This window comes from Triticum urartu, chromosome 3 (genome assembly GCF_003073215.2).
Source record: "Triticum urartu cultivar G1812 chromosome 3, Tu2.1, whole genome shotgun sequence".
In the NCBI taxonomy this organism is placed as follows: Eukaryota; Viridiplantae; Streptophyta; class Magnoliopsida; order Poales; family Poaceae; genus Triticum; species Triticum urartu.
Window position 1 is genome coordinate 661,479,079 of NC_053024.1, and position 72,089 is coordinate 661,551,167.

Here is a 72,089-nt window from a genome sequence, read left to right on the forward strand (position 1 = left end):
TCACACAACTTGGTGTTCTCTTGAGTCATTGTGACTATGCAAAAAGATTGCACTCAAAAACAAATATGGCAAGAAAACGGCGAACAAAAAAGAGGGTGAATAAAACGGCAAATTTTTGCGAAGTGGGGGAGAGGAAAACGAGAGGCAAATGGCAAATAATATAAATTGCGAGGAGATGAGATTTATGATTAGGAACCTGGTAGATGTTGATGATGTCTCCCCAGCAACGGCGCCAGAAATTCCTTTTGATGTCTGCTAGAACTACGTCGGTATTTCCCCAAAGAGGAAGGGATGATGCAGCACAACAATGGTAGGTATTTCCCTCAGTGATGAGACCAAGGTTATCGAACCAGTAGGAGAACCACGCAACACTACGTGAATGGCACCTGCACACAAATAATAAATACTCACAACCCAACGTATTAAAGGGGTTGTCAATCCCTTTCGGGCAACGGCGCCAGAAATTGGCAAACGGATGTGATAAATATATGATAGGTGGGATAAATAGATCCCAAATAAAATATAGTGCAGCAAGGTATTTTTGGGTTTTTGGATAATATAGATCTGAAAATAAAAGCAAAGGAAAATAGATCGCAAAGGAAAATATGATAAAGAAGAGACCCTAGGGGCCGTAGGTTTCACTAGTGGCTTCTCTCGAGAAAAATAGCAAACGGTGGGTAAACGAATTACTGTTGGTCAATTGATAGAACTTCAAATAATCATGACGATATCCAGGAAATGATCATTATATAGGCATCATGTCCAAGATTAGTAGACCGACTCCTGCCTGCATGTACTACTATTACTCCACACATCGACCGCTATCCAGCATGCATCTAGTGTATTAAGTTCATGGAGAAATGGAGTAGTGCAATAAGAATGATGACATGATGTAGACAAGAGCTATTTATGTAGAAATAGACCCCAACTTGTTATCCTTAATGGCAACGATACATACGTGTCAGTTCCCCTTCTGTCACTAGGATCAAGCACCATAAGATCGAAGCCATCACAAAGCACCTCTTCCAATTGCAAGATAAATAGATCAAGTTGGCCAAACAAAACCCAAATATTGGAGAAGAAATATGAGGCTATAAGCAATCATGCATATAAGAGATCAAAGAAGACTCAGATAACTTTCATGGATAAAAAGAGATAGATCTGATCATAAATTCAAAGTTCATCGTATCCCAACAAACACACCGCAAAAAGATTACATCATATGGATCTCCAAGAGACCATTGTATTGAGAATCAAACAAGAGAGAGGAAGCCATCTAGCTACTAACTACGGACCCGAAGGTCTACAAAGAACTACTCACGCATCATCGGAGAGGCACCAATGGACATGATGAACCCCTCCATGATGGTGTCTAGATTGGGTCTGGTGGTTCTGGAACTTGCGGTGGCTGGAATTGATTTTTGTCAACTCCCCTAGGGTTTCTGGAATATTGGGGTATTTATAGAGCAAAGAGGCAGTTCGGGAGGCCACCGAGGGGGGCACAACCCACCTGGACGTTCTTGGGGGCCCAGGCGCGCCCTGGTGGGTTGTGCCCCCTTGGGGAACCCCCTAGGTGTTTCTCCGGCCCATTGGGTGTCTTCTGGTCCATAAAAAATCCACAAAAAGTTTCACTGCGTTTGGACTCCGTTTGGTATTGATTTCCTGCGATGTAAAAAACATGCAAAAAACAGCAACTGACACTTGGAACTATGTCAATAGGTTAGTACCAAAAAATGATATAAAATTACTATAAAATGATTATAAAACATCCAAGAATGATAATATAACAGCATGGAACAATCAAAAATTATAGATACGTTGGAGACGTATCACTAACCATGTCGACAATAACTCTTAAAAATTATATTAACTCGACATAATCAGCTAGCGAGCAATGATAAGATGTCTAAAACAACAACTCGTTGTCAAAACAACCATGATATAATATGAAGATAATGGTATCTCGCTAGCCCTTTCTTAGACTACAAAACATAAATGCAGAGCACCTCCAAAGTTCAAGCAGCGACTAAACATTGTAATTCATGGTAGAAAAGATCCAGTCATGATGCACCCAACATTAACTACACACAATGCATGAGGATGACAATAGTGCTCTTAGGTTCTGGCGCTTATTTGAGAAGGTGATGACGCAACATAAAAGTAAATAGATAGTCCCTTCGCATAGGGAAGCAGTGATTTGTAGTGGTGCCAGAGCTCAGGTTTTTAAAATAGAGGTAAATGAAATTTTGAGAAATGCACCCTTCTTGTTTACTTCGCGACCATTAATTATCGGTATTTTCCATGCTAAACACATTAGTGGCGGTTCCCAAGCGATAAAAGTAAAGGTTTACTCCCCCTCCACCAACAATCACACTCCACGGCTTGTCCGAAACAACGGGTGTCGTCCATACCATCAACAATCCTGGGGGAGTATTGTTTAATTATTTGCAATTTGAATTCGGGACTCGGAATCCCTATTACCGCCCCTCTTGTGCAAGGACGAGTGAATAAACACTCATCATGAGAATAACCCACTTAGCATGAAAGATACCGACTACCTCCTATCGCTCTATGAACAATCCAGGAACACAAAAAGGATATTTATTTGAAGTTTTTAGAGGTGGCACATGCAAATTTACTTAGGATGGCAGGGTAATACCGCATATAGGTAGGTATGGTGGACTCATCTAGAATAACTTGGGTTTCAGGTTTTTGATGCACAAGCAGAATTCCCGCTTAGTACAGGTGAAGGCTAGCAAATAGGTTGAGAAGCGGCCAGCTAGAGAGTGAAAACGGTCATGAACATGTATTATCCATAAGTAACATTGGATACTAGCATGAGTAGGATATGAACACCATGAACATAAATATCATAGAGGCTATGTTGGTTTTGATTCAACTACATGCATGAACATGTGCCAAGTCAAGCGACTCGAACATCCAGAGGAGGATACCATATCATCATACTACATCACAATCATTTTAACGCAATGTTGACATCCAAGACAAATCATTATCCACTCCTAGATACTTAAGCATGGCATGAGAAACTATAATATCTAATTGTCATTGCAAGCATGTTTGATGATAACAGGCTGAATTATGGATACTAGGTTAAACATATTTACAAAAACAGAACAAGTCGAGTTCATACTCGTTTCTCTCTGCCACAGCCAGTTCATCAAATATCGTCATTATTGCCTTTAACTTGCATGACCAAACGATATGAAAATAATAATAGCATAAGAGTGACATGGACTAAGCTGGAATCTGCAAACATTTTATTCAAAAGGAGAAGGCAAAGTAATATGGGCTCTTTGTTAGATCAACAATAATGCATATGAGGGCCACTCAACATTTTCAGCGTGGTCTTCTCCTCGGTATGACTCAATAAAAAGGAAAAGAAATTCAGAGAAACACACTGAAATATTTTTGGAGTTTTTGGTTTTTCTTGAACAAGCAAGTAAAAGGGAAAAACAAAAATGAGAAAAAATATTTACACGGGAAAGCTCCCAACAAGTAAAAAAAGAATAAGGAAATCTTTTTGGGTTTTCTTTTTAGTACTGCAACAATTTAAACTAGGAAGAAAAACCGAAAAGAAGCAGGAAATATATTTTTGGATTTTCTCAAAGTCTTTCAAACACACAAGAAGAAAGCAAGAAAATAAATTTAACATGGATGATACAATGAAAAAGTGTGGACACCGACAAGTGGAATGAAATGTGTGAACATGAATGTAATGTCGGTGGAAATACGTACTCCCCTAAGCTTTGGCTTTTGATCTAACTTAGTAATCACCACTCGAAGAAGCCATCAGGTCCCACGTTGAAGTGCTGGGGAGCGGGCACCTAAGGATTCCACTAATGTGGTTCTGCCTGTGCTGCAGCTAGGTTGTTCCGGTAGGCGACGATGTCCTCAGGCATAGTCATGTATCCGCCCCTGGCAATAGGATCAAACAAAGCAGGTGCAGGCAAGGGAATAACATCACGGGTAATCTCATTAAAGACCAAGTTATAAGGGTCATCCATAGTGGTGTTCTTGATATTAATAAAGTGGTGGTATGCCATAGCCACGCGATCTAGGTAAACCTTCGGTAAGGGATAATCATGCTGGCATATCTGGACGTTAAAGTGATTCGCTAGGCGAGTGGCATAAATGCCACCATGTATTTTACCCTTGGATCTGTTAATGTGGAGGCGACGTGCCACAATAACTCCCAAGCTATAAGTGTTGTCGCCGTAAAGTGCACGGCGTAAAACAGCAAAGTCTGGGGCACTGAGTGCACCTACCTTCTCTCTCGCAAGCAAACATTCGTAATGAATAGATAAAAATAATGCACAGCAGAAAAGTGTAAGCTAGTGGCGGTGAAACCTGACACCCCTCTGTCATCCCCCACTATCAGAGTATGATAAAAACCATCAAACTCCGTGGGCCTAGGCTCTACTAACCCACCATCAGAAGGGAGCAAGCATGGTGGAGATTTCAGCTTCCGGTATTTTTCTTTTGTTGGTGATGGTGTCTTTCATGTACTTTGCATAAGGAGGCATTTTTAAGATATCAGTCAAGCGAGTACGCAAAAAGACTGGCCTAATCATTTCAACAAAGCATTCAAATTCTTCATCATATTTATTTTTAGTTGTCTTGGGTGGAAAGGGCATAGGTTTTTGAACCCATGGTCTCTTTCCTTACCATGTTTTCTAGCAACAAAGTCCCTTTTATCATATCTTTTATTTTTGGGTTATGGGTTATCAAGATCAACTACTGGCTCTATCTCAACATCATTGTCTGGTTCTTTATTATTTGTTTGAGTGTTTTCATGAACCTCATCATTATCTTTTTCATTATCAGAAGGTGAGGGTTCACTACCAGATTGAGTTTCAACATCAGAGATAGAAACTTCATTATCATTATCAGGAGGTTTTTCTACTACATGTTCACTAGAGGCATGCAAAGTACTATCATTTTTCTTCTTCTTTTTCTTTTTAGAAGGACTAGGCACATTAGTGTTAACTCTTTGAGAGACTTGTTCAATTACTTTTGGGTGTCCCTTAGGGTAAAGTGGTTCTTGAGTCATTCTACCTCCTCTACTCATTACTCTAGCAGCATGATCATTGATATTATTCTTCATTTAATCAAGCAATTCTCTTTGAGCTTTAGCAACTTGTTCTAATTGAGTTTGAACCATAGAATCATGTTTTCCCACACCTCTAAAATCATTTGAGATTCTAAATAACAAGTCACTGAAGAGAGCAATCATATCAGAATTGTATTTCAATTGTTTCATAACATTGCATTGAAGGATCTTGCTTTCTAATGTAATTTTCAAACTCATAAAGGCATTGGCTAGGATGCATATTATAAGGATTGTCATTGTCATTGAACTTCATTAAATAATTTACCTCTACCACCTTAGGTGGTGGTGGTGTATAAAGCCCATGTATTTCTTTAATAGGAGGTAAATTTTTGACATCTTCAGCTTTATACCTTTTTCCTTCATAGATTTCTTTGCCTCTTGCATATCTTCAGGACTGAGATATAAGATACCCCTCTTCTTTGGAGTAGATTTAAGCGGTGGTTCGGGAAGAGCCCAATCATCATAATTTTTCAATATGTTATTCAATAATTCTTCAGCCCGTCCAATAGTTCCTTCCCTGAAAACACAACCAGCACAACTATCTAGGAAATCCCTAGAAGCATCGGTTAGTCGATTATAGAAGATATCAAGTATTTCATTTTTCTTAAGAGGATGATCAGGCAAAGCATTAAGCAATTAGAGAAGCCTCCCCCAAGCTTGTGGGAGACTCTCTTCTTCAATTTGCACAAAGTTAAATATTTCATGTAAGGCAGCTTGTTTCTTATGAGCAGGAAAATATTTTTCAGAGAAGTAATAAATCATATCCTGCGGACTACGCACACAACCAGGAGAAAGAGTATTATAGCAAGTCTTAGCCTCACCCTTTAACGATAATGGAAATAATTTGAGAATATAATAGTAGCGAATTTTCTCATCATGAGCAAAAAGGGTGGCTAGATCAGTCAACTTAGTAAGATGCGGCACAACAGTTTCAGTTTCATAACCATGGAAAGGATCAGATTCAACCAAGGTAATTAACTCTGGGTCGACAGAGAATTCATAATCCTTATCATCAACAAACATAGGTGAAGTAGCAAACTAAGGATCACATTTCATTTTGGCATTCAAAGTCTTTTCTTTAAACTTGCATAATAATTTTTCCAAATCATCTCTATCCTTACAAGCAAGAATGTCTCTAGTTGTCTCCTCATCCATAACATAACCTTCTGGTATCTTAGGCAATTCATATCTAGGAGAACTAGATTTAGTAGGTGTTTCAAGATTTTTAGTTTCAGGCTCTTTATCAGTTTCAACTATTTCATCAGTTTCAGCATTCACAAAAGATTTAGTTCTAGCAATTTGTTCATCAAGAAATTCACCTAGTGGCACATTATCATCAAGCAAGGTACTAGCATCATCATGAGTAGCATTCATAGCAGAAGTGGCATCATCAATAACTTGTGACATATCAGAATTGATAGCATGTGGTGGTGTTGCAAGTCTACTTATAACAGAAGGTGAATCTAAAGCGAAGCTGGATGGCAGTTCCTTACCTCCCCTCGTCTTAGAGGAAAAAAATCTTAGTCTTAGCATCCTTCAAATTCTTCATAGTGATAATTTGATAATAATCCCAAGTGAATCAACAAATATAGCTATGCTCCCCGGCAACGGCGCCAGAAAAAGGTCTTGATAACGCACAAGTATGGGGGGTCGTAATAGTTTTCAAGGGTAGAGTATTCAACCCAAATTTATTGATTCAACACAAGGGGAGCCAAAGAATATTTGCAAGTATTAGAAGTTGAGTTGTCAATTCAGCCACACCTGGAGATGAATTATCTGCAGCGAAGTGATCAGTAGCAAAGTAGTATGATGGCTTTGATAGTAGTAGCAACAGCAATAGTAACGGCAGTAGTGATAGCAATGATTTTGTAGCAAGTGCAATAGTAACAGTAGTAGTAGTAACTTAGCAAGAACAATATAAGAGAAATTCATAGGCATTGGATCGGTGAATTCGTTGGATGATATTTATTATATAACAGTCGGCGATACGGCACTAGCTCCAGTTCATAAATATAATGTAGGCATGTATTCCGTAAATAGTCATACATGCAAATGGAAAGAACATGCATGACATCTTTTGTCCTACCCTCCCGAGGTAGCGGGTCCTATTGGAAACTAGCGGATATTAAGGCCTCCTTTTAATAGAGAACCGGAACAAAGCATTAACACATGGTAAATGCATGAACTCCTCAAACTACGGTCATCACCGGGAAGTGTCTCGACTATTGTCACTCCGGGGTTGCCGGATCATAACACGTAGTAGGTGGCTATAACTTGCAAGATCGGATCTAGAACATAGATATAATGGTGATAACATAAACGGTTCAGATCTGAAATCATGGCACTCGGGCCCAAAGTGAAAAGCATTAAGCATGGCAAAGTCATAGCAACATCAATCTCAAAACATAATGGATACTAGGGATCAGGCCCTAACAAAACTAACTCAATTATATGATGAATCTCATCCAACTCCTCACTGACCCGCGAGCCTACAAAGGAATTACCCACTCCCGGTGGGGAGCATCATGGAATTGGCGATGGAAAAGGGTTGATGATGACGAAGATCGAAAATCCCCCTCTCCGGAGCCCCAAACGGACTCCAGATCTGGCCTCCTGATGAAGAACAAGAGGTGGCGGCGGCTCCATCTCATGAAACACAATAATTCTTTCTCGCTGAATTTTTTTTTCTCCAAATATGTGATTTTATAGTATCCGGGTTGGAGTCTGCGGGGCCACCAGGTGGGGACAACCCATCTGGGCGCGCCTGGAGGGGGGCGCGCCCTGGTGGGTTGTGGCCACCCAGGTGCCCCCCTCATGTGGTTCTTGGCTCCAGAAATCCTTATTTATTGAATAAAAAATCCTCGTAAAGTTTCGTTCCAATCCGAGAACTTTTATTTCTGCACAAAAACAACACCGTGATAGTTCTGCTGAAAACAGCGTCAATCCGGATTAATTTCATTCAAATCATGCAAATTAGTGTCCAAAGCAAAAGGAAAAGCATTAGGAAAAGTAGATACGACGGAGACGTATCAGTACCTTCGCAAGCTCAATCATAGGTCGGTACCTTCGTGATTGGTGCAACATTTTATAGAAGCTACTGATTTTGTCCTTCACCTCCATTGGTTCCACACAAATCTGGCCATCCGTCTTTTCCACTAAGGTGATGTGATTGATTCTTTTTGGATGAGCAACTTCAGCTTGGAAATAGCGTGTGTTTTGGTTGCCCTCATGAAACCATTGCACTCAAGAGCGATGTTTTAACCAAACTTCCTCTTGCTGAAGCATCTCACACAGATGTGGGACAACTTTTTCCTCTGACGCTCCACAATCAAGGCAATTTTGAAGCTTACAAACTTTTTTCCAATAGGTTGCCAGACCTCAACTTCTTATGTACCTCGCCAAGGGCACTGAATGATGTTGTAGCAAATGTTTCGGACAGTTAAAAACTCCCCAAAAACCAAATTACCCTCGCAACGAATCGAACAACAACCCTCTTGATAGTGAAGAGGGTTGCTAACCACTAGAGCTAATTAGCGCTTGTGTCTAATAGACAACACAAAGACATTAAGAACTAAACAAATGTGCATGATCAAAAACATTTTCTAAAATTTCAAAACACAAAAGCTTTTTTGAAAAAGGAGTGTTTGTTTAAATGCGAACATTTTTCAAATTTGTGGGCGGTATATCAAGCATTTTATGAAGACGCGAATATTTTTTGAAAATCTCAAATATTTTTAAAATCCATGGAATTTTTTTTTGAAAACAGGATATTTGTTGAAAACTCTAAACAAAATTTTAAAACAAGAATACTTTTTGGAAACATGAAAAAATTAGAAAGTGGAAGTAATTTTTTGAACTCCGAACAAAATTTACAATGACGGACATTTTTTGAATATGTAAAAAAATTAAAATCACAGACATTTTTTGAATTTCTGTTTTAGAAAACATAAATTTTAAAAAAATTCAATACATTTTGAAGGCACTAACATATTTGATTTGAATATTTTTTGAAAGTGGGAACATTTTCGAAATTCCAGACAATATTTCAAATTTTCAAACATTTTGGAAAAAATGAAATTTAAAGAAAAATAAAAACTAAAATTTTGAAAATAAACAGAAAAATGTAAAAAGTAATGAAAATAATAAAAGAAAACACACAGGAAAAACCTAGTTTAGGAACCTCCTAGAAGGTTCCCAAAACCAGTAAAAACTAGGGTTGGAACTTTTAAGAATGTTCTCAGAACCGAATCGAGTTTAAATGGGCAGGCCCCAACTGATTGGTAGTTTCCTTTTTTTTCCGTGCGAAGGTCGGACATTTTAAAGCCTAATGCGTCACATGGGAACTGCCCGCCGAAAGCCTAAAGGTCGCTTATAAAGACCCCAAAGGATGGCGTCGCCTGCACAACCCTGGTAAATGGGCCAGGCTCAGTGTGTGACGAGAGCGAGCCGTCTGCCTGGGCTAGCCCATTTACCATCGTCCGTTTTTCTCCTTTTCTTCTTTTTTCTGAAAAGTTCTAACAAATATAATTGGAATACTTCTGAGATGTGAGAACATTTACTTCAATTTTTTAAAACATTCATCGTGCACTCGGAAAATATTCATGCTATGTTAAAAAATTGTTTGCGCAATTTTTAATAAATTTTTGTACCTTCCAAAAAAAATTCTTAACATATCAAATTGGTCACACGTTTAAAAATAGTTTTTAAAAAAATCCGTTCAGGTAATTCGTAAAAAATGTTCGTGAAATGTAAAAATTTATTTGTGCAATTTTTTTAAAAGTCCCATATAATGGTTGTGACATTTATAAAAAATGTTTGAACACATTTTTTACTTTTTTAAAATGATAAAAATGTGTTTGAAAATGTTCAATGCGTATTTTACTAATGTTTAACATGTATTTTTAAAATGTTGTATCTAGAAATTGTTTTATCTACATATGAAAAATGTTCAATTGTATTAAGAGAAGCTAGCATGTATCTTGAAAATGCAAAAGAAAAGAAACAGATAGAACCTTCTCAAAACTAGCCAAAATTGGACGGAAAGTTCAATGAATCCATCCTTGCTTTTCAGAACCGGTGGCTACCACTTATTGAGCCGGCCTACTTTCATTGTCCCTGGAGGTGAGGGCTACTTTTCGCATCGCAATAAGTGATGTATACCATCGGCGGCGAGCGGAGTAGGACCGATCCATGCATCCAGGCGTGACTTGCAGTCAGTGTTGATGTGTGGTACAGTAAATCTGATAACCTAGAGAAGAGATGAGGCATCCCTTTGCACGCGAACGCAAAGGCACACAAATGCATATGGTTTCCCACACCTTTTGTTGGTGTCGGCGCCCGCAGCCTGCCTCATCTCCTTTGACTTAGGGTCATGGATGTGCGATGGATCTCAACCTTTGCCGGCGACAGGGCTATGTTTTTAGGTGTTTTCTTTAGTTTTGTTAGGGTTTATGTCTTGCTCAGGATGCGAGGTGGCTGATACGTCTCCAACGTGTCTATAATTTTTGATTGCTCCATGCTATATTCTCTACTGTTTTGGACAATATTGGGCTTTATTATCCACTTTTATATTATTTTTGGGACTAACCTATTAACCGGAGGCCCAGCCAAGATTTGTTGTTTTATGCCTATTTCAGTGTTTTGAAGAAAAAGAATATCAGAGGGAGTCGAAACGGAATGAAATCAACTGAAGAAGTTATTTTGGAAGGAAACACACCTGATGGACATGGACCCCACGTCAGAAGATACGGGAGCTGCCCACGAGGGTGGGGGGCGCCCACCCCCCTAGGGCGCGCCCCCCTGTCTCGTGGGGCCCTCGTGGCTCCCCTGACGTACCTCCTGCACCCATATATACCTACCTGACCTAAAACTTTCAGAACACACAATAGATCGGGAGTTCCGCCGCCAGAAGGCTCCGTAGCCACCAAAAACCAATCTAGACCCGTTTCGGCACCTTGCCAGAGGGGGCAATCCCTCTCCGGTGGCCATCTTCATCATCCAGGTGCTCTCCATGACGAGGAGGGAGTAGTTCTCCCCCGGGGCTGAGGGTATGTACCAGTAGCTATGTGTTTGATCTCTCTCTCTCTCGTGTTCTTGAGATGATACAATCTTGATGTATCGCGAGCTTTGCTATTATATTTGGATCCTATGATGTTTCTTCCCCCCTCTTCTCTCTTGTAATGAATTGAGTTTTCCCTTTAAAGTAATCTTATTGGATTGAGTCTTTAAAGATTTAAGAACACTTGATGTATGTCTTGTCGTGGATATCTGTGGTGACAATGGGATACCGCGTGCCACTTGATGTATGTTTTGGTGACCAACTTGCGGGTTCCGCCCATGAACCTATGCATTGGGGTTGGCACACGTTTCGTCGTGATTCTCCGGTAGAACTTTGGGGCACTCTCGAGGTCCTTTGTGTTGGTTGAATAGATGAATCTGAGATTGTGTGATGCATATCGTATAATCATACCCACGGATACTTGAGGTGACATTGGAGTATCTAGGTGACATTAGGGTTTTGGTTGATTTGTGTCTTAAGGTATTACTCTAGTACGAACTCTAGGGCTGTTTGTGACATCTATAGGAATAGCCCAATGGATTGATTGGAAAGAATAACTTTGAGGTGGTTTCGTACCCTACCATAATCTCTTCGTTTGTTCTCCGCTATTAGTGACTTTAGAGTAACTCTTTGTTGCATGTTGAGGGATAGTTATGTGATCCAATTATGTTAGTATTGTTGAGGGAACTTACACTAGCGAAAGTATGAACCCTAGACCTTGTTTACCATCATTGCAATACCGTTTACGCTCACTTTTACCATTTGCTACCTTGCTGTTTTTATTATTTCAGATTACAAATACCTTTATCTACTATTCATATACCACTTGTATCACCATCTCTTCGCCGAACTAGTGCACATATACAATTTATCATTGTATTGGGTGTGTTGGGGACACAAGAGACTCTTTGTCATTTGGTTGCAGGGTTGCTTGAGAGAGACCATCTTCATCCTACGCCTCCTACGGATTGATAAACCTTAGGTCATCCACTTGAGGGAAATTTGCTACTGTCCTACAAACCTGTGCACTTGCAGGCCCAACAACGTCTACAAGAAGAAGGTTGTGTAGTAGACATCAGTGGCGACGTCTCTTGAAAGATGGAATAAGGTTTTCTATCTAGTCCTTATCCCGGTGGTGCGTCCAGTATCGTTGGAGGGCGTATGCAGGTGTGTCTCCAGTCGTTCTTGTGAGATTCATTATGTGTTTGTCTTCGATGGATTCGATTGGATCCGGTCTTCATTCCGTTCGTCTGTCTACAAGTTGGATCCTTTCGATGTATGCTTCTCTTTGTTGGCGGCGGTTGTTGTTCCGGTGCACTGGTCCTATGAGGCTTTAACACGATGACTTTCTGGTTTTCTACTACAACAAGATTTGTTTGACTTTCGTGAGGGAGGGAAAGACGACGACACATCTTCGGCTTACTCCACTGCTTATAGTCGCTAGATAGTCTACATGTAAGATGTAACTTTTTTACTTCTAGTGTTTTTGGTACTGCTTTGATAATGGATTGAATTGATCAAAATCCAATAACTTAGCATGCATCCATTCGCAAAATGTGCCTCATCCCTGTCATTTTTATACCGAAAAAGGCTTTTGCCCCGCTTCATATTATAAAGAAAATCGCCCGAGCCAAACATCCAACAAGGTTCACACACACACACACGTCTCACAAACATACATGGTAGCAAATAGGGTTAATGCTGAGGGCACAGCTCAACAAACCCTGAAAACAAAGCAACACACTCACACACAGCAACCCGCGCAGCAGGTCTAATCGGGCTCCGACGGAGGGGGCGGTAGCGGTGGCGCCATGCGGAAGGCCATCGAGCAAAGGTCGGCGAGGAGGGTGTTGATGGCGTCCCAGTCCTGGGGGCGGCTAAGCAGCCGCCAGAGCTGCAAGTAACCACACATTTTGAAGATCGCATCAGTCGCACGTCGAAGAGGCACTTTCTGAAAAAACAAGCTTGTTGCGGATGGTCCAAAGCGTCCAGGCGAGGACCCCAACGCACAACCATCTAATATGGTGGTAGCGAGGGGGAGGCGTGGATCTCCGCAAGAAAGTCGGGGAAGTTGGTGTTGCACCAGTGCCCACCGACCGTCTCGCGAAAGCATGACCACAGGAATTGGGCTGTGGAGCAGGAGAAGATGTGGTTAGTATCCTCCACCGTGCCGCACAAGGGACACATCCCATCTCCTGGTCCATTATGCTTGAGGACCTCTACCTTAGAGGGAAGGCGTCCCCGGATCCACTGCCACAGGAAGATCCTGATCTTCAGGGGGAGGCGAATGTCCCAGATCATGCTAAAGGGCTCAGGGGCCGACGAGGGTGCGATGGTCGCGTATAAGGACTTAGTGGAGAAACGGTCGGATGGCTCCAGACGCCAAGAGATGGAGTCAGGGGCACCCTCGACGTCCATCGAAATAAGAGCGATCTCCTAGAGGAGGGAGTCCCAAGAGGCAACCTCAAGGGGGCCGAAGGGGCGCCGGAAAGCGAGACGCCCTAAGTCAATAAGGGCAGTCTCGACAGAGACCCGAGGGTCGACCGCTATGGCGAATAGGTCTGGGAATCGAGTGGCCAGGGGGGAGTCCCCTAACTAGCGGTCGAACCAGAATAGGGTCGAGGACTCAGAGCCAACCGAGATGGACGTGCTGATGCGGAGCACAGGTAATAGCTGAATCACAACCTGCCAGAACTGGGAGCCACCAGAACGCTGACAGAAAGTTAGGGGTTGGCCCCGAAGGTACTTGTTTTGAATGATAGTAAGCCAGAGGCCTCCCTCCCCATTGGCGATATGCCAGAGCCAACGAGTCAGGGGAGCAATGTTCATGCGCCGAGAGGACAAGATCCCCAGACCACCCTGGTCCTTGAGTTTGCAAATGTCGGGCCAACTTACCATATGGTATTTCTGCTTGTCACCCTCGCCTGCCCAGAAAAACCTAGACTGGTACTTGGCGATCTCCTGATGGAGCATCTCATGCAGGCTGTAGAAGTTCATGAGGACCATAGGAGGCTGGCAAGCGAGGAGTTGATGAGGATTACCCGGGCCGCCTTCGAGAGCCACCTCCCCTTCCAGGGCTCGACCCGGTGCTGCATCCGGGTCACTGTCGGGCGGAGGTCAGCCACGGTGAGTCGCGAGTCACTAATGGGTATCCCCAAATAAGTCGTGGGAAAAGTACGCAGGCGGCAGTTTAGCCGATCAGCTATGGCCTGGGCCTCCTCCGGAGGATAGCCAAGGATCATCACTTCGCTCTTATCGAAGTTGATAGTGAGCCCGGACATTTGTTGGAAGCATAGGAGGAGAAAATTTAGGTTGGCTATGTCGGTCGCGGAGCCCTCAACCATTATTATGGTGTCGTCTGCATATTGTAGGAGGGAGACCCCTCCCCCTCCTACCAGGTGAGGGACAATGCCGTGGATATGGCCAGCAGATTTGGCCTTATCCAGCATGACCGCAAGGGCATCGACCACCATGTTAAACAGAAACGGGGAGAATGGGTCGCCCTGGCGAACCCCACAGAGAGTGGGGAAGAAAGGCCCGACCTCACCATTAATGTTAACCGCGGTCCGACCGCAGGAGACGAGTTGCATAACTCTGGTCACCCACCAGTCATCGAAACCCTTGCGAAGCAATACTTCCCGAAGGAAGGGCCAGTGAACCGTATCATAGGATTTATGTAAGTCGAGCTTCAGGAAGACCGCTCGATGGTGTTTGGACCGGACTTCATGAAGGACCTCATGGAACACCAAAACTCCATCCAGAATAAACCGCCCTTGAATGAAGGTAGATTGGTTGGGGTGAGTGATAGTGTCAGCAGTGGCGGAGCTTGAGGCAAATTGTTGGGCGGGCTGATCAGACAAATAGAATTAAGTAGCCTGTGGGCTGATGTTTCAAGGCCTAGGAGTAAATGAATTAGTGTACAAATGTCAAAATGTTGGGCGGGCCACGGCCCATTCGGCCTTGCCGAAGCTCCGCCAGTGAGTGTCAGCTAAGAGGGTCACCCTATTGGCGTACCCTTTGGTCAAGATCCGGAATATCACATTGATCACAGTGATAGGCCGGAACTGGCGGATGTCAGAAGCACCCGGAACTTTGGGGATGAGAGTGATGACCCCATAGTTTAGGTGCCCAAGGTCCATGGTCCCCGAGAAGAATTCGTCGAAGAGGGCCATGACTTCCAGTTTGATAGTCTGCCAGAACGTTTTGAAAAAAGTCACAGGCAGTCCATCCGGTCCCGGGGCCGAGGAGGGGTTCATACCCTTTATGGCCGTGAGGACCTCGTCCTCCGAAAAAGGCGCCACCAAGGCGGCATTTGCCTCATCGTACACTAACTGGTTACTCGACCAAGTGTCGAGGGCCAGTGCGGCCCCACCCCGAAGGGTGGGGGAGAATAGGGCTTTGTAGAAACCGTCTATGTGGGCACGGATGTCCGATGGACAGACAATCTAGGAATCCCCATCCCATAAGCAATGGATGGAGTTCCGTCGTCGCCGCCCATTCGCAATCGCCTGGAAGTAAGCCGTATTGGCCTCTCCACGGAGCACCCATTTCTGAGTACCGCGAAGCCTCCAGTATGCTTCTTCATCCGTGTATATGATCAAGAGCTGATCCTCGAGATCATATCTCAGCATCCACTCATCCGGGGAAATCCCGAAAGTGTCAGCGCAGGTGTCCAGGGCTTGGATGGCGGTCAGAAGGGCGTTCTTGCGTTCGCGGAGGTCCCTGTCATTTTTTCAACACAAGACAATGGTAAAAGTCTACATACACGCACCTACGCTTACTCATGTATCTATCTCTGAACATCTCCAAGATACTGAGCCAACATCACATCTCAAGATTGTCACATGCGCCTCGTAGTCGACCGACGAAAAAAAACTAACCATCTCGCATCTCAAGTAATCGCAACAAACATATCAAGAAAAAGATACTCGTAACAAAATTGTGGCAGGCTGCCAGGCTGGGCACCGGCTAATAATTGTGCGTGTCATTTCTACGACGCGGCATGCACCGGCTAATAAACGCAACGTATAGAGAAAGAAAACAAACGGCACCACATGGCGCCGTTTTCTTGGATACTTTGACCATTGGGACATGATCAGGAGTTCAGGGCACATGATCATGATCAGGAGTAGTGCTGCTGCGTGGAAAATACATTTGAGCTATACTGACCTTGCTAGCCACCACTGGCTCTCCATACACATGCTGCCCTTCCGTATTTGGCATTTGGCACCAACCCCAGGTTCATTCCGGCCTTATAAAATGTACCCAAACTTTGCACGTACATTCCACTGCATGCACCCCATAGCGTACGTTTCTACAACTTGCATTTTATTTTTCTTCACGTCTTGGATTTGGTATCGATCGTTCATGGCGTTGTCACTGCCGGCATTCGCGGTGCGTCGAGGCGAGCCGGTGCTGGTGGTGCCATCGGCGCCGACGCCGCGGGAGGTGAAGCCGCTGTCGGACATCGACGACGCGGAGGGCATGCGGTTCTACAGCTCGGGCATCCACCTGTACCGCGGCAACCTGTCCAGGCAGGGGCAGGATCCCGCCAGGGTCGTGCGGGAGGCGCTGGCCAGGGCCGTCGTCCACTAGTACCCGGCTACCCGCTCGATGGCCGTCTGCGCGTGGAGGCCGGGAGGAAGCTCGTCGTGGACTGCGGCGAACAGGGCGCCTTGTTCGCGGAGGCAGACGCCGACCTCACGGCGGACGACTTCAGCGACCTCCAAAGCCCCCCATTCCCTTGCTTCCAGCAGTTCGTCTTGGAGGGCATCTCCAAGGCAGGCGTAGAGCCGGTCATTGACCGCCCCTTGCTCTATTTTCAGGTGCGCACCGTGAATCTGTGATCGTTTTTCTCTAGAAAAAATATGTGATCGTCTAAAGTCTGAACTACTAGCGTCAACGGGCAGTGGCACGTGTCAGAAGCTATATAAAGTCGTAGCTAGCTACAATTTATTTTCGGTTGTGGCTAGATCCCACTCGACTGAGATTTAACCAAATCTCAATCAAATGACGTAATAGTATATAAAAGAAATGACATAGTATATAAAAGAACAAAAACTGAAAAAAAATTAATTTGTACGAATCTCGATGCGAGATCAAAAGAATATAGCATCGACTGAGACACAACGAAGTCTCGGTCTGTTAATATCGTTACGTGCAGGTGGCGAGGCTCAAGTGTGGAGGCTGCATATTTGGGCATCGTGCCTGCCACTGCATGGTGGACGCGCCGGGCTGCATGCAGTTCGAGAAGGCCATGGGCGAGCTTGCGCGGGACGCCGACGCGCCGACGATGACGCCAGCGTGGGGCAGGGAGGTGTTCATGGTGCGGCAGCACCCGCAGCCGTCGTACTCGCACCTCGAATACCGGGAGCCGGCGGGCGGGCCGGACCGGATGCTGTCAACACGGCCCCAGGCGACATGGTGCGCGTCCCGTTCTTCTTCAGGCGCCGAGAGATTCTTCGGGCTGCGGCAGCGGGCGCCGCCCCACATGCGCGGCGGCTGCTCCCGGTTCGAGCTCATGGTCGCCTGCATCTGGCGCAGCCGCATAGCTGCGCTCGGTTACGCGGCCGACGAGGAGGTGCGCCTGTCTTTCATCATCAACTTTCGGTCTTTCGCGGTCACGCCAGCACCCCTCCCCCAGAAGGCTTCTACGGGCGTTCGCGTACTCGGCCGCGGCGACCACCACCGGGGAGCTCTGCGGCGGGGGGCTCAGGCACGCGCTCGAGCTGGTGAAGAAGGCCAAGGCGGCGGTGACGTACGACTACCTGCTGTCGGTGGCGGACCTGATGGTGCTCACCGGGCGGCCGCTGTTCGCGCTGTCGCAGACGTACATCGTGTCATGGACGTGAGCCACGCTGGGTTCAAGGGCGTGGACTTCGGGTGGGGGAAGTTGTGGGAAAAGGCATTTACATTCGCATTCTGTTCACAGCATGTATCTTTACTGGCCAAATCTATCCATGATGCGTGTGAGAAAACGAAGAAGAGCCTCGCTAGGTCCCGGTCTAGTCTTGTCCAGTAGTAGGTGACGTTGTTGCTAGATTCACTTTACCCCTCTGGCTGTGGAATTAATTCCTGCGATTATCTCTCTAGTTTATGTTGTTGGAAGTAATTTAAGCATCACAAAATTAAAATATCCTGTTATTGAAATTGTTCTCAACGAATGTTCTTTAAATAGTTTTAAATAGAACCAAACTTTATCCAGTAAAAAAAATAGAATCTAACTTTGTTAAACTGGTATCTGAACTTTGCCATGACAAATAGAAGAACTTTTGGAAAACTCTGGCATAGCTCGCAATTTTTGAAAAAGAGGTGGAGAAATGTTTTAACCTTATTTTTGAAACTTTGTCGCCAAAACTCAAAGAACTTTTCATTTTTATTGGTTGTTTCAAAAGTCCTTCTGATTTTTATGGCAAAGTTCAGGCACATCCTTCATAAAGTCCGACAGAGCCTTCATAAAAATTGCACGCGCGTGAATTTTTTAGTGAAGTTGTGGATTAACATGTAATAATCCCACAGTAACTAGTGGCATTATCCTGCAAAAAGAAGTAACTAGCGACATTAATTATCCACGCCATATATAATTATGAGGCCGGCCTGCCACTAAAGGGAAAAGTGCACAGAGAATGCACAGAACCTAGTTAGAGAAACGAATCTACTAGCCCGTGGCTGGTGCATGGCTAACATAACGTTGAGCCTAATTGATTGGACAACATGCATGATGGCAGGTTCGGATTCGCGTTGCATACGGAACGCGAACGTAAAAACCCGCAATGGGGAGGCGAAGGGCCGGTCCCCGGCATTGCCAATTACTTCTTGGGGTCGAAGAACGGCAATGGGAAGGAGGGCACCGTGGTGCCCATCTGCCTGCCCAAGGACGACATGGAAAAGTTCCAGCTCGAGCTGGCAGGCCTAACCGCCGAGCTCTAACGGTTATTGGGGTCAAGTACATTTTTTAAAATGTTATAAATGTTCACATAATTAAAAAAATGCGTACCATTCAACAAAATATACATTACATTTCAAAAAATGTTCGCGTGTTTCAAAAAAATGTTTGTGACATATAATAAAAATTATACAATGTAAAACATACAAAAGATGTTCAAAGTGTGACCAGTGAGTCAGGAGAGGTGTTCGGCTATTTCGCAAAAAAGAAAAAGGAGAGGTGTTCGGTTACACAAGCCTGAAGTTGTAACTGAAAAGGCAAGTCTGAACTGAGGAATGAAACCCTGAATTCTCCTCCACTCTCCTCTCGTTTTCTCTTCTGCTTCTTCCTCAGGTCAGGCGACTGGAGCAAGACCTCACGTCGGCTATCATATACCAGCAAGGGGGGAGGTTACACCGCGGCGTAGCAGCATTGCGTAAGCACCCAGTGTGCGTTGCCGCTGCTTACCAGCACGCTGTGGTGTTCCATGAGGTATCCTGCCATCATGGAAATGCGGCCATGCTTTGGTACCTTCCTCGGGCAAATCTGGACTTTGAGTTCGCGCGGCATTCCTTTTCCTTTGCAGAATCCCTCCGTGCTGAGACCGCTCCCTCGATCCCGTGAGAGAGCAGTGGTGGCGCTGCAAATTACACTGTACATGTTCAGTATGCAGAAGAGCTTCCCGGTTGATACTGAGCAGTTTCTGAGGTTTCCTTTTGCTGCCTCTGAAACACACTGCAAGCATGGCTTGTCTGCTCAGGCAATTGCATCTGTGCCGTACTGAGAACCTCGGTGACATGATCCTCACTGTGTTGCAAAATTGTCGCTTCGAGATCTGTGACGATACACTCCGAGTCTCCAATGCTGCAGGCCAGCTTTGGACAGACGGACTTCCATCTCAAAAGAACTGTAGTCTACACCAGCAGCCGTGTCAATACCACCTAGGAGTATGATCCAACACCTAGTCAATATCTCAATACATTTAGTACAAAGTCAGTGCCTTGTTCGGTTCTTGTGATTGGTCGGCCGCTAGCTCCTTGAAAGCACCAATCGAAGGTAACACTGAACCTGGTATCTGACTGTAAAAGCCAAGCCAGGTTCAGTGTTACCAATCGAAGATAACGTGATTGGCAGTTCTCAAACAATGCAGTGCATCATCAAATGTGCATTGCCTGACATCACCTGTCGCCGGAACACATTCCCATCTGCAGGCTGGAATTAATGCGGTTGCCGCATGCATCATCTTGGACGATAACCATCACCTGGCCCTTCCTAGTTTTTATCGAAGATAACGCTCCCAGATGATTCCTTCTACAGATGGAATGATTCTGTACCTGGGGAGAGACTGGTGGAGGTATCATCTGCCTCGAGTCTTCAGATGCAATCACACAACCAATATATACTTAAAAAAGGAAGAGAGGACACTAGATTTATAAGTATATCGGAAGATTATTGGTTGGTTAATTGGCGTGTCTTGTTGCAAACGAATTCTAGCATCTCATAGTATCAACATGTAAAAATTTGCTTAGTAAAAGCTGATAGAAGAGAACGACATACCTAGGAAAAATCGGGTTGACTGTAAAAACTATGTCGGGTTGGCTGTTAAAACTATGTCGCGTGCTGTAAAAACAATGTGTTACATGTTGCCAGGAAGCTAGTACCTTGTCTGTCTTTGTCTTCTTGAAGAAGCACCGGCTCCCCTATCCTTGGTCTCGATCTTGGAATGCCCCCACTCAGAAAGTACCGAGAACGTTTCTTTGTGTTTTGTTGCCTGGAGCGGCACACACTCCCCGCTCCTTCCAGAAGAATATGGCAGCAAATTCACCTGAAAGAAATATGGTCCGCAAACAAATTGTTGTAGCGGTTATTGGTAGCTGGCCTTGTCTGCTTGTTCATCTCCATCGTTTTCGCTGTCACATTCTTATTCAGGAGGGAATGACATATATTTCATAAAGATAACAGGAAAGGATGTCTTTAGGAAATAGCTCCAAGCAAGAAAGTACAAGTAGAGCCAACATAGCACATGAGGCAGCAAAGTTGTGTTCATCGTATGATTAATACAGTAACAAAGTAAAGACGAATGAAGATACCATGCCTCGATGCATTTACTAGTGGATGATTGGATGGAAGTGTGAAGCAAATATATAGGGGAGACGGCATTTCTATTTTGACATCCCGAAGTCCCAAGACTGAAACCTTATTCGTGTCACACAGATATAAGTTCTTAAGTATGTACGTTAAAGATATAAATAGCACCTCCATAGCAAAAATATGTCTTTAATTATACAGGGACAAACACAAGGGGCAGCAACATAGGTACAATATACAAAGCCTCTACTTGCACTGTGGTCTTCATCCACTTCCGCTCACAGACAGAAATTAAACTGCTACTTCATCCTTCAAACAATTCACTAATTTTGGTTTTCCACTCCGATTCAAATTCCCTCGCATTTTGTTCTGCAGACTGTCTCTGACTTGCCAAGTGTCCATGGTACGCTCGACTAACAAACTCAAGGATCTTTACACGAAGCTCATCTCGAAGAGTTGGACTAGGTACCTTCAAGCAAATCTGGCTACTGCAAGCTTCATTGAAAGACGAAGCAAAACTCTGCAAGGGAGTCATTGGCGGAGCCGTGTACCAGAAGTTGAGCAAGTTTATCCTTGCCTTTTTAGTGGGAGGCATGCTTTTTGCAACCTCCAAGGAGGACGTAACAGGTCCCCATGATGCAGATAGGTAACTCTTTATGTACCCCTTGATCAAGGATCGGCGTTTCTCAAACCACTTGGCTTTTACAGTCAGCTGTACGTCTGATTGCTTGACTTCTTGAAGTATGAAATGTATGTTGTTCATCAAGAATATGAACTGGAGTCCTTTAGAAGCAGCACATTGCTTTGAATGTTTATCAATTACTGATTCTAGATCAGTAATGAGCCCAGACACTAGATCACTTGTCAAACTCATTCCCTCAACTTTCAACAGACTGTCAGTGTAATCATGAGATAGAATCCTATCAAGTGAACCTTTATGCTTCACTAGGAGCATGATGTATCTCATGAGGTACCCACATATCGGCAGGATATCTCCATCCTGCACTACTTTTGGTGAGTTGTATGTATGAATTAAGCCTTTAAGTTCTTTAAGTATTCCCCTTACAGAGTCCTCCAGTTCTTGAAGAACATCTCTGATGGATTTTGTAGAGAAGACTTTCCTGAGAGTGGGGGCAGCATTTATGAGTGCTGTGTGCATGTTCAGTACACAGAATAGCTTCTCTGGTGACTTCCGCACCTCATGGTCAGATACAATTGAAGCAACAGTGAACAGACGCTTAATAGGTTTTTTCACTGCTTCTGAAAGGTCATCATGTGTAAATCCGTTGCGTGCACGATGATTCTGCATGAGGAGCTGCATCTGCAATGTCTTGAGAACACTGACAATATACTCCAACACTGCAGGCCAGCTCTTGATGGATTTCCAATGTTCCTCCCCTAAATGTTGGGGATCTACTCCAATGAGTGAGTCAAAGCCACCAATTAACTGGCACCCAGTGAAGATATCACAGTATTTGATGTTGAATGCCTGGTACAAGTCCCTTGAGTGCTCAGCTAAAATTTGCTGCTTTACTAGCTCCTTAAAAGTGTCAAATGACTTGAGACCAATTATAGTGTTGAACCTACAATCATGGTATATATAGGTTGAATTCATCACTAAGGAAGGGTCATCAAGATGCTCCGTGTCAAAGGTGTCGGCGGTGCTTCGAGAGTTGAAGAAAGAAGAGGATTTCGTGGTGTTACTATTACTGCCTGAGAAGTGGCAACCTACCAAAGAAGGCATGCCAATTTTCCTATCTGTGTGCTGATGCCTGTAAATAAACGAGAGGCTAAGATAAATGTTGATGAACAGATCATAGAAGCTAGCAAGATTGTCATGTCAGGGTAACAATAAATTTTATGTTTTATTAGGGAACTGTAATAAAATCGTTTACTCTGGCAGGAAAAAAAAAGTACAGTCAATCATGTTCCCTTAAAACCGAGAAAAGGGGATATGCTGGAAAAAAATGCCACGTGATAAAACAATGGACTTCAAATGAATGCTTGTGTCTCCTTTTATGTATTAAAAAAACTTATCATTTTGTGATTGATTACTGGAACTGCACTTAGTTTTTTTTTCTATTAATAGGCAGGATATATGCCGGCAAGGGAAATTTATAAAAGCTTGAAGTGGTACCAAAAGGGAAGGAGGTGAGTTTGTTTTGTCGATTTTCATAGATGCCTAACAGTTCAACTGTGTTCTAACCTCCCACCTAGCAGTATCATCTACCACGGTGTTTTGACCTGGCTTGGTCTTCTGCATTGCACGTCAGGCCTTCACCAAAATGAGCAGGAGGGGCTTCGACACGACGACTATTTTGGTGCCTTGGTTCATCTGGAAGGACTGTAACAACAGGGTTTTCAACAATGAGCCCATGTTGGTAGAGCAGCTCATCGACAGAGACAAGGATGAATACAAGCTCTGGTACATGGTGGGAGCAAAGGGTCTGTTGCGAGTTTTGGCTTAGCCTTGTACAGTTTTTATTTTATTTCGGTACAGTTTCTGTTTCTTTAGTCGTATCGTTCCTTTGAGTGCTTGGCCATTCTTGGTTGTTCCGACTCGTTTACTATCTTAATGCATTGACATGCAGTTCCTCTTCATGGTCTAAAATATAAACCCCAAAAGAACATGCAAGGTTGCTTAAGGATTTGTTCAGTACCTGCTGGCAACGAGAACTCCCTCATGAAGATACAGAATATTGCACAAACAGTCGGCTTGTTTTTCCAAAGCATCTGCTGTCTTGCTCTTCCAGCCATGTTTTCTATATCAAAACCCAGAGGTCACATGAAATACATTAGAAAGTTGGGGCGATATAATACTGCGCCAGGCTGCTACCAGCACCCAGGAAACATATGTAAGTAGTAATATACCTTCTTTTGACACCCATAACGAGTGTAGTAACCTTCTGGTCTTTGACTGCCTCCCCAAGTCCAGCGATCACATCATCTTTGTCAATTATGAGTATCTCTGCTTGGACCTAGAAGAAATGCGCAATATCAGTGCCCTGCTCTTTCCTTAAAAAAATGCATTGTATATGAAAGAACACAGCCACGGACTAATCATTTCAGTTTCAGCATTCACCTTACACATTTGCAAGCACTCCTTTAAGTTCTTCTCAATCACGTTTTTCTCACTTATCCTGTGCGCGCTAACATGATCTTCTGTCAACTTGCTTGCTGCCACTGAAGCTCCCAATACAGCTGAAACAAACAGCTACAAAATGTTAAGAGGTGAAAAATATCTGTAAATTTTCTCCAAGCAGCATGACAACTTGTGATTCATTAGAATCAAGGGGTTACATAACATCAGACAAACTAGAAGCAGACAAAAAAGAGAATTCTTACTTGGGGTAGTTGGCCTGTGGATGTGGACAAGAACTAACAACATATGTGGTGGGATGAAGTGCAAAGCCCATCGGACAGTAAGCCGACACTGCGTAACATCATCCCCCACTGCCAGGTGTACCTTCTCACTTGCAGGTCGAGGTACAGTTGCCAGATCCATGAGCGCTGCTGTCCTTTATTTCCTTTAGTGCATTAATTAACAACATTCATGCACATGTTAGCTCCACCTGTACTTAGAATCCCCAGATGGTCTGTGTTCTGTGGTTTATTGTCTGCACAGATGCGCAATGCCCTCTGTTAATGGTAGATTATTGTTTTAAAGATGGAGTTAAGTTTCTCTTAGGTCGCTAGGAAACAAAGAATAACTCCAAACCACAATGGGCTTATCTGGACAGCATATTCTGATTTTGAAGGAATGATTCTATGAAGGAGTGTAGGGCAAGTTTCTGTCAGCTTCAAGGAAATTTCCGAATCTGAATGGGACAATAAGGAGAGGTAAAACCAAAGTTCTGATGCTCAACGCATCATATCTGTCTAGTTCTGTACGTCGGGTACAATGATCATCCTTGTTAACACAGACAGAACGGCGTATTCACACACACTTTTAGTTGCCACTAGCTCCATTCCAAAATGGATGATGCTTTAGATGTGCAGTCAAACTTCTCTATCTTTGAAAAGTAATAATTAGTAACACAATTTTAGTTGGTTATGTTGAAATTGTACTCATTAGGTTTGTCGTGCATAGGTTTCATAATATTTCCCAACTCCTTTACACACCGTATTCATATAAAACTAACAGTAAAAAATTTGAATTAAAACCACGACAAGTAATTTGGAATGGAGGGAGTAGTTTGGAACGGAAAAAGTACAATTAAGTACAAATTTGATTTATATGGCAACCAGATACCCCTAATTCTTTCCCACAAAACAAAAAGATACCCCTGATTCTTTCCCCGTGATTCCCCTATTTCACTCCCCCAATGGAGTTGAATCACACCTTATGGTCCTGAAATGGACAAATATTTTGGTGAAGGCCCACATTACAAAAACGTCTCATGTCAAGTAAAGAATGGCAACTCCTACTATATGGCACACGATAATGAGGAAACAAGGATTTCAGTACAACTTGTAGTATGCCAGCAATTTATGTACAACATACACATTATTTCAATTTCAACCATTTATATGTATGGTGTTGATGTTTACTATCGGAAACAACTACACAATTTACAGGGAGCACTAATCCATTTATCCTGTTCATATGGCAGCATTTACATTGCAGTAACTAGTTAGTGTCTCACAAAACCTGTGGTATGCTCTCTCTTGAAACACTTGCATTAACACTTGATCTTCACCTTTCTGGGATTATACCTTCCGAGAGTCATACATCTTAGAGATTAACTGAAATGCCAAAGCAAAGCAAAGCAACTTCATGGGTAAGTGAAGTGACAGATGGAGACTCCATATGCTGGCAAGCAATGCAGTCAAATTAGGTTTTTAAACTATGACCACAAGAGCTTCTACTCCATAAGTTCCAGCGGATTTAGCTTGCGGTACATAAGTAGGCCATGCCTTCGAATGATCAACCGCATTTGCATTGGCCAGTAGATAGTGATTGCTTCTTCACAAAGCTTTGGAGTTCCCAAGAATCTCATCAAGACATTCCAATTCTATTTGTAGGTATGCTTTCAGGTGTACGTAGAGTGCTAGCTTCATGTATGAAATCCAGATATTGGCTCCATAACGACACACAAACTATCGGCAGAAACCTAGCAGAGGTGAGCAGAAGATGAACTATGAGGAACACCATGGTCCAGAATCCAAATCCTAAAAATAAAAATTGATGATGGTGATAAACCATGAACCAAGGTATGAAATACTTAAGTAACATTTTAACCAATTGCATTGCCAAATGGAACCAAAAAAATGACAAATTCAAATTTCCCCCTCAATGCAACTATTATCATACTATTCTGCTACCAATGTAATGGAAGCTAGAGATGGGATGTAGTTGAATGAAAAATGGAACCAAGAGGGACTTCTGCAGAAGCAGTGACTTTTCTTAGTTTTTGGTCATCAAACTAACACAGCAGCTATCGAAGACCAAAGACGGGGATAAACTGGGGCATACTATAATTGGTGCTACCTAGCTTTTGTTGAAGGCACAACACTGCGATGCCAAAAGTTACTAGCTCTTGTTATTGCCTGAGTCTTACCAGTTAAGTAATTTCATCAGCGACTTGCTGTCAATATGTACTAATCTGTTGCAAGACAATAAATCCTCACGGAGGTAAAACAACAATCCTACCAGCTAGTGGACCCTAATTACAAGCAAACTACCCCAAGACAGTAATCCTAGTCGGCAACTAAATTAGTGCAAAATAAAAGAATAGAATAACAAAGATGTGCACTAGACAGTAAAGATTCGAAGTAAACACAGGACGATACGCTAGTGTGTGGAACACTAAATATATTTATTTTTTACAGTGGCCACCACTTAAAGCTCCTAACCATAAAGATATCAAGGGTTATCAGAGTGATCCTCAAGGACCTCTGATTAGTTAACTCTAGCATATAGAATAAATATGTTCATGACTAGTTTAAAGACTAAAATCATAAAACACTGCAAAAAGATCAAGCAATACATCATTGTATTGTAAGAGAACATACCGTTCAACAAACTAACACAAGCCATACAATTAGTATACTGTGATTTGGGAGATAAAGGCAATCTTCTCCCACTCTGGACCTTGCCTCTCAAGTAACCCTTCAGTCAACCTCGAGTCACACCCAACCAAATGAAGAAATTCCAGGGATGGCGGGATACTGCTCGGCAATGACTGAAACCCTTGGCAGTGTGATATACTCAGTTTATTAAGAGATGTCATTCTCTTCATCTCAGAAGGTAGGGACACTGCTGTGACCATTGGACACCTCTCAATGATCAAACTTTTCAGGAAAATGGAGCTTTCCAAGGTAGCCAAGGAGGAAAGGTTCAGGCAATTCTCAAAGCACAAGTGTTGAAGTGTTGTAAAATACCTTGAACCAACTGGCAAGACAAATGATTTGATATTCTTGCAGTCAATTATCTCTAAGGAAGCGAGAACAGTTAAGTGTTGCAAACACAAATTAAGCCTTGCATCATCCATGTCGCACTGCCATAACCGTAGTTTTCTTAGTGATGTTAGTAACTTAAATTTTTCGGCAGCCACTGATCCCCAACAACCCCTAATGTTTAGAACCTCGGTAGCTTCAAGGTGTTGCTGATGTAATAAGAACCCTTCACTCAGAATACTCGTGGAAGAAATTTCCAACATGAATTTGCTTGATCTAGATGAACAATGAGGGGACAACTTGAGATGCGAAACTTTACTTCGTTCTACCGTCACTCTTTTTATTGTATAAGGAAGCAAGGGCACTTCATCCAACTTTGGACAGTTGGAAATCTTCAACTTTTGCAGGGAAGGGAGAAATGAGTTACCAGTTTCTCCTGTCCAGCGAACTAAATTCGGCATGTCATCAAATTCAAGATCCTTTAGAGATTGAAATGCCATCAAGCCACCATAGAACGAAGGGCCAATTTCAGCAACAGAATTCATTTCCTTCAGGTGCAACACCCTCAGAGATGGAAGCTGCCCCAGAGGAGGAAGCCACTCCCACCTTCTGCAATTAGCTAGATACAGGCATTTCAGGTGGGACAACGTTTTCAGCTGCAACCACCTCGGCGATGATGCCCCTTTGTACCTTGCAATGTGAAGTTCTTCCAGATTGGGATGAGGTTGTAAGCAGTTCAATACTTCAGCATCTATGTTGGGACCAAAATCTAAATTGGCAACACTCCATTCAAATTTTAAAATGTTCACATGTTGCTTATTTGCCAATTGAGCTTCGCAAGCTTCCTCTTTGCATTGAACATTTTCCAGATTCTTGATGCTAAGAAGCCCATGGAGATCCCTCATATCCTTCAATTCTTCTAAGGTTCGCCCCTTTTCCTTTTTAACATGGAACTCAACAGAACCTTGAAGGTTAACCAGACTACCAATACCTCTTATTGTTGAGATGTATTTTGACTCGATGCCAAGATGTCGCAAGCTGGTCAACTGGTGCATACCCTCAGGAAATCCATCAAGCTGGCACTTCTTTGGAATATCAAAAGTCTGAAGATGCAGTAATCTGCTCACAGATTCAGGTATGGTCTTGATAGTATCAGGAAGTGCTATGTAGCGTAGATGAGTTAGTACGTCAATTGCTTCAGGTAACTTGGATATATCACATCCGGTAAAATCTAACGTGCGCACATTCTTTATCTCAGCAAGAAAACCATCTGGGATAGGACTCGGGGGCATCAAAGGATCTCTAAACACAATCAGTGTCCTTAATCTCTTCAGATAGTTTTGATTTTTTATCTTTCCTAAACAGTTACTTGAAACTGACAAGTGTCTGATGGTTGGCAGTATGTTTTTGGACATGTCACCTTCGACCCTCCCACAATCACCATCAGAAACCATTTGTGCCAAGTCATGAATCAAGTCATGCATGAGATAGAGCCTTTTGTTTCCTTGCTTGACAGTCTGAAAGAATGACCTCAACAAAAGTTGTTTGAAATACTCTTTACCACAATCCTCCATGCTTCTGCCATTTTTCATCTGAATGAAACCCTGTGATATCCACATCCTAACAAGTTTCTTTGGCTCAAACTTCCAGTTCTTCGGAAATATACTGCAATATGCAAAGCAACACTGCAAGTGTGGTGGCAGATGGTAATAGCTTGACAAAAGTGTGGCGACAATGTCACCATGAATATCTGTCTCCAAGATACTGTTCCAATCCCTTGCCCTTCGAGTACCACTAAGCGTCCCGCCAATAACTTTAGCTGCGAGAGGAGATCCTCTTAGCTTCAAAGCAATCTTTCTCCCAATCTCCTTCAACTGAGAATATCCAGAACTCTCCTCACAAACCAACGCGTGCTCTTGAGCAACAACCAATGCTCTTCGGCACCCAATCCAACCAACATCATTGGGATCCTTACACCTAGCATGTCAGCCACCATCTTCGTGCGTGTAGTCACGACTATTCTGCTACCTTGCTGACCATTCTGCAGAGGTGATAGTAAAGCTTTCCCCTGGTCTACGTTCTGCCAAAGCTCACTCCCGTTGTCATTCCAAACATCATCAAGGATGAGCAAGAACCTCTTCCCTGCAACGGCAGAAACCAGCGACTCCTGCAGATAATTAAAATTGAGTACACCACGATAGTCCTTCCCCTCTTTGGCCAGCTGCAATATCTCCCTAGTAAGCTCCATCACATGCATACAGCTTGAGACGCACACCCACATCCGGAGATCGAAGTGAGCCTGGATGCTCACATCATTGAAGGCCATCTGCGCCAGCGTCGTCTTGCCGATGCCGCCATCGCCAACAATGGCAACAACCGGGACACCCTGGTTCCCGAGTTGAGCAGGGCCATTGCATCCGACTAACCTTTCCAGCAGATCAGCGAGCTCGCGGCCGCGGCCAAAGAAGGTGCTGTCGACTGGGAGGGCGGAGCTAAAGTTACCAAGCCGCGGAGGGGTAGCCGATTCGTTGCCAAGCCACGAAGAGGCGGGCGCGTCCAGCTTCAGGCCGCGGTGGGCCATCTCTGTGTAGGCCGCGGAGGCGTCGGTGAGATTCTTGAGGACGGAGGGGAGCCGATTGAGGGGCTCGTCGGAGCGGAACAGGCGGCGGCAGATGGAGAGGGAGAAGTCGAGGATGCGGCGGAGCTTATGGCGTGGGGCGGCGAGGGAGTCGGCGAGGCGGCCGTAGTGGATGTCGTCGAGGAGGTCGTCGGCGTCGTGGGCCGCGTCCCTGAGGCGGTGGAGCCAGGCGACGAGAGCGGGGTCGGAGGGGCGGCGCCGGGCGCGCTCGACGTCGGCGGCGTTCACCTGGAGGCGGAGGAGCTCGCCGGAGAGGCGCGCGAGGTCGGCGGGCGCGTCCCCGGATCCTCCCGGGAGGTACCGCGCGAGGTCGTCGGCGAAGGACCTGGCCCGGTCGCCCAGGCACTGCAGCAGCGGCGACACCAGCCATCTCGCCGCCGCGCCGGCCGCGGACGGTGGAGCCATGTCGGGGATCGGGGAGGCTGTGCTTGCCGGTGGTCCCGAAGGTGGGAGTGGCGCGGTGGGAGGGGCGGAGGCACCGCCGCGTCCATGGTGAAGTAGGGGTCCGGGGGGGAACGGCGAGGCCGCGCGGCCTTGGAAACTTCGAAAAAATCGAAACTTGGACGAAGTTTCGCTGCTTCTCGTCTCCTCCTTTCTCGTTCGTCACGATAGGGACAAGAGGTTCGCATTGGGAATTTCGTTGGGCCGGTCTCTTCCGGCCAATTTACCTTGAGGAAAGTATCTTTTCCCCCTTAAATCCTGTCTGATGGACCGATTTCCCCCCAGAATCTAAAACCGGATCAATCAGCCCCTAAACTCTTCAAAACCGGATCAATTCTTCCCTATGGTGGTTTTGCACCAGATTTAGGTGGTTTTGACTAGTCTCCTTGCTGACTGGACAGTGCTGACTTGGCAGATTTCAGGTGTTTTCATCGATTGGGGGAGCCGGTCGACCAATCAGCCCCCAATTCAGGTGATTTCGGTCCCTGTGCATCGACCAACCTCCCTGTGCCTGGACGACGACGCCCAACCTTGCCGCGACGGCGTCAAGCACGCCGGCGGCGTCAGCCCACGCTGCCATGGCGTCCGCCCACGCCGCAATGGCGTCCGCCATGCCGCCGGCCTCCACACCGCCCTATGGTGAGTCAACCGCCCCCCTTTCTTTCCCGTCGAAGTCATCTACTGCATGATCTTAGTTTAGGACAAATCAGAGCTACGCTTAGAAGTCATCTACTGCACCCAATTTTGCTGCCATGGCAGGCAGATCGTGGAGGTGTAGGGTAGATCATAGGAAGATTGTTTTTATGGGTAGGTCCTGAGCTATGTAATAAGGTAAAGATTGTTTTTTTGGGCAGGTCTTGTCGATGAGGCAGCAGATGAAGAAGAAATAAGTTATGTGTCACTACATTATTTTGGCAAATTTGAGACAGTGGATGGATTGCTTGTATACAACGGAGGTCTGATGATTACTTTTCCGTTCGATAGGAAAAGCCTAAAGTTTGAGCTTTTGTTGTCTTATGCTCAGGACATGTATCATGTACAAAGAGGACATTGTAGGGGGGATTATAGTTACAAGATGCACTGGCTTGTTCCAGGGAAAAAACTGAGTGAGGGTTTGCAATTTATTTTTGATGATTCAAGTGTGGAGAAGATGGGGAATGCAACACCTATTGGGTCATGTGCAGAGATCTATGTGGAGGAAGTGCAGTTGTGTGAACAAGCAGTAAAGCAGTTGCAAAACAGAGTAGATGATGTGCATGTGGTAGATGATGTGCCTGTGGTAGTTTCAGAAACATATTCCAAGCATAAAGGTAGCAGATTTGCATTGGTAAATGTGGATGCTGTGGAGACAGACATGGTCGATGAGATGTTTTTATCAAATGTAGCAGCTTTTGTTGGGTAACGTAGTAATTTCAAAAAAATTCCTACGCACACGCAAGATCATGGTGATGCATAGCAACGAGAGGTGAGAGTGTTGTCTACGTACCCTCGTAGACCGAAGCGGAAGCGTTGACGCAACGTAGAGGAAGTAGTCGTACGTCTTCCCGGTTCAACCGATCCAAGGACCGTTACTCCGGCACCTCCGAGTTCTTGGCACACGTTCAGCTCGATGACGCTCCCCGGGCTCTGATCCAGCAAAGCTTCGGGGAAGAGTTCTGTCAGCACGACGGCGTGGTGATGATCTTGATGTTCAACCGTCGCAGGGCTTCGCCTAAGCACCGCTACAATATGACCGAGGTGTAATATCGTGGAGGGGGGCACCGCACACGGCTAAGGAACGATCACGAAGATCAACTTGTGTGTCCTAGGGTGCCCCCCTGCCCCCGTATATAAAGGAGCCAAGGGGAGGGGGCGGCCGGCCAAGGAGGGCGCGCCAAGGGGGAGTCCTACTCCCACCGGGAGTAGGACTCCCTTCTTTCCTAGTTGGATAAGGAGAAGGGGAAAGATGAGGAAGAGGGAAAGGAAAGGGGGGGCGCCGCCCCCCTTCCCTTGTCCTATTCGGACTAGGAAGGGGAGGGGCGCGCGGGCACCTCTTGCCTCCTTTCCTCTTCTCCCTTAAGGCCCATGTAGGCCCAATAACCCCCCGGGGGGTTCCGGTAACCCCCCGGTACTCCGGTAAAATCCTGATTTCACCCGGAACGATTCCGATATCCAAATATAGGCTTCCAATATATCGATCTTTATGTCTCGACCATTTCGAGACTCCTCATCATGTCCATGATCACATCCGAGACTCCGAACAACCTTCGGTACATCAAAATATGTATAAACTCATAATGAAACTGTCATCGTAACGTTAGCGTGCGGACCCTACGGTTCGAGAACAATGTAGACATGACCGAGACACGTCTCCGGTCAATAACCAATAGCGGAACCTGGATGCTCATATTGGTCTACATATTCTACGAAGATCTTTATCGGTCAGACCGCATAACAACATACGTTGTTCCCTTTGTCATCGGTATGTTACTTGCCCGAGATTCGATCGTCGGTATCTCAATACCTAGTTCAATCTCGTTACCGGCAAGTCTCTTTACTCGTTCCGTAATACATCATTCGCAACTAACTCATTAGTTGCAATGCTTGCAAGGCTTATGTGATGTGCATTACCGAGAGGGCCCAGAGATACCTCTCCGACAATCGGAGTGACAAATCCTAATCTCGAAATACGCCAACCCAACATGTACCTTTGGAGACACCTGTAGAGCACCTTTATAATCACCCATTTATGTTGTGACGTTTGGTAGCACACAAAGTGTTCCTCCGGCAAACGGGAGTTGCATAATCTCATAGTCATAGGAACATGTATAAGTCATGAAGAAAGCAATAGCAACATACTAAACGATCGGGTGCTAAGCTAATGGAATGGGTCATGTCAATCAGATCATTCACCTAATGATGTGATCCGTTAATCAAATAACAACTCTTTGTTCATGGTTAGGAAACATAACCATCTTTGATTAACGAGCTAGTCAAGTAGAGGCATACTAGTGACACTCTGTTTGTCTATGTATTCACACATGTATTATGTTTCCGGTTAATACAATTCTAGCATGAATAATAAACATTTATCATGATATAAGGAAATAAATAATAACTTTATTATTGCCTCTAGGGCATATTTCCTTCAGTCTCCCACTTGCACTAGAGTCAATAATCTAGATTACACAGTAATGATTCTAACACCCATGGAGCCTTGGTGCTGATCATGTTTTGCTCGTGGAAGAGGCTTAGTCAACGGGTCTGCAACATTCAGATCCGTATGTATCTTGCAAATCTCTATGTCTCCCACCTGGACTAGATCCCGGATGGAATTGAAGCGTCTCTTGATGTGCTTGGTTCTCTTGTGAAATCTGGATTCCTTTGCCAAGGCAATTGCACCAGTATTGTCACAAAAGATTTTCATTGGACCCGATGCACTAGGTATGACACCTAGATCGGATATGAACTCCTTCATCTAGACTCCTTCATTTGCTGCTTCAAAGCAGCTATGTACTCCGCTTCACATGTAGATCCCGCCACGACGCTTTGTTTAGAACTGCACCAACTGACAGCTCCACCGTTCAATGTAAACACGTATCCGGTTTGCGATTTAGAATCGTCCGGATCAGTGTCAAAGCTTGCATTAACGTAACCGTTTACGATGAGCTCTTTGTCACCTCCATTATACGAGAAACATATCCTTAGTCCTTTTCAGGTACTTCAGGATGTTCTTGACCGCTGTCCAGTGATCCACTCCTGGATTACTTTGGTACCTCCCTGCTAGACTTATAGCAAGGCACACATCAGGTCTGGTACACAGCATTGCATACATGATAGAGCCTATGGCTGAAGCATAGGGAACATCTTTCATTTTCTCTCTATCTTCTGCAGTGGTCGGGCATTGAGTCTTACTCAACTTCACACCTTGTAACACAGGCAAGAACCCTTTCTTTGCTTGATCCATTTTGAACTTCTTCAAAACTTTGTCAAGGTATGTGCTTTGTGAAAGTCCAATTAAGCGTCTTGATCTATCTCTATAGATCTTAATGCCTAATATGTAAGCAGCTTCACCGAGGTCTTTCATTGAAAAACTCTTATTCAAGTATCCCTTTATGCTATCCAGAAATTCTATATCATTTCCAATTAGTAATATGTCATCCACATATAATATCAGATAATGCTACAGAGCTCCCACTCACTTTCTTGTAAATACAGGCTTCTCCAAAAGTCTGTATAAAACCAAATGCTTTGATCACACTATCAAAGCGTTTATTCCAACTCCGAGAGGCTTGCACCAGTCCATAAATGGATCGCTGGAGCTTGCACACTTTGTTAGCTCCCTTTGGATCGACAAAACCTTCTGGTTGCATCATATACAACTCTTCTTCCAGAAATCCATTCAGGAATGCAGTTTTGACATCCATCTGCCAAATTTCATAATCATAAAATGCGGCAATTGCTAACATGATTCGGACAGACTTAAGCATCGCTACGGGTGAGAAGGTCTCATCGTAGTCAATCCCTTGAACTTGCCGAAAACCTTTTGCGACAAGTCGAGCTTTGTAGACAGTAATATTACCGTCAGCGTCAGTCTTCTTCTTGAAGATCCATTTATTCTCAATTGCTTGCCGATCATCGGGCAAGTCAACCAAAGTCCATACTTTGTTCTCATACATGGATCCCATCTCAGATTTCATGGCTTCAAGCCATTTTGCGGAATCTGGGCTCACCATCGCTTCTTCATAGTTCGTAGGTTCATCATGATCTAGTAGCATGACTTCCAGAACAGGATTACCGTACCACTCTGGTGCGGATCTTACTCTGGTTGATCTACGAGGTTCAGTAGTATCTTGTTCTAAAGTTTCATGATCTTCATCATTAGCTTCCTCACTAATTGGTGTAGGTGTCACATAAACCAGTTTCTGTGATGTACTACTTTCCAATAAGGGAGCAGGTACAGTTACCTCATCAAGTTCTACTTTCCTCCCACTCACTTCTTTCGAGAGAAACTCCTTCTCTAGAAAGTTTCCGAATTTAGCAACAAAAGTCTTTGCCTTCGGATCTGTGATAGAAGGTGTATCCAATAGTTTCCTTTGGATATCCTATGAAGACACATTTCTCCGATTTGGGTTCGAGCTTATCAGGTTGAAGCTTTTTCACATAAGCATCGCACCCCAAACTTTTTCAGAAACGACAACTTTGGTTTCTTGCCAAACCACAGTTCATAAGGCGTCGTCTCAACGGATTTTGATGGTGCCCTATTTAACGTGAATGCGGCGTCTCTAGAGCATATCCCCAAAACGATAGCGGTAAATCAGTAAGAGACATCATAGATCGCACCATATCTGGTAAAGTACGATTACGACGTTCGGACACACCATTACGCTGTGGTGTTCCGGGTGGCGTGAGTTGCGAAACTATTCCGCATTGTTTCAAATGTAACACCAAACTCGTAACTCAAATATTCTCCTCCACGATCAGATCGTAGGAATTTTATTTTCTTGTTACGATGATTTTCAACTTCACTCTGAAATTCTTTGAACTTTTCAAATGTTTCATACTTTTGTTTCATTAAGTAGATATACCCATATCTGCTTAAATCATCTGTGAAGGTGAGAAAATAACGATATCCTCCACGAGTCTCAACGTTCATCGGACCACATACATCTGTATGTATTGATTTCCAACAAATCTGTTGCTCTCTCCATAGTACCGGAGAACGGTGTTTTGGTCATCTTGCCCATAAGGCACGGTTCGCAAGTACCAAGTGATTCATAATCAAGTGGTTCCAAAAGCCCATCAGTATGGAGTTTCTTCATGCGCTTTACACCGATATGACCAACGGCAGTGCCACAAATAAGTTGCACTATCATTATCAACTCTGCATCTTTTGGCTTCAACATTATGAATATGTGTGTCACTACTATCGAGATTTAATAAGAATAGACCACTCTTCAAGGGTGCATGACCATAAAAGATATCATGTCATAATAGAACAACCATTATTCTCTGATTTAAATGAATAACCGTCTGGCATCTAAACAAGATCCAGATATAATGTTCACTGCTTAACGCTGGCACCAAATAACAATTATTTAGGTCTAATATTAATCCCGAAGGTAGATGTAGAGGTAGCGTGCGACTGCGATCACTCGACTTTGGAACCATTTCCCACGCGCAATGTCACCTCGTCCTTAGCCAATCTTCGCTTAATCCATAGTCCCCGTTTCGAGTTGCAAATAATAGCAACAGAACCAGTATCAAATACCCAGGTGCTACTGCGAGCATTAGTAAGGTACACATCAATAACATGTATATCACATATACCTTTGTTCACCTTGCCATCCTTCTTATCCGCCAAATACTTGGGGCAGTTCCGCTTCCAGTGACCAGTCTGCTTGCAGTAGAAGCACTCAGTTTCAGGCTTAGGTCCAGATTTGGGTTTCTTCTCCTGAAGCAAGACTTGCTTGCTGTTCTTTTTGAAGTTCCCCTTCTTCTTCCCTTTGCCCTTTTTCTTGAAACTAGTGGTCTTGTTGACCATCAACACTTGATGCTCCTTTTTTATTTCTACCTCTGCAGCTTTCAGCATTGCGAAGAGCTCGGGAATTGTCTTATTCATCCCTTGCATATTATAGTTCATCACGAAGCTTTTGTAGCTTGGTGGCAGTGATTGGAGAACTCTGTCAATGACACTATCACCCGAAGATTAACTTCCCAGTTGAGTCAAGATTTATACCCAGACATTTTGAGTATATGTCACTGACAGAACTATTCTCCTCCATCTTGCAGCTATAGAACTTATTGGAGACTTCATATCTCTCAATCCGGGCATTTGCTTGAAATATTAACTCAACTCCTGGAACATCTCATATGCTCCATGACGTTCAAAACGTCGTTGAAGTCCCGGTTCTAAGCCGTAAAGCATGGCACACTGAACTATCGAGTAGTCATCAGCTTTGCTCTACCAGACGTTCACAGCATCTGGTGTTGCTCCAGCAGCAGGCCTGGCACCCAGCGGTGCTTCCAGGACGTAATTCTTCTGTGCAGCAATGAGGATAATCCTCAAGTTACGGACCCAGTCCGTGTAATTGCTACCATCATCTTTCAACTTTGCTTTCTCAAGGAACGCATTAAAATTCAACGGAACAACAGCACGAGCCATCTATCTACAATCAAACATAAGCAAGCAAGATACTAATCAGGTACTAAGTTTCATGATAAATTAGGTTCAATTAATTTACTTAAAGAACTCCCACTTAGATAGACATCCCTCTAATCCTCTAAGTGATTACGTGATCCAAATCAACTAAACCATGTCCGATCATCACGTGAGATGGAGTAGTTTCATTGGTGAACATCACTATGTTGATCATATCTACTATATGATTCACGCTCGACCTTTCGGTCCGTGTTCCGAGGCCATATCTGTATATGCTTGGCTCGTCAAGTATAACCTGAGTATTCCGCGTGTGCAACTGTTTTGCACCCGTTGTATTTGAACGTAGAGCCTATCACACCCGATCATCACGTGGTGTCTCAGCACGAAGAACTTTCGCAACGGTGCATACTCAGGGAGAACACTTCTTGATAATTAGTGAGAGATCATCTTATAATGCTACCGTCAATCAAAGCAAGATAAGATGCATAAAAGATAAACATCACATGCAATCAATATAAGTGATATGATATGGCCATCATCATCTTGTGCTTGTGATCTCCATCTTCGAAGCACCGTCGTGATCACCATCGTCACCGGCGCGACACCTTGATCTCCATCGTAGCATCGTTGTCGTCTCGCCAATCTTATGCTTCCACGACTATCGCTACCGCTTAGTGATAAAGTAAAGCATTACACGCGATTGCATTGCATACAATAAAGCGACAACCATATGGCTCCTGCCAGTTGCCGATAACGGTTACAAAACATGATCATCTCATACAATAAAATTAGCATCATGTCTTGACCATATCACATCACAACATGCCCTGCAAAAACAAGTTAGACGTCCTCTACTTTGTTGTTGCAAGTTTTACGTGGCTGCTACGGGCTTAAGCAAGAACCAATCTTACCTACGCATCAAAACCACAACGATAGTTTGTCAAGTTGGTGCTGTTTTAACCTTCGCAAGGACCGGGCGTAGCCACACTCGGTTCAACTAAAGTTGGAGAAACTGTCACCCGCAGCCACCTATGTGCAAAGCACGTCAGGAGAACCGGTCTCGCGTAAGCGTACGCGTAATGTCGGTCCGGGCCGCTTCATCCAACAATACCGCCGAACCAAAGTATGACATGCTGGTAAGCAGTATGACTTATATCGCCCACAACTCACTTGTGTTCTACTCGTGCATATAACATCAACATATAAAACCTAGGCTCGGATGCCACTGTTGGGAACGTAGTAATTTCAAAAAAATTCCTACGCACACGCAAGATCATGGTGATGCATAGCAACGAGAGGGGAGAGTGTTGTCTACGTACCCTCGTAGACCGAAGCGGAAGCGTTGACGCAACGTAGAGGAAGTAGTCGTACGTCTTCCCGGTTCAACCGATCCAAGCACCGTTACTCCGGCACCTCCGAGTTCTTGGCACACGTTCAGCTCGATGACGCTCCCCGGGCTCCGATCCAGCAAAGCTTCGGGGAGGAGTTCCGTCAGCACGACGGCGTGGTGACGATCTTGATGTTCAACCGTCGCAGGGCTTCGCCTAAGCACCGCTACAATATGACCGAGTGTAATATCGTGGAGGGGGCACCGCACACGGCTAAGGAACGATCACGAAGATCAACTTGTGTGTCTAGGGTGCCCCCCTGCCCCCGTATATAAAGAGCCAAGGGGAGGGGGCGGCCAGCCAAGGAGGGACGCGCCAAGGGGGAGTCCTACTCCCACCGGGAGTAGGACTCCCTTCTTTCCTAGTTGGAGAAGGAGAAGGGGGGAAAGAGGAGGAAGAGGGAAAGGAAAGGGGGGGCGCCCCCCCTTCCTTGTCCTATTCGGACTAGGAAGGGGAGGGGGCGCGGCCACCTCTTGCCTCCTTTCCTCTTCTCCCTTAAGGCCCATGTAGGCCCAATAACCCCCCGAGGGGTTCCGGTAACCCCCGGTACTCCGGTAAAATCCTGATTTCACCCGGAACGATTCCGATATCCAAATATAGGCTTACAATATATCGATCTTTATGTCTCGACCATTTCGAGACTCCTCGTCATGTCCATGATCACATCCGGGACTCCGAACAACCTTCGGTACATCAAAATACATAAACTCATAATAAACTGTCATCGAAACCTTAAGCGTGCGGACCCTACGGGTTCGAGAACAATGTAGACATGACCGAGACACGTCTCCGGTCAATAACCAATAGCGGAACCTGGATGCTCATATTGGCTCCTACATATTCTACGAAGATCTTTATCGGTCAGACCGCATAACAACATACGTTGTTCCCTTTGTCATCGGTATGTTACTTGCCCGAGATTCGATCGTCGGTATCTCAATACCTAGTTCAATCTCGTTACCGGCAAGTCTCTTTACTTGTTCCGTAATACATCATCTCGCAACTAACTCATTAGTTGCAATGCTTGCAAGGCTTATGTGATGTGCATTACCGAGAGGGGCAGAGATACCTCTCCGACAATCGGAGTGACAAATCCTAATCTCGAAATACGCCAACCCAACATGTACCTTTGGAGACACCTGTAGAGCACCTTTATAATCACCCATTTACATTGTGACGTTTGGTAGCACACAAAGTGTCCCTCCGGCAAACGGGAGTTGCATAATCTCATAGTCATAGGAACATGTATAAGTCATGAAGAAAGCAATAGCAACATACTAAACGATCGGGTGCTAAGCTAATGGAATGGGTCATGTCAATCAGATCATTCACCTAATGATGTGATCCCGTTAATCAAATAACAACTCTTTGTTCATGGTTAGGAAACATAACCATCTTTGATTAACGAGCTAGTCAAGTAGAGGCATACTAGTGACACTCTGTTTGTCTATGTATTCACACATGTATTATGTTTCCGGTTAATACAATTCTAGCATGAATAATAAACATTTATCATGATATAAGGAAATAAATAATAACTTTATTATTGCCTCTAGGGCATATTTCCTTCAGCTTTAGCAGAACAAAGAGTAGAGCCAGAAGTTGTTGTAGGTGTGAAAAGGACAGCTGCTGAGGAAGAAAATTTGAGGATAATAAGTGAGGCTAATGACTTTCTTACTACATTTGAGAGTCCAGTGAAGATTAAGAAAAGTAGAGCAAGTAGAGTTACAGCTAAAAAAAGAAAAGTACCTCTTGCAGCTCCAGTTTCAACAACTACATCTTCAGGTGCAGCTCAAGGTGCATGTGCTCCTCCTCCAACTCCAGGTGCAACCCAAGGTGCATCTTCTTCATGTCCAGGTGCATCTTCTTCATGTCCAGTTGCATCTTCTTTAGCTCTAGTAGGAAATAAAGCAAAATCTGCAAAGACCAAAGCAACAGCAGGTACACCACAGAGAGGAACAATGCCACAATTTACTCAAAGACAGAACCCAGCAGGTACTTCTGAATTTGAGTATACATCTACAGATCATGTTGAAATTGGAACAAGTGCTAATGAAGTATTACATGAAAATGGAAAAGAAGGAGAAGAAGGTGATGATGAAAGTGACATTGACTACCAGCCTTTGTCAGAGCACAGTTCTGCTGAAGAATCAGAGGCAGAGAAATTAAGGAAATTAGCAAGGGAAATTAGGAGGCAGAAGAGAGCAAAGAAATTAGGGGATGTTGTGGGGCCTGTCATCAAAGATAATAATGTGATTGAAGGATTGTCTGGTGATGAGAAGCTGGATGGCATAGAAGATGATGTTGTGTCATCAGATGATGACTACTCTTTTGATGAGGAAAGTGATGGTGAGGGGGGCACACAGCTAGTGAGAAGGAAAAGGGAATGGAGAAAATATGACAGCAAATCAGAAATTCCTACATTTGAGATAGGAATGGTTTTTAGAGGAAGACATCAGATGAAGAAAGCTCTAATAAAATATGGCATTAAGAAACATGTGCATATTGCTTTCACAAAGGATGAAAATCATAAAGTAGGTGCAAAGTGTACTTGGCCTGGTTGCAACTGGATGATCTATGCTTCTAAAACTACTAGAAATAAGTGGCTACATGTGTCTACCTTTGTAGATGAGCACCATTGCATTCCAAGAAGAGATAACAAACTGGTCACATCAACTGTTATTGCTACAAAATATGGCAGGCTTACAAGAGCAAATCCAAGTTGGAAGTTAGAAGATTTGAGGAAAACTGTACTTGAGGACTTATTTGCTGATGTGACAGTTGCACAGTGCAAGAAGGCAAAGAGAATGGTCATGCAGAAACTATTGCATTCCACTGAAGGAGAGTACTCAAAATTATTTAATTATTAGTTAGAGCTGCTGAGAACTAATCCTGGAAGCACAGTTGCGGTGAAGTTGGACCATAATGAAAAGGATGGGTCACATGTATTTCAAAGGTTTTACATGTGTTTTGATGCCTTGAAGAAAGGTTTCTTGGCAGGTTGTAGAAAAGTTATTGGCCTTGATGGTTGTTTTTTCAAAGGTGCTTGCTATGGACAGATGTTGTGTGCTATAGGAAGAGATGCAAATAACCAGATGTATCCTATTGCTTGGGCTGTTGTGGAGAAAGAAAATTATGAGTCATGGTTCTGGTTTCTTGCCAAAATAAACCAGGACTTGAAAATAAGCAATCAAGGAGATGGATATGTATTTATGTCAGATCAACAAAAGGGACTTATAGGGGCAATGGAGGATATTTTTCCTAAAGCTGAGCATAGAATGTGTGCAAGACACATATATGCTAATTGGAAGAGAAAACACCCAGACCATGATCTTCAGAAAAGGTTTTGGAGATGTGCAAAATCACCAAACAAAGTGATTTTCAACTACAACAGGGCCAGGCTAGCACAATTTACTGTTGAGGGTGCAAAAGATATGATGAACACTGATCCAGTACATTGGAGTAGGGCCTACATGAAGCTGGGGTCTAATTGTGATTCAGTTGATAACAACATGTGTGAATCTTTCAACAACTACATCCTGTTAGCTAGGTACCTTGCTATTGTCTCAATGCTTGAGTGGATCAGGTGCAAAATTATGGTGAGGGTACAAGAAAATAGAGGGAAGTCAGTTAACTGGAAAGGAACTATATGTCCCAACATTTTCAAAAAACTGAAGCAAAACATAAGGAGATTAGGTTTCTGCCATGTGCTGTGGAATGGGAAAGATGGATTTGAAGTGCAAGAGAATGAGAAATTCAAATTTACTGTTAACTTACAGCTCTGGACTTGCTCATGTAGATATTGGCAGCTGTCAGGTTTACCCTGCTGCCATGCCATTAGTGCTATCTATAAAACAGGACAGAAAATTGATGATTATATTGCTCCTTGCTACTCCATAGAAGTGTACAACAAGATATATGATCATTGCTTACAACCTTGGAGGGAGAGGAGAGTTGGCCTATTTCAACAAATCCAAAGCCACAACCACCTAGTCACATTAGCTTGCCTGGAAGGCCTAAAACAGAAAGAAGGAGAGAGGAAGGAGAAAAACCTAAGGGTACTAAGATGAGCAAAGTAGGTGGCAAGATCACTTGTAGTTCTTGCAAAAGGCAAGGACATAATAGATCAAGCTGTAAGAACAATGATGCAGCTAAACATCATGGAAATGCTCATTTGGTCAGAGAAGCTGCAAAACAAAAGAAGCAAGACAAAGAGGCTTTTGATGCTCTTCAGACTCAGAAAGTTGTGCTTGAAAAGCAGGTTAAGATGACACTTGTTAGTACTAATGAAAAATTGGTTGCTTTTTGTTTCTACTAATGAAAACTTGGTTGCTTTTTTGTTTATACTAATGAAAACTTGTTTGCAGGCTGCTGATATAAAAGGCAAGGCAATGGCTGTGCAACCTAGGCCAAAGAAGTTGGAAGTTAGAAGAAAACCAGGAACCCTGAGGATCAATGAACCTACATCTCAACAAAGCTCACAGCCAAGCTCTCAACAGAGCTCACAACCAAGCTCTCAACCTAGAGTTCCACAACATTGTGTGTTCAACCTTGTTGCATACAAGGAGGCACTAAATGCTAAGAAAGGGTCATCCATTTGATTACAAAATTTGTGATACTGTGCTAAATTTGTGCCACACTTGTCCTAAATTTCTGCTTCTGTTAATTTGAGGCACAATTTCTGCTACTATAATTTTTTGGATTAAAACAAAGAGGACAACAGAGTTGAAAACATTTATGCTTGAACATCTTCAGTACATTTGATCACTGCATTTGTTCAGTACTTAACTAGAAACTCTGACAGTGCATACATAACTGCATTTCTCCAGTACCTAACATACAAACTTAACATAGAAACTTAACTGCATTTCTCCAGTACCTAACATACAAACTTAACATAGAAACTTAACTGCATTTCTCCAGTCCTGACTACAAACTTAACTGCATTTCTCAGTGCATAATGAACTAGACACTGAACTAGAAACTTAACTTCTCTGTCTTCACTTCTACATGTCCTTCATCTTCTTGATGCGGTCGGAGTGGCGAATGCCGACGCAGATGTAAGTCTCCGCCTCGATTGGCATGCTCCTGTCGCCGAGCTACAGGATCACCGGCGCCACCACGTACACGTCGTCGTCGGCAGGCGCCACCTCCCCCTCGCTGTCGTCCTCCACATCCACCACCACCTGCTCCTGCTCGCTGTCCTCCACATCCAGCACCACCTGCTCCTGCTCGCTGTCCTCCACATCCTGCTCCTGCTTGCTGTCCTCCTCCACATCTTCACTGCACTCTCCGTCGCTGTTAGAGTGCACAATAACCTGCTTCACTGCAGCTGGTACAGCGACCACGACGCCGACGAGACCTTCAACTGGAGGTGGAGGGGGGCGACGGCGGGAGCGGTACTCGTACCACCTGGCACGCTGACGCGGATCTAGTGACTTCTCCGCCTCATTCATAGCCTAAAGGAAAACAGAGATAGCTGGAATGGGACGGCCGTCGGGGAACATTGTCTTCTTCTCAACATCAGTTGCCACAACGATGAGGCCCCTAGCGTGGTCCACGCACATCTGCAAGCTCGGAAATCTGTTGCAGATCTCCTCCACATCGGCCCTTTTCTCTGAATCCCCCTTGCAGAACCTGCTCACAGTTTCCTCCCACCGGTCTTGAGCACGGCGAACATCTCTTGCAGTCTTCTTCTTGGGCGCCATCGCCGGCGTCGAGAAGCGATGGGAGTGGGTGGGCGAGAGGCGAAGGGAGTGGATGAGAATGGGGAATGGCGAGTGGATGAGAGTGGGTGGGCTAGTGCTGTCTGGGCGAGCGCTGGCCTTAAATGGGTGGCTGTCAAAGCGGTGGGTTCAGTTAACTTCAAACAACGCTTCAGAAAAATTCAGACAACCAAAAGTTCAGTTAACTTCAGACACAAGTTCAGACTTTTGAAATTTTAAACTCAAATACATTTGTTCACTCGAGCTTACATAGGTGGTTCACTAAGATACTACATCACATCTTCAAAGCCATGATAACAACACACACAATGCAGAAAAAGATGGCAAATTTGTACATCTTTTTGCTTCTCTGAAATTCCTTGGCAAGAACATCCATTTGTTGAGCATGTTGCGCTTTCAAATCTAGCACATAAACATCAGCATCACCAATGCTGCACTTGGCATCCATGAGAGCATGCTCCAGCTGTGATTTCTCGGTCTTGAGCTTCCTAACCTCTGTCTTCAGCCGATTCACAACATCTCGCAGGTCACCTAGTAGCGTACTGACAAACTTATCCAGGGGATCATCATGCCACTTGAAGTACCCACAGTCATATCCCTATTCAAAAAATTATGCAATTTTGTCAAAAGAATCACGCAAAGACTATAACTTTGCTGCTCAACGAAACAACAAACAGAAACGGCGGGCACAGATCTAGTTACCAGAGATTGGCTGCAGTTGTAGTATCGACGACCGGGGTTGGCAATGCTCCACGAAATCCACCTCGGAGCCTTGACTTTGCAGTGGCACACCTTCTCAGGCGAGTACGCCATCGGTGGCTCCCGATATGGCACCGGCGACTGCCCTGAGAAGGCCACGGACCGCGGCAACCGATGACTGCCTGACGAGCTAGCAGACGCCATGGACTGCGGCGAGCGGACGGCGAGGGGACGGCGATGGGGCGGCGAGGGGGCGACAAAGGGGACAGCGACAGAGTGCTTCGCGGCGAGGGGGACGACGACAGAGTGCTACGCGGCGAGGGAGCGGATTGCAATTAAAAATTGGGGAAAGTTGCATCTGCCAAGTCAGCACTGTCCAGTCAGCAAGGAGACTAGTCAGAAACACCTAAATCTGGTGCAAAACCACCATGGGGGAGAATTGATCCAGTTTTGGAGAGTTTAGGGGCTGATTGATCCGGTTTTAGACTTTGGGGGGAAATCGGTCCATCAGACAGGATTTGAGGGGGAAAATGATACTTTCCTCATTTACCTTTGTGTGTGTACCGGGCCGTTTGTATGACTAAGTTCATGATTTCACTTGCGACCCATTGTTTCTCGAGGGCTACTAGGCGTCCGCCGGTGGATGAATTGGAAACATCCGCCGCCTGGCTGGCCGTTGGATGGACGCGCTGCTGGCCATCCAATGTACAACCCACGTTCCCCACCTCCCTTTTGCAACAAGCGCGGTGTTGCAGAAACAAGCCCACCTCCCACGCTGTTAGATCTCCCCACACGAGCATCACAAAATTGCATCAAGTTGGTTGTTGCTGAAATAGAGACTTTGTGCGGAGATGTGATGTAACTTTTGCAACAATGGTATTGTTGCAGAAAACTTTACAACTGTGGTGATGTTGCAAAAAATGTAGAATTTTTTTTGTAAGAGAGATTGTGTTGTGGATATTTTTTTCAACATAGGTTGTGTTGCGGGATTTTTTCGCAACGTAGGTTGTGCTGCAGATTTTTTTTCCCATTTCATTTTCACTTTTTTTGCAACAGCAGTATTGTTGCAGAAAAACTTTGCAACTGAGGTGATGTTGCATTTATTTTCTTTGTCTTCACCTTTATATCGTGTGACGGAATAATTTTTTGCAACATGACCAATGTTGCAGAAATTTTTCTCGCAACTTATTGGATGTTGCAGAAAAATGCCATTGTCGTTCGCAACGAGCTCCCGTGGGACGACGACGAGGGGAAGCGGAGCCGCTCATCCCCACCATCGTGCCGCTGCCGGCGTGCGCCCGCAGGAAGGAGCGGTGCTGCTCATCCCCGCCATCGCTGGCACCAACCGCAAGGCCATCCATCCCCGAGCTCCCATCCTGAGCGTTGCCAAACCTTGTCGCCGGTCACGTCGGCCGGCTACCTCGCATGCTCCCATGAGTGCTTGCTGTTGAAGTCACTAGCTGCTGCTTGCATCTACGTTCATGGGTGCTCTCCATCCTATGCGTGCATGGTGGAGGACACTGAATGAGTTAGGGAAGGAGAGAAGATGTGGATGGGAGTGCTCGGAGGAGAAGATAAGGCATCAAGGACGAAGCGGTATATGTGATGACTGGGACACGTGTCGTCCATGGGAGGTCACGGGTGCATTGGAAAAATCAGTCGGTTGAAGGGAATCTTTTCCCATTAAAAAAGGAGACCGCTACGTGGCCGGCCGGCTGGTCTTTTTAAAAGATCGGCCGGCTCGCGGGCCATCAGATCTGGTGCATAGGCGCCCTTCATTATTGCAACATAGGTATTGTTGCAGAAAATTTCTGCAACAGAGGTCTTGTTGCATAATTATTTTTGCAACTGAAATTTTGTTGCAGATTTTTTGCAACAGAGGCTTTGTTGCAGAATTTATTTTTCCATCTTCATCTTTTTACAAACTTTCTTACAACTGCGATTTTGTTGTAGATTTTTATTTTTGCATCAAAGGCTTTGTTGCAGATTTTCTTTTTCGTCCTCATTTTTTTGCAACATAGCGAATGTTACGGAAGAAACTTGTTCAACATTGGTGATGTAGCAGAAATTGCAAAAGAAAATTGTCAGAAGCCAGCATGTCACGTGAGACACGTCTTGTGTGAGCGAAGTGGCGACAAAATGAAGGAAGTAGCTACAAGTACTAGTTAGGCAGCAATGCAATATGACGTCGAAGGTTGTATGTCAAAACGCACACGTACTCATCTGAATGTTGAAAGTATCAACCAGTGGACCGCAGGGCCTGCACGCTTCCTTGTGAACACTTCCAGCACGGCCCGAGTGAAATCGCCACAAAGCGATCCGACGGTGCAGCGCCCGGCGGATGCGCAGGTTATGATCAGTCGGCTGATTAATAACATTTCCCTTGTTTCTCTATAAGAAAAAAAGAGGTAAAAGCACGGCAGACCCAGGAACTTGTCCGGCCCGTGATGTTTCAGCCCACAAACTTGCAAAACTCCACTCCGCCACCCACAAACTTGCAGCCCATGTGCAAAAACACCCAAAGCCAATCCCGTTGCGACATCTGGCCGAGGCGGAGCCGAGGCGTTCGTCGCTCCCTTTTGCAGAAACCCCCCTGACATTTACCAGTACTGAACCCGCACTCCACATCTATGGCGACAGTTGATTCAGTATAGAAAGAAGACTGGCTGTACTAACACAAAACGCTACTCGTATTCAGTTGGCAAAGGACAATAGAGCACAACGGCAGATCCTGGGTTCGAAACCCGGGCCAAACCCTTTTTTTTGCCATTTTTAACATAGAAAAGATTCAGACTGAAACATAGAAATCAGTTCAGAATTTGCTGTACATATGTGCCATGACTGAAAAAATTCAGAATTTGCTGTACGTATGTACCATGACAGTAAAAATTCAGAATTTGATGTACATATGTACAATGACTAAAAAATGCAGAAATTGAGCACATATTTTAAGCAGCAGAGATTAGTTCAAACATCATTTAAACAAGTACAGCATAAAAGAGTTTGTTGTCATAGAATACACTTAAGTTTAGCAGCAGCACCATGGAGTTTGCTGTCACAAAATACATCACTAAAGAAAGTCCATCCATGAACTCTTACATTTGGTGAGACAAAATGAAGTTCATTCATGAACTTGTAGGTGTACTAATGGAATGGCCTACAAGGTGAGATCTAGAATTTCTGTAGCCCTGTCATCTCCAAACAACCAGTAATATGCACCTCTTCCAGTACCAAATCCAAGTCCTAAAGATGTGTCAACACCTGAAGATATTCCAGCACCTCTTCCAGTACTAGCTGCTGCAGTGTTCCTTCCCCTTCCAGCTCTACCTCCTGCAGTTCTTCCAGAGATCCTTCCCCTTCCAGCTCCTCTTCCCCTAGCAGCAGCTACAGATGTGCCTGCAATATCAGCAGCTCCTCTTCCAGCTCCCCTCTGTCTTTTATTACCTCTTGCAACATGTTGTGATCCTTCCCCTGTTTCAGCTCTTCGGGTTGCTCTTGTACTCCTGCCTATGTTCATTTCGATTGTAATAACTCTAGGTTGTGGAATGGAATCACCTGCAGCTGCAACAAAAGAGGATTGCTGAGGCAATGGTCCATGCTCTCTATGAGGAGCTCTGAATGATCTCTCTCTTTGTGCCATGTTGAAGACCATTGATTGTGGCTGCCGTGAGGGATCTAGTGTAGGATTTGCCAGCCCAGGGAAAATGTTCTGCACATAGCATACAATCATCATCAGAAGGAGCTCTAACATTTTAACAACAAAGTGAGAAAAAATGTCATATTTGTAGAAGTTACCTGAAGAAAAGAAGGGTCATCATAATTTTCATCTATTTCATATCCTCCTCCAAGTAGGGCCTCCTGGTACTTGTAGTGGCCCTTCCTGTTGTGGTCAGGCTTGCCACAAATAGAACAATGCATAGTTACTCCTTTTTTGTTCAAATACCTCACACCACCTTTGATTTTCTCCTCTGGAGCTTTCTTCCTATTTTTCTTTGGCCTTCCCACATGCTTTGTGAACACTGGAGGATAGATTTTGTCAGCTTCAATCTTCTCCCAGTCTTTTGGATCTCTTAAAGGAACCAGGGTATAACCATATGCTTTCAGGTAGGTCTGCACTGTGTAGCAATCATGCACCATGTCCTTAGGGTTAATTCTCTCTTCCCTCATGCAAGCAATGCTATGCCCACAAGGAACACCAGACAGTTGCCACCTTCTACACTCACATTTGTGCAAGCACAGATCCACTAAGTAGCTGGAGTTGCCTGATTGCACTCTAAACAGTTCTTGACCAGCTGGAGAAACATGGCAATTAGCAGCATAAGCTGTGTTTTTCTCAAGTTTTTTCAAAATCTTAGGACAAACTCTGTTTCCTGTCCACTTTTCCACTGCCTCTCTCTGCTTAATCATCATCCTGTGCATTATCTTATAAAAGATATTTTCTAGCATAGATAGAACTGCCATCTCTCTGGCATCCAGAATATAGCTGCACATGGAAATGATAAGCCATTTAGAACATATGTATGATAAGCACAATAGGCTATGGATGATAAGCACAATAGGCTATATATGATAAGCACAATAAACATGATAATATGCAAGTGTGTTTATATGATAAGCAGAACAACATTTTGTGACAAATTACCTGTTAAAAACCTCTGAATTGTTGTTTAGCAGAATGTCACACTTGCTGAAATCACTAAAATAAGCTTTAACCCGTGTATTCACATCCAATCTTTCAGTCCAGTGAAATGCAGCAGAGCAGTGCCCATCCATCCTTTGGCAGTTCTCTCTCCATTTAACTTTGTTTGGAGATCTTGTTATGGCCCATAGATCCTGCTTCAGCACTTCCCCTTTGTGTTTTTCATGGAAATTCTGGTATATATGTCCCACACAGAATCTATGCTCTGAATCTGGCCAAACATTCTTAACTGCATTTATTAAGCCCTTTTGCTTGTCACTCATTATTGTAAATGGAGTAGTGTTTCTCACATTAAGATCATCTCTTACTGTGGTTAAGAACCACTCCCACGAACTAGTGCATTCCACTTCTACCCAGCCCATGGCAATAGGGAATATACAATCATTTGGGTTAATGCCAACAGCACTCAGCAAAATTCCCTTAAACCTGGTCTTCATATGACATCCATCAATAAAAATAATTGGTCTACAGCCCTTGAGCCAGCCTCTTTTACATGCATCATAAGACCTGTAAAGGGTTTTCAAGCATTTCCTCCCTAATGGAAAATTTGTGTCCTTCACAAGAGCAGTGGATAGGAGAAATTTGGAACCTGGGTTAGATCTTCTCAGTTCACTTCCATAGTCCCATAATTTGTTGAATTGCTCCTCCTCATCTCCATGTATCTCCTTGAGAGCTTGTTTCCTTGCTCTAGCTAACTTCCATCTGTTTGGTGTCACATTGAACTCCTTTGTAACCTTCCTTGAGAAAGTTCCAAGTGACATCTTCTGATCATCCCTAAATTCATCTATGAAGTATGCTGTTAGAAATTTTGAAGTGAGGGACCTCAACTTCCATTTTTTTGGACATCTGTGCTCAGCTGCATATGCCTTGATGACAAAACCCCCTGTTCTGTTGTCTTTACCAGCCTTCAACATCCAGGGGCAACCTTTCTGACATACTGCATCCAGCCTAGATGGCTCATTTTTTACCTTCCTGATCTTAACTCTTTGCCTAATAGAGTATGCTGTTAAAGCATTTCTGAGCTCCTTCACATCAGCAAAAACCATACCAACTTTAAAAATAGGTGATTTCATGTCAACTTTTGCATTGAAAGCCCTGAATTTGTAATTCAAGTACTCTTCTTCTTCTTTTGTCAGGTGCAAATCTTCATCATCAAGAACATACTCAGGTTCCACATCTGGCTCCTCCACCTCCTCTTCTTCATGCACATCAAAATCAATGTTGTCATCAAACAAATCATCATCTCCCTCATCAATCTCATAATCACTATCACTGAAGTCAGTATCTGTGTCTGCTAGCTCTGCTTCCTCATTACCATCTTCATTGGCATTATTTGCTTTTGGTGCCATCTCAGATATGGGATCTTCATTCAAAACTTGAGCTTCACAAACAGCCCTACTTGGCATTTTTGTAGGACTGCTAACAACTGCCAATGTTGGGCTTCCTTTATATATCACATCATCCCTGCAGATTTGTATGAAGTTTGAATGATCAACCAACATGTGAAGTACCTTGTGATCTGCACCTACTTTGATCATATCTTGGACATCTGCATCTCCCCTAATATGCACCAATCCATCTGATAACTCATGCCCAGGTCTGCACCAGTACATGTTCTGCTCATCAACACCATAGCCTAGCCACTTCAGATGCTCTTGGAGGACAGAATAGCTCAAATTAGCTGCACTGCAATAATCCAATATCTCTAGAGTAGCCCCATAATATTCCAGATTATTGCTTGGCCCACAAAACAGACCACTGTGCTCAATTTCCAGAGTAAAGAAGATGCTCTCAACTGCTACTCCCATTGCAGAATCACAAACTGCAAAACAGCAAACACAAGTTGTGTTTATTAGCTACAAATTAAACATACAGCCTAATAATGATGCTGCAATCAAAATCCCTCTTCACATATAAATCTTGTTGAAATGCTCAAATCACAAACCATCTTCAGCAGCAGCAATGCATGTGCACATACAATCCAATAAAAAGTAACAATTTTTGACATGTAATACGACATCCAACCAAATTTCAAACTACAGACACCGAAACAAGCAAACCCTAGCACAAATCCATCGGCTAACCAAGAAGATCCATCCATCCTAATTACTTCACCTGCAAACAGCCGTTCGAATCATCTATATATCCGTCTGAATCCAACCGATCGTCCTAGTTCAAGAACCCTACCAAACCCCCACCCCCACAAAAGACGCAACAAGACTGGCGCAGAACAGAGCATAACAGGGCATACCATAGTCGGGGGGGATAGCTCCAGGTTCACGGACGAAACCGACGGATTCCGGCGGCTCCATGCCTGCGCCGGTCGCCGGCAACGCCGCCGAGACGTATGACGTCATCTTGGAGCGGAACCGTCGCCACAGCGCGCGAGTTCTGTGGAGAGATGCATGTGCACATACAATCCAATAAAAAGTAACAATTTTTGACATGTAATACGACATCCAACCAAATTTCAAACTACAGACACCGAAACAAGCAAACCCTAGCACAAATCCATCGGCTAACCAAGAAGATCCATCCATCCTAATTACTTCATCTGCAAACAGCCGTTCGAATCATCTATATATCCGTCTGAATCCAACCGATCGTCCTAGTTCAAGAACCCTACCAAACCCCCACCCCCACAAAAGACGCAACAAGACTGGCGCAGAACAGAGCATAACAGGGCATACCATAGTCGGGGGGGATAGCTCCAGGTTCACGGACGAAACCGACGGATTCCGGCGGCTCCATGCCTGCGCCGGTCGCCGGCGACGCCGCCGAGACGGATGACGTCATCTTGGAGCGGAACCGTCGCCACAGCGCGCGAGTTCTGTGGAGAGATGAAACGACAGGGCAAAACAGAGTTTGCCAAACCACATATGTACAGCAAATTCTGAACTGATTTCTATGTTTCAGTCTGAATCTTTTCTATGTTAAAAATGGCAAAAAAAAGGGTTTGGCCCGGGTTTCGAACCCAGGATCTACTGTTGTGCTCTATTGTCCTTTGCCAATTGAATACAAGTAGCATTTTGTGTTAGTACAGCCAGTCTTCTTTCTATACTGAATCAACTGTCGCCATAGATGTGGAGTGCGGGTTCAGTACTGGTAAATGTCAGGGGGGTTTCTTCAAAAGGGAGCGACGAACGCCTCGGCCAGATGTCGCAACGGGATTGGCTTTGGGTGTTTTTGCACATGGGCTGCAAGTTTGTGGGTGGCGGAGTGGAGTTTTGCAAGTTTATGGGCTGAAACATAACGGGCCGGACAAGTTCCTGGGTCTGCTGTGCTTTTACCTCAAAATTGCAGCCCAGTTTTGGTGTAACTTCCGATGTGCTCCCTCTCTGTTCTGTCCGAAACTTGCAACTTTTTTTGGGAATTGTTCTGTCTGAAACTTGCAACTTCAAAGCCTATATGGAGCGTCGAACGAGCAGTGAATACAAACTGAAAATTAAGCAGATTCGGCATCTACTATCCTAGCGCGACTGCAGTCCGCAGGCAGGGTCCAAAGATATCAGGCGCGCCCCTATAGCTCAGTTATTGCGAGCTCTGACTTCCAGCTCGCGTGCAACGAAATTTAAATGGGCCATATAAAGGTACAGTATTTCCCATATAAATCTTTATAAATATTTTTTCCACTGATTTGATGTTGCCAGTTTTATAAAATGGAGATATTCAAGTGTTGCGGAAAATAGAAGATTCCAACTTATGGAAAAGTATCGGTGTATTTTAAAGAAGTGTCCATTTATTTATTTTATAACTGATTTATATACCAGGTATAAAATATTATTTCTGTATTTGGAAAATAGGGTAATCATTATTTGCTGATGTGTTGTTCATTTTTGGAAAAGAAATATGTCCATGTTGATCAACAAAAAATTCTGCTTGTGAAAACAAATGTTCATGCACTTTTTAAAAACCAAAATGTCACATATTCAAAAATAAATGTATATTTATTACGTAAAAAATATTCGCTTTCTGTACCACATATAATACATAAAAAAACAAACAAACAAAAGTGCAAAAAGGAAGAAGAAAAGAGAATAGATGGAAAAATGGAAAAAAATTGCATACATAAAATGAAAATAAAGAAAACAATAAAAATATAAAAAGACTAAATAAGGAAGAAACACATTAAAAACAAGCAGAGAACTAAGTCACGCAGAAAACGAGATCCCAAGGTCTTCTAAAAAAATAAAGTTCCCAAGAGTGCCACAAAACTACACCGTGAAAATCCTCTTTCACAAAAATAAACGAGACACCTTCCCTAAGAAATGATACACCGTGTATAAAATCGTTACGTGATTCGGAGCTCTAAGGGCAACTCTAACGCTCTTCAGCAAATCGTCGAACCGTGTGTTTCAAACACTTTTGGTCATCCAACGAGGGACATTAAATGTTCGCGGAGCGGTTTGGACATCCAACACCGTCAAACCAGTAGCAAATTTAGGGGAGATTATTTTTTTGCAAAAATTTCCAATCTATTCATCTTCAATCATAGCAGTACAACGAACACCAAAAATAAAAATTAAATTTAGATCTGTAGACCACCTAGCGACGACTACACGCACTGAAGCGTGCCGAAGGCGCGCCATCGTCATCACCCCTCCATCATCAAAGTCGGACACAACTTGTTGTAATAGACAGTCCGGATCCCCACGTTCAGTTGGCCTTGGACCATCTCCCCACAACCCCTTGCACGCACGCACGCACGCACGCTCTCTCGTCACCCTCGCCGAGCCACAGGCCGTCGCCGCTGCCGCCTGCCGCCGCAGACCGATCACCAGAGCTCCCGTAGCCGCGCGTCAGGATCCATCCATCAAGTCCAGATCTCCTCCGAGCGTCGATCGCTGGCTGAAGCTGGGCGGAGCCACCGAAGCCGCTGACAGTGCGGGTCACGGGGCGTGGCCGGCGTGGGGAGGCGCGGACCCGCCGCTGTCCCCGCATCGGCCGGCACATCGCGCTCGCGCTGCGCCGTCGCCAGTGCAGCAGCGTACGTGCGCGCGTGCGTGACCAATGGCCGCTGCCCCGCCGGCCCCAGACCCCAGGTACGGGGATCCACCGTGCGTCGCCTCACGTCACGCGTACCACCACCCTTGGCGCTCCATGCTCGTCTATTGTTGGACAAAATTTCTGTTCTAAGCTATACGGCAAACTTAAGCACGAATTGACCCTGTTTCTGAAATATTTTCGAATCTGACCTTTTTTTATCACGCCAACATTCATAACGTCTGGGTTGTATAAAAGACGCCACGGTGCCTGGCGTTTGGCCCTGACCCACACTCGTCCGGTTGGCGCTGACATGGTAAAGACGAAACGCACTGATCTTGGCGCTTGGTCACCATCTATACGCATGCATGTACACGAATGCTTCCTCGCTTGGTTGTTCATCTGTTCCTGGTGTGCATGCAATGCATGCATGCCTTAGCCCTGTATATGCAACGCGGGTGCTTTCTTTCCCTTCTCTCTTATACTCCATCCGTTTTTAAATATTTATTTTTCTAGAGATTTCAATAAGTGACTACATACGAAGCAAAATGAATGAATCCACACTCTAAAATATGTCTATATACTGTGGTAGTCCATTTAAAATATCTAGAAAGACAAATATTTATAAACGTAGGGAGTAACACCTAAGAACATGTTTAACAGTAATCAGCAATTTTTTTCCGCATTCGTCCATGAAAAGGCGCGAGGATCAGTCCGCAGACACGGATACGAGAGGACGACATCCAACCCAGCCGTGTACATCCAGCTAACAATTCAAACCAACCTCAAGAAATTCGATCAAATCGGATGGATTTCATTCAAGTTCGGATATAATTTACATAAAAAGGTCGATATTTCGACCGTTTAACTAAAAAACTAGAAAAAGAACATAAACCCTATGCCCGACGACCACCTCGTACTCGTGGCCGCCACGCCCTGCCGCACCGCCTCCTCCGTCGTCGTCATCGTCGTGGTCCCTCCAGCGGAGGTACGACACCGGAGGGCCGCGACTACCTGCCGCTCGCAGGGGAGCCGCTCCGCCTCCTGCTGCGTTGTGCGGAGTGTCGTTGTGACCACTACCGACGTGGCCTTCGGAGCCCTAGCGGCGGCCTTGTCGCGACTGGCGTTGGCAGAGCAGTCGCTAAGCGATCACTCCTCGTCGATCTTGGCGAACTCGCCGTCAAGGTAGCGGCGACGCCTGACGGCCGTCTCCGCGGTGGTCACAGAGCGGTTGAGCGCGCACACGGTGGCGAGGTTTGGGTCGTTGCGGACCCAGTTCGGTGGCCACGTCGCCCTTGGCAAACGCGGAGCGGCGACTGGCATTGTGCTGGTCATACCTCTCCTGTTGTCGAGCTGCGCACTTCGCCTTAGACATGACGGCCCTTGAGACCGAGGGACCGCTGCGGTAGTGGAGGAGGCGGACCCGCGCCTTCTTGATCGCGGGCGGCACCTCCTCCTTGACGGTGAGGCGGTGGCGGCGCGGCGGCGAGAACGTCGCGTCAATGCGGCCGTACCGGCTGTGTGACGGGGACACAGGCTCGTCCTTTACGTGGTGTCTGATCTAGACGCCACGGTGGTGCGGGGGCGTGGCCAGCTCCTCCTTCACGCGGCGTTCGATCTGGTTCAATAGCTGTGGCGAGGGCCAAGTGAAGGGGCGGTCCGCTTCAATGCGGCACATCAGCCAGTTGGTTCCTTGAGAACTTGCGTTCGCATTGAAGCGGCGGCTGCCGAGAGGTCGCGTCGGTCAACGCCATCCTCCCTCCCTCCGATCACATCTCCGCATCAGTGTCGGCTGTTGTATGCTCTGCGGCGGCATGAATGCGGCGTGGTTAGCGGCGCGTGCTTAGAAGAAAAGCATAAGAGGGGCGGGTGGTTTTTTTGGTGAGCCAGGCGGTCAGAAATGAGCTTGGGAGCGGTCCGGAATCACGCAAAGGCCCCACGTTTGTCTATGGTTTGCGGGATAAATCACGGTTAGACTGCCCTGCGAACCGATACAGGACCATTTTGGATTGCTTGCGCGGTCTGGATAGCGCGGTCCAAACGTTTGCGGGAGTTTGCGAGTCTGCCTTGAAGATGCCTTAATAAAAGAGAAAACTATCAAAAAGCTAAGCTACGTTTTGTAGGGTACTCTTTTTTACTTTGTGTTCGCGCGCGCCCAGGGTTGCCATTAGTGCTCCGGGCTCTGTTGGCGACGGGCACACCCAGGCGAGCGGCGCCACTGCCACTTCAGCCCGCGGCATCAACGAGGCGCACATAGGAGTACTGGAGTAGAATGACAAAGGAGAGAAGTGGAAAGGACTGAGCACAGAATTATAGAGTGAGGAGATGGAGTGCAAGAATTTATAGACATGTTCTTTTGAGTTTTAAAGTTCCAATCAACGTTGTACTGGCGTGGTGCATCGGACGAGGACAAAGAATGAAGAAACCGATTAATTGTTGTATGCATATGTGCGGGTTGAGAAATATAAAGGACCAAACGCCAACGGCTTCGGTGTTTCGACCAGACGTCAAGATCAATGGCGTTTCGACTTTGCCATGTCAGCGCCAACCAGACGAGTGTGGGTCAGGGCCAAACGCCAGACACCGCGGCGTCTCCCATGCAACCTATACGCCATGGATGTTGGCGTGACCAAAAAAAGGACAGAATCGAAAATATTTCAGAAGGAGGGTCAATTCGTGCTTAAGTTTGCTGTAGATGTCAGAATAGAAATTTTGTCCTCTATTGTTACCGTGCCTACTGCATGCACGGGTCGGGTCGTATCTCCGTCTCCACCTTTCACCTCCGTCCGCTGGATGGACCTTTGCATGCCACTTGCGAGGAAATGGACGATCGATGTGACCGCTCCGCTGTAGATCCAGCCGGCCGTTGCACTGCAGGAGGGACAGTCTTGTCAACTACAGCAGTCGATCCACACCTCCGTCAGAACACAGCCCGCTATGGGGCGTATCGCACCACTCTGGCCAAGTGTCGCGTCACATCGCCAAGTATGGATACAAAAAACTGATGTGCGCACCCATGACTCGGGCCATCTCTGAGTTTTTTTACAGTGTTCGGACATACTCCTACTCCAGTAGATGAGGTTCTTTGTGCAGTCATGCTGATCTCTCTTCCCGACCCGGCAGAAACAGGCAGTCTGACGGCTGGGGCACCCGGCTTGGCCGAGAAGGATTGGATCTCAGTCAGTCAGCGAAAAACGCACACGTGAAGCTAGGTTTTTGCAGTTTTGGTCCGTGTCGGGCGAGACTTTTCAGACCACGTAACAGAGGTAAATAGTTGGAGCACGTACGGTACACTGCTCATAACAAATTTGCAGTGGCAGGTATGAATTGGATGGAGTGGGTGTCTGATTGGACAGGGCAAAGCGAGCAGGAGCAGCACCCAGCGCCGCGCACATGGAGGTGCCGACCGGTGCGCCGGCTGGCCATTGTACGGATCGCCTCCCAGATCCACCCCCGATCTTTCCCCCTTCTATCTTCACCTCACCGATCAGCTGGGTAAAGTTGTGGAGCACCTCTCTCTTGATTTGGCGCGCGGCCGGGCGCCTATGCATGTCTCTGCCTGTCCGTGCTAGGCTGGTTGGGAAGGAGCTTAAGATTAACATCACACATTTCAATACAACTTTGCTTATGTGACACATATTTAATGAAAAGATATGTGCTTGTGGTAACTAGCTAAATTACTGGAACATCACACACTCCAAGAAATAATGAGTTTATAACCTAATAAATACATCGTTGCATGACACTACATAGATGTTTCTATCCACTATGAAGGTAGTAACATAGTCTAGAGAAGTGTATAAGTTACTAGCTGTTCTTATCCATTGTGACCAGCCTTACTGGGATTGGGGCGACATGATCGTGGGCGTGGTGGCACACGTTTGCCGCCGTGCGTGCGATGCGTGTGACGACGTCACCGCTCGTTGCATGAGCGGGTAGGCTCGGACAAAGTCTGTGCCATGCTGCCAGCTCAACTACACCACCAGTATTTATGCAGAGAGACGAGCTATGCCCTATGCAGCACAACACCAATTTATAGACAATCATGCCACGTTTATGGATGCAAAGAATCCTACTCGATCCAACAATTTTATATGACGACATGTGTGTGACACAAGCTCAGTTTTCTCTCCTTCCCCTCGGCTCTCCCTTTAGGCATTGCCGCCAACCGTGGATTCGTCTTTCTTCCGCCTGCCCCTCCAGTGGCCGATAGTGGGGAGGAAATCCCGGTCCCTTCGCTTCAGCTAGTAGTTTATGTTGAGATTCTTAGCGCTCGCGGGTGTGGTACTCATGCAGATGATGATGCTTATTCTTTGAGTTTGTCTCCTGGGTTTCGGCCCTCTTCAACTTTGTCCATTTGAAGATAGTTGATGGAGCTTCGTCGTAGATTTCCGCCGTCTTCTTCGGACGGTCAGATTAGGGTTTCTTGCCATGTGTGCGTGATTGTGAGAATTGTTGTTAGTTGTGTCAGGTCTATTCAATTCAAGGGCTCAATTGTGACGAACTGACGACCGCGACTACAGAGTGCTGGTCCTTACGGGCACGTGCACAAAGAGTTCTCGCCCGTCATCCTCAAGGTCAAGCCAAGTCCGATAGGGGAGCGACGGCGGCGGCGCGTCGGTGGCTCATTCTGACGGCGGTAGTGGTCATTCGGTAGACTAGAGACATCGATGTATTTATTATTATGTTTGAAATGGTTTGTACTTCTGAAAACTTCTGTGATATATATGAATATCTTTGCAAAGGAAAGAAAGAATCCTACATGAACCGACTTTTTCGTTCTTTTTTCTTATAGAAAGTTTAAGATGGCCCCAACTAATGTGAGCCGCTCATTTTATGCAATCCAATGTTTAGCATTACTATTACCCCTTGAAAGGTAAGAGGCTCACAAAAACTTTGTGAAGCGACGAGGCAGGCCATCAACGAACCTCAGTTGCCATCCGTCATCTGCCCCTCTCGTTTACGTTGGGGCGCGTCAGGGTACGTCGTCGGGCAAAGCCCACGCGGCACCGATTGTGGCGGAGAGGTCCGGATCGGGTGGCCTGTTTGTGGAAGTGATGAAGGGTTGTTGTGGGACGACGAAGGAGATGTGTTCTCGAGTGGCGGCTTTCATCAGGCGGTGTGCAAGGACGACTTTGGTGAAGTTGACAGTGCCCAGCGGGGTCTGGTGCGAAGATATTCGTTGGTGGTACGACTTGGCTGGATAGACGGAGAAGAGGGCATTGGTTCATGCGTGGTGTCGATCTCGACATCATATCCGGACCTATCGTACAACGGGTTTATCCAGCATTGGTTCATGCGTGGTGGCGATCTCGACATCATATCTGTTGGAAATATGCCCTAGAGGCAATAATAAATTAGTTATTATTATATTTCCTTGTTCATGATAATCGTTTATTATCCATGCTATAATTGTATTGATAGGAAACTTAGATACATGTGTGGATACATAGACAACACCATGTCCCTAGTAAGCCTCTAGTTGACTAGCTCGTTGATCAATAGATGGTTACGGTTTCCTGACCATGGACATTGGATGTCGTTGATAACGGGATCACATCATTAGGAGAATGATGTGATGGACAAGACCCAATCCTAAGCATAGCACTAAATCGTGTAGTTCGTATGCTAAAGCTTTTCTAATGTCAAGTATCATTTCCTTAGACCATGAGATTGTGTAACTCCCGGATACCGTAGGAATGCTTTGGGTGTGCCAAACGTCACAACGTAACTGGGTGGCTATAAAGGTGCACTACGGGTATCTCCGAAAGTGTCTGTTGGGTTGGCACGAATCGAGACTGGGATTTGTCACTCCGTGTGACGGAGAGGTATCTCTGGGCCCACTCGGTAGGACATCATCATAATGTGCACAATGTGATCAAGGAGTTGATCACGGGATGATGTGTTATGGAACGAGTAAAGAGACTTGCTGGTAACGAGATTGAACAAGGTATCGGGATACCGACGATCAAATCTCGGGCAAGTATCGTACCGCTAGACAAAGGGAATTGCATACGGGATTGATTAAGTCCTTGACATCGTGGTTCATCCGATGAGATCATCGTGGAACATGTGGGAGCCAACATGGGTATCCAGATCCCGCTGTTGGTTATTGACCGGAGAACGTCTCGGTCATGTCTGCATGGTTCCCGAACCCGTAGGGTCTACACACTTAAGGTTCGATGACGCTAGGGTTATAAAGGAAGTTTGTATGTGGTTACCGAATGTTGTTCGAAGTCCCGGATGAGATCCCGGACGTCACGAGGAGTTCCGGAATGGTCCGGAGGTAAAGATTTGTATATAGGAAGTCCTATTTCGGCCATCGGGACAAGTTTCGGGGTCATCGGTATTGTACCGGGACCACCGGAAGGGTCCCGGGGGCCCACCGGGTGGGGCCACCTATCCCGGAGGGTCCCATGGGCTGAAGTGGGAAGGAATCCAGCCCAAAGTGGGCTGGGGCGCCACTTTCCCCTAGGGCCCATGCGCCTAGTGTGGGGGAAACCCTAAAGGAAGAGTCCCACAAGGGGAAGGCACCCCTAGGTGCCTTGGGGGGGGGAGGGAATCCTCCCTTGGCCGCCGCCCCCCTAGGAGATTGGATCTCCTAGGGCCGGCGCCCCCCCTTGGCCCCCCCTATATATAGTGGGGAGATGGAGGACTTCTTACTTTTTACCTTTGGTGCAGCCCTCCCCCTCTCCCAAGTCCTTCTCCTCTCCCGTGGTGCTTGGCGAAGCCCTGCAGGATTGCCACGCTCCTCCACCACCACCACGCCGTTGTGCTGCTGCTGGATGGAGTCTTCCTCAACCTCTCCCTCTCTCCTTGTTGGATCAAGGCATGGGAGACGTCACCGGGCTGTACGTGTGTTGAACGCGGAGGTGCCGTCCGTTCGGCACTAGGATCTCCGGTGATTTGGATCACGACGAGTACGACTCCATCAACCCCGTTCACTTGAACGCTTCCGCTTAGCGATCTACAAGGGTATGTAGATGCACTCTCCTTCCCCTCGTTGCTGGTTTCTCCATAGATAGATCTTGGTGACACGTAGGAAAATTTTGAATTTCTGCTATGTTCCCCAACAATATCCAACCTCGAAGTATTTTAAGTTTCGTGCGGATCAAGAAACAACAAATGTAGTCAAGGGGAGAATATCATACGGAAACAAAAATTCAAAAGAAACTTCATGGAAACCAAATTTGGAAGTTTCAAAAAAGAAGAAAAAAAATTATGGGATGTTAAGAGGATGATGTTCTATTGTATGTGAAATTTTAAGTAAAAACACATTACGGAACGTGAGATATGAAAAGGACAAATTCAGAACGAGTAGTGATGTTAATATTCGGCACTATTCAATGTTGATTTTGTCTTTTTTATAGGTCACATCTCGTAATATGTTTGAACTTTAAATTTTGCATGGCAATAGAACATCATCCTCTTAACATCCTCAGTCACGCTTATTATGGGATACTATGTCAGAAGTATGGCGGCTGCCGACCCTCTCTTTAATCCAGAACAATGGGCGCGAGTGGTTGCTAAACGTTCTTGAGCCACTTCCAGACGTGGAGCGTTCTATGGTTCTCTTTACGTTGTGGCGTTCTTGGCATATCCGCAATGAGGTTGTTCATCATAAACCAATGCCGACCATGGAAGCTTCGAAGCGTTTTCTTGTGTCCTATTTGAATTCGATCTTGTGCCTGAAGGTGGACTTAGCTTCTGACCCGGAGAAAGGAAAACGGATTATCACATGTGATAAGGTGCTGCTGCGGCCCCCTGAAACTTGGCAGCCTCCTAGCTCGGGTTGGGTTACACTAAACAGTGATGGCTCATTCTCGGACGAGCGATCTGCCGGTGCAGGTATGGTGCTCAGGGACAACAATGGTAATATCATTTTCTCAGCCTATCGAGTACTGTTTTCGTGCAAAGATGCTCTTGAAGCGGAGTTGTGTGCATGCATGGAGGGTCTCTCCTTTTCCTTGCAAAGAAGCAATTGTCCGATATCCATAGAGATGGATTCCATTGTGGCAGTTAAGCTTGTTCAGTCTAAAAAAGTTGATAGATCGGTGTATTCTTCCATAGTTACTGAAATTAGATATCTTTTGAGTCTTCGTGAATCATGTATTACTCATATATCTCGATCCCAAAATAGGATTAGTGACAGTCTAGCTAGTTTTGCTCGTACCAAAGGTAGAACCATGACTTGGTTGGGTTCTGGTCCTGAGAAAACTGTCCAGCTAGCTGTTGATGATTGTAATTCTATGAGTCGAGTAATACTCCCTCCGTTTCTTTTTTACTCCGCATATAAGATTTGGTCAAAGTCAAACTACACAAAGTTTGATCAAATTTATATAAAAAAATATAAACATCTACAATACTAAAACTATATAGTATGAACATATGTTTCATGGTGCATCTGATAATATTAATTTCATATTGTGAATGTTTATATTTTTTAATATAAAGTTAGTCAAACTCCACAAAGCTTCACTTTGATCAAACCTTATATGCAGACTAAAAAGAAACGGAGGGAGTACAAGTTATTTACCCGCAAAAAAAACATCATCCTCTTAACATCTTTTTTTTTAGATTTTTCCGAAACTTTAAAATATCGTTTTCGTGCCTGCCATAAGTTTTCATCCTGGGACGCAATTAGCCAGTCTACCTTCTTCGTCCATGATCCATCGACCAAACTGGCCGTTTGTTTTCCAACTCTGCCCGACGAGGATCCAGGGCGTCCAATCCGTGGGCGCCACAAAACACAACCGTCCGATGAGAACACACAGAATCACCACGGCCCCATCGATCCCATTCCCCCCAGCCAAAGCCCGACCTCGACAACGGCATGTGCCCCCCGCTCTGCGCTGCCGCGCGCGGCCACCCGCCCCCACGTCCACGGCACCGCCACCACCCCGCCCGTCCACCAGCCGATCAATGCGGCACCCGGCGGGTGCCGCTCCACTCGCCGTGTCGGGGCGGGCGGGCCGGCCGGCCGGCTCCGCTCGGGATGGGCGCCCCTCCCCAGATCGCAGGCCGTATGATACGTCAAAGCCGATTTGATTCCTCCGCCCCCGGCCCCGGCCGTACCCTCCCCCCATGGAAAAATCAGGCAAAGCCGCAGCACAAAGGAAAAGATCGCCAGATGCGCCCGGCCAGTGCAGAGGCAGGCACGAACCAACGTTGCGTTGCGTTGCACCTCGAAGGCCGGACTGGCTCACTGGACTTCTCTGCGTGGAGCCAATCAAGCAGTAAGTTAACTCGCCATCCGGGCAGCCGGGGTCAGCCGCTGCCGGCCCACTTGCCGGCAGGCAGGCCGCCGCACGTCCTGCGCCCCGCCCCCGCGCACGCAGCCGTACCACTGCCTCGCCGTTTTTCTTTTCTTCTCAACCAACTAATCAGCACTGCCTGCCTGTCTCACTCTGAGTCGAGAGATTAGATTACGATTAGCACCACACCAGCAGCACCAGATGCTGCGCGCTTTAACCTCTCTCAAGGCTCAACCATCACCGATCTTTAACTCGAAGCAAGGTTGATCTGGAGGAGTAGTAGTACTACGCCAGCACCACCACCGCCGCCACTTGCTAGTCCCTCTGCCTTCTGCAAGAGGCTACTTCCCTCGCAGGAGCAATGAACCTCACCGCAGTACCGGCTCGCCACCACTAGCTAGCTTCGGTAGCTGTACAGTTAAGGAGGAGAGATCGGCTCTTTCTTTAACGCCGCCATCTGCACAGGCTACTTAATTTTACACCGCTCGGCACCACGCTAGCAGACCAGTTTTACCACCGTTTTGCTGGTTCTGTCCATCCATCCATCTATCGAGATTGGTCCCATGAGCAAATTGTTTCTTGCTATCATGGTGCAGACAGCAGCGCATGTCTGCATGCATGGCCATGGCCACGAGTCATGCGCGGCCTAGAACAAGCACAGCGTGGGCACGGGGCTGATGGAGGAGTCCTGAACCGTCGACTGGGGTGTGGTGTGATGCATCGCCATCGATAATACAGGCCGCTACCACACAAGATCCCAGCAGATTTAGCAAGCCAGCAGGCGCATGTGCAGAGGCGTCCAACGGCGTACGCCTTGTTGCGTAGCCCGTGGCGGCATGCAGCCCAGAGCAGTGCATGCCCATCCGCCCCGATCCATCCATCGTCGATCCGGCTCCGGTGCGTGCATGGACGGCGGGCGGGACAGGCGCCGCAGAGGCCTCCCTGACTTTTCCAGCCTTTTGCCCCCAAATCATTTGGCATCTCCCACTCAACCAACCCCCCATTAACCAATGTCTCGCCGTGCAAGGGACCCGGGAGTCTGTGTTACACGCCACATCGATGTGTTTTTTTGCGTGTTACGGTTTTACTACTGGCTAGTGGTACATGGACATTGAGTTGGACGGTTCATGATGGAGGGGACGGCAGCTTGAGCTGAGCTATCATTCATGGCGATGCGTGGTACAGTGCAGAGATAAGCAAGAGAAAAAGAATGCTTAAGCTAGCGAACGAACGGGTGGCGGAGGAGGGGGTCGTGCAAGGGATCGACGAGAGAGACGAGCCTGTACCGGCTCGAGTCCTATGTACATTCAGCGAGTGCGCCACGGCAACGCATGGCGCGGTGTGGCTCGTCGGGATCAGTACACCTTCTTGGAGAAGAAGGTGCGGAGGCCGAACAGCCCCTGCGGCGGCACGCACTCCTCGCCGGCCACCTCCGCGCAGGCCGCGTTGTTCCGGCACGCGGCGGCTGGCGCGCTCACGGTCGCCGGCGCTGCGTCTGCAGCAGCGGACGCCGTCGCCTTGTCTGCTGCTTCGCCGGCGTCCGCTTGGACTTGGCTCGTCGCCGCGTCGTCTTCCGGGACGGCCTTGTTCTTGCCGCTGGCGGTGGCGTTGCTGCTCTGCTTCTGCTCCGCGGCGGCTTGCTGCTGCTGTAGCTTGTTGCGCCTCAGCTGCCAGACTGGGCTGGCTCTTCCCAGGCGGATGCCGTTCGCGCTCAGGCCTGCTCTGCCCTGACCGCCGGGAACCCACCGCCTCAGCATGGACGTGGCGGGCGCTTGCGCAGCGGCCTTTTCCGCTGCCGCCGCGATGGCGACGGCCGGCACCCCCGACCCGGAGGCCTCGCCGCGGGAGTTGCTCCGGGAGCACGGCGCGCTGCTCACCTTGCGCCCCGCCGCCGTCGCGGTAGCCGCCACCGGTGCGCTGGCAGCAGCGGCACTGGCGTTGCCGGTGCTGGGAGTGCTCGCCTTGGCCTTGCTGCTAGCGCCGGCGCCGGCGCCGGAGGTAGAGTGGCCAGCGGAGCGGCTCCGGGAGAAGGGCCATATGTTGATGTTGATGAGCTCGGCGTTGCCGCTGACGGTGCTGACGCGGCGCTCCGCCTTCTTGGCGCGCTCCTTGGACTCGCCGGTGGCCTTGAAGATGTCCTTCCACTTGAAAGTGACCGCGGGGAGGTCCGGCGTCGGGACGGCGCACGCCTCCGCGAGCGGCTGCGCGGCAGGCTCCCCTTCCTCCTCCGGCGGCTCCGAGGAGTCGTTGACGTCGACGTTGGGGTCGGCATCTTCCTCAGCGTCTTCCTCGCCGTCGTCTTGGCCGGCGTCGGGGCAAGGAGGAGGGGCCTGGAGGGTGTGGAGAGGGAGCACAATGCCATCGGAGAAGAGCTCGTCGGCGGTGAGCAGGGCGGGGGAGGGGAATGTCCCCGGGTTCTTGCCCACCATCCAGAACTCGAACTCGGGCGACGCGGTCGGAGACGGCGAGGAGCGCCCGGACTCGGGCGGAGACGACGGCAGCCCGACGACGACGTCCATCGCCCGCTCGCCGAGCAATCCAGCCCCCCACGAACGCGGCCTGGGCTCGGACGGGGAGCACGAGCGAGCTCAGCTAGTAGGTGCAGGACAGCATGGGTGGGAGGGACTCGGCGCAGCTTGCGAAGCGAGGAGGTGGGAATGGGGATGGGGGCGGAACGAGAAAGGGAGGCGTACGAAGCGACTTGACACGCGTATTTATCATCAATCACATCAAGTGGGGAGCTGATTTCCACGTCTCGCCTCGCGTGCCGCAGGCCCGCATATGCGCTCTGCGATCTTTGTCTGGTGACGCGCCCCCGCCCCGCCCCGCCCCGCCCAGGAATTACCGATCGAGCCTGCACGGTGAAAGTCACTGCGCAGTTAAACAACTGCTTCGTGCCCGTGCCCGTGCCGTGCGCGGTCGCGTGTGGCGCGCCGCTGCGGCGGCAGTGGAGCAATAAACCACCCGGCGCACGGAGGTGGCAGTCAGTCACGTACGCTGCGCCGGTGAAAATTAATCGGGCCGTGATGAAGCCCACAGTGCGAGCCGTCCGTGCACCGCAGGCACGCCATGGCGACGTCCGTGCCGGATCAGTTAACGTGCGTGCAGCACAGTGCAGGCAGCTCACGGCGTGCTTCAATGCGTGGCCTGGGCAATGCGTGCCACGCGGACGCCGGACGCCACCCAGGGGGCCGCCCTGCCTCCCAGGGTGCACGCCACTCTAGTGAAAAGTTCAAGAACGATTGAAACCATCCCAAGTGTCTCTCTCGAGGAGTGCGCCGGGGAAACGAGTTGGCCTGGCGACGAATGTCAAACTCCCTTCCAGTTTAGTTTCTGACGGGCTGGCGGTGGAAACAATCGACTGCAATAACATAACCGCCGTGCCCTAGGCTAGTTTTGCGTGTGTCCATGTTGACCTGGCGAGATGGTCGAGCATGGGAGAAACGGTAATGCGATCGGCACGAGCAAGCCGAGCGCCGCCGCGGGTGCTTATAAAAAAAAGGAAATGCATCGGCATATACTGCCCTCGATGGCTCGATGGTAGCGATGGTCAACTTGCGTGCCAATGTCCTCGCCGAGGCTCAAACGCATAGCTGCCCTAGTTGCTAGTAGTACAATGCACCTACTGATACATTATTCTTCTTGTCTGAACTAAAATCGTTTTCTATTCTGAAATCAAGGTTTTGACTAGTTTTCTTTTGCGGAAGAAATTTTTAATCGGTTTTCAGTCTGAAAGATGCCACCAGGAGGGCTTCTCCACATGGTCCATGATCTTGCATTGCCAGGATAAATTATTGACTCTCGCCACAATTGTCTCCCTAAATTAAAAAAAAAGGCATAAAAATCTCCCTCAAATTAAGATTGCCTGGGTCTTCTAGGCCGCACCAAAGATCCATTATCATATGGTTTAGGTTGGTTATTCTGGGTGGGCGGAAGAAGAGGGTCTGGCTGGCGACGGCTAGGGGTTTTCCTGTGTCGCCCGGCTCAGGCGATGCGGGGTCAGGGGACAAGAAGGTAAAAGAAACTCAGTTCACCGTAATTTTATTTCGTCCCCTGTCATTGTTGGGGCCTACCGGTGGAGGATAATCTAGTACGGGAGAAACGATAAGGCCCTGGTGGATTATCGTTTTTGTTTTAAAAAATACACGTATCGGCTCGTCGATTCGTTTTGGGCTGAAAATTTGCTCAGTGGCCTATAAGACAACACCTCTGTATTAAATTACACCGATCCCCACCGGTAAAAAAAGTAAACTAGTTTTATTAAATTACACCTCTGTATTAAATTACACCGATCCGCCACGAACCCTATACATACAAAAGTAAAAAAAGAAAAGAGAACCAAGGCTAGACAAGCACACTCTCCTCGAACCTCGATGGTAGCCATTGTCAACTTGTCTACCAATCTCCTCGTCGAGGCTACAATGCACCTCTCTTGCCCCCTTCTCTGATTCTGAATTTCAAATGTAAACTAGTTTTATTACCTGAAAGATGCCACCAGGAGGGCCTTTGCACATGGTCCATGATCTTGCACCGGCAGTATAAATTATTGACCCTCGCCCCCCCTGTCCCCCAAATTTAAAAGCCCGTAAAAATCTCGCGGGATCCATGACAGTATATTACTATCTGTTTACGTAGTACTCCTCTGTACGTACGTGCGGCATAGTAAAGTAAGCCGCAGCTAATCATACGGTGCCTACAGCGAGCTATCCCCGGAGGAAGAGCCGATCTGTATCAAATGCTCCAAGCTTTGCCCGACCTAACGCACAAGGCGTCGGTTTACAGTTAGCTGTCACCTGATGATTAACCTGCTCTCGCCGGTGCCTGCCAATAATGCGCGTACGGACGGACGTGCCGCGCGCCGCGGTGTCCCCGTCCCGTCCTCTCGATCGGGACCAGTTACTCCGAACGGGATCACGGCGGTTCCACCGGGAACGAGGGAGGAAGCGTCGTCGCCGCCGTCGTCTTGTCATCATTGAGCACGGACGAGACGGTGGATGGTGGCGGCCGGATAGATGGATAGATGGATAGCCCTCGGACGCGGTAGTGCGCGCGCCGTCCGGCAGGAATCGAATCCGACCGACGCCGGACGCCGACGCGCACCGGCGAAAGCGGGAGAAAGAAAAGCGAGGGGAATGGATTCGAGCACATGGTGGCGCCCATGAAACCTTGGCCGGATCGTCCGGCCGAGATACGTAGGCCATCCTCGGATTCCGCGCTGGCTGCTTCCTGCGTCGCCTCGGTCACATGAGCGGACGAGCACAGTCGGCCGTGCCGGGCACCGCTCTGTGTAGCACGTACGTACTCCTCTATGTGGCATGCATGGAGCGGGCCGGCTGCGAATGTGCCCTTTGCCTTCGATCGAGATCGAATCTCGGCCACCGGCTTTCTCTTTTACGACGTTCTTGTTCAGAAGTTTCTCTTTACGTTTTCCCAGTGGTCGTTGTCGTCTGTCCCCGTTCCGGCAGCCTCGGTATCCTGAACTTGAGCTGCCACAACATGCCTGCCGAGGCAAAGCAAAGCCAAGCAAAGTAAAGCACACCCTGCCACCGCCCTTCTCGATCTCCAACAGATAGTAGTATCACGGTGGCGGAAAGATCGTGCGCCACCGGCGTTCGATTTCGGAGTAACGGAACGGCATTGTAGACGTACGCGCGCACACGAGTTTCACAAAAAAGGCCCTACGGCACGGTGACGTGTGGTGATGTTATGTGCGCCGTGGTCTCTGAAGAACGACTACGGTGCCCAGCTAGAGTGCCATTACAGCGTAGTAGTACTGACGTAGGTGTGGGAGTGGTGCTTTGCGCGGTCCCGGCTGCGGATTAAGTGGCAGTCGGCACGGCAGGGCGCCGTTTGCATCGCGGCATTACCGTTCGGTCGGCCCACGTAGGCAACGTACGCCGGCAACGACGTATCGGTGGCTCAGGGCAGCGCGCCAGTACAGCCTGCTGCTAGTGCTCTGGTCGATCGTCCTTGCCCTGCTCCTCGCGTCATGGACGGCGGCGCTCCGCCCGATCCGGCCTACAGGCGCCGCCTGCGCTCTACTCCGGCTGCGTCAGAGGTTCCTCTCCATTATTCCAAGGGAGCACGCCTCGCACGGCGGCATGCATGCCATGCCTTGTACGGGACGGCGAGTGCAGCGACGGAACGAAGCCGTCAGGTCGCTTTCCGCCGCGCAGCCCAAGCCTGACCACAGTCCCGGGGCTTATCACAAACATGGAATTCCGAGCCTGCTTCACAGCTTCGGTGCTTCTCGGCCCAGGGATGTCGACGCGACTGCCTTCTGCTTCTGGCTCAGTGACATTTTATTTTCTTAGAAAACATCTCTGCGGGTTCAGCTTCTGACACACATGAATGACGTGGCTCCTCTGGCATACTGCACACACACTGACATATAAATCCGGACCCACACGTCGGGGGTCGGGGGGCCGTACATCCGGCTCCCATGGAATTCTATCTATTTCATTCAGTGGGCAAGAACCAACCGATAGCCAGTAACTGAAATGGAACTACCAAGCATATGGGCCAGCCTACGACCCAACAAAGTGAAGCTTTCTTTTGCGCCGCGCGCGGACAATGCATATATATCTCTGCTCAACATGACTACAACTTCCGTCTCGCTGAAGGATTTCCCCTTACCTATGTATCACCGGGCCAACCAATTTTCGTTTTATTTTCCGTTTGCTACATTTCGATTGAGTTCACTGGTTTCGTTCAACCGGTTTCGATGGACTCTTGCACTAGGATTTTTCCGTTTGTTTTGTTTCTTCACCAAATTTCTTCATTTTTTGGTTTTTCTTGGTTTTTCTTTCATCAGGTTTCTTCGTTTCTTTCACGCACTGGTTTTTTTCCTTCATTTTTCTTTATTTCTTTGTGGGCTATTTTAATTTCCTTTTCTCATTTCTTCATTTTTTTGTTTTCCTTTGTTTATTTCTTGGTTTCCATCGTTTTTCTCTGTTTTTTTCTTGGTTTTCACTGTTTTGCATTGGTTTTCTCTGCCTTTTATTTTTCTGTTTTCCTTGTATTTTTAGTTTTTACTGGGTTTCATCGTTTTTTGTTTCTTTGTCGAATATCATTGGTTTACTTTTTGTTCAATATTTGTCAAAATTTTCAGTACATTCAACATTTTTTGTATAAATAATAAACACATTTTATATACATGATTAATATTTTTTGAAAACTATTTTTATGCCTGCTTCGACCATACACATTGTACGTTTTTGGTATGTATCCAATATATTTTTAATACACGTTTGACATTTCACAAATATTTTATTAACATTTTTGAAATACATGGTCACCATTTTTCAATACACGGTGACCATCATTTTAATGGCAAATAAACATTTTTTCACACACAATATACATTTTTATATACATCAAGAACATCTTTATATGCATGTTAAACGTCTTTCAAATACATAATTACCTTTTTAAATACATGATTTTCAATGTCTCCTTTTATTTATGTATGCTGTACATTCTTTTTGTATACGGCGGGAATAGTTTTTATACACGTT

The 72,089-nt window shown here is 46.2% G+C and overlaps 3 protein-coding genes and 1 pseudogene across 3 annotated transcripts; 1 reads left to right on the top strand and 3 right to left on the bottom strand.

Moving 5' to 3' along the window:
• The first annotated feature begins 16,559 nt into the window (after window positions 1–16,559).
• LOC125547122 lies at window positions 16,560–19,121 on the top strand (annotated as a pseudogene).
• A 2,105-nt stretch (window positions 19,122–21,226) lies between these two features.
• Window positions 21,227–25,497, bottom strand: LOC125545762 (exocyst complex component EXO70A1-like). Its single transcript, XM_048709796.1, has 5 exons — window positions 24,550–25,497; window positions 24,287–24,405; window positions 24,076–24,182; window positions 23,865–23,966; window positions 21,227–22,976 (listed from the first exon to the last, which is right to left on the bottom strand). The coding sequence occupies exons 1-5, from the start codon at window positions 24,707–24,709 to the stop codon at window positions 21,509–21,511; spliced, it is 1,956 nt and encodes a 651-aa protein (XP_048565753.1). The 5' UTR covers window positions 24,710–25,497; the 3' UTR covers window positions 21,227–21,508.
• Window positions 25,498–25,663: 166 nt separating this feature from the next.
• LOC125547123 (disease resistance protein RGA2-like) lies at window positions 25,664–30,646 on the bottom strand. Its single transcript, XM_048711126.1, has 3 exons — window positions 29,632–30,646; window positions 27,220–29,518; window positions 25,664–26,318 (listed from the first exon to the last, which is right to left on the bottom strand). The coding sequence occupies exons 1-2, from the start codon at window positions 30,644–30,646 to the stop codon at window positions 27,249–27,251; spliced, it is 3,285 nt and encodes a 1,094-aa protein (XP_048567083.1). The 3' UTR covers window positions 25,664–26,318; window positions 27,220–27,248.
• A 35,054-nt stretch (window positions 30,647–65,700) lies between these two features.
• On the bottom strand, window positions 65,701–67,246 carry LOC125545763. Its single transcript, XM_048709797.1, has one exon. The coding sequence runs from the start codon at window positions 67,089–67,091 to the stop codon at window positions 65,928–65,930; it is 1,164 nt and encodes a 387-aa protein (XP_048565754.1). The 5' UTR covers window positions 67,092–67,246; the 3' UTR covers window positions 65,701–65,927.
• Window positions 67,247–72,089: the final 4,843 nt, after the last annotated feature.

What these genes read in the sequence shown, in the direction of transcription:
- LOC125545763 (XM_048709797.1), bottom strand. Translation starts at nt 67,091, where the DNA reads ATGGACGTCGTCGTCGGGCTGCCGTCGTCTCCGCCCGAGTCCGGGCGC.
- LOC125547123 (XM_048711126.1), bottom strand. Translation starts at nt 30,646, where the DNA reads ATGGCTCCACCGTCCGCGGCCGGCGCGGCGGCGAGATGGCTGGTGTCG. An exon ending in TCTGCAGAATGGTCAGCAAG is followed by an intron (nt 29,519 to 29,631) that starts GTAGCAGAATAG and finishes TTGTTGCTCAAG; the next exon opens with AGCACGCGTTGGTTTGTGAG.
- LOC125545762 (XM_048709796.1), bottom strand. Translation starts at nt 24,709, where the DNA reads ATGGATCTGGCAACTGTACCTCGACCTGCAAGTGAGAAGGTACACCTG. An exon ending in AGTGCTTGCAAATGTGTAAG is followed by an intron (nt 24,183 to 24,286) that starts GTGAATGCTGAA and finishes CATTTCTTCTAG; the next exon opens with GTCCAAGCAGAGATACTCAT. An exon ending in GTTATGGGTGTCAAAAGAAG is followed by an intron (nt 23,967 to 24,075) that starts GTATATTACTAC and finishes GTTTTGATATAG; the next exon opens with AAAACATGGCTGGAAGAGCA.